This window comes from Lycium barbarum, chromosome 10 (assembly GCF_019175385.1).
Source record: "Lycium barbarum isolate Lr01 chromosome 10, ASM1917538v2, whole genome shotgun sequence".
NCBI classification, from domain to species: domain Eukaryota; kingdom Viridiplantae; phylum Streptophyta; class Magnoliopsida; order Solanales; family Solanaceae; genus Lycium; species Lycium barbarum.
Genome location: NC_083346.1, coordinates 124427236 through 124499324, shown reverse-complemented (window position 1 = coordinate 124499324; position 72089 = coordinate 124427236). Strand labels below are relative to the sequence as shown.

The following is a 72089-nucleotide window of genomic DNA, read 5'->3' as shown; positions in this document are numbered from 1 at the left end:
CTAAAGAAGTATTTGAAGTACAAGTTATATATTTTGTATGAAGACTTTGCCGGAAAAAACCCGAAAACCCCGAAAAAACCGAGAAAACCCGAGGTCCAAAAACCCGACTTTTGTTGGTTTGGTTTGGTTTATAAGTTTTAAAACCCGAAGCAATTGGTTTGGTTTGGTATTTGAAAAACCCGCACCAACCCGGTCCATGTACACTCCTAATTGTAATGTTATTTTCTTTCTGTTTCCCTAAATTTCCATATCGCCTTTTTAATTTTCGTTGGATAATTTGATAGCAATATGTTTGTTTCATTAAAGTGCTTAATGGACGGATACATCACTTTCAAATGTGATTTTCATGTTCGTTAAGCATAACTTCCAGATGGTCGTATAGTTGAGTACTTAATCACACTTACGATAACATTTTGTTTGGTGCATTAGCATACATGAGCTTGTATTTTATTAGCTTTTAGAAAATAATACATATGGTATAACATCAAGAAACCTTTTGCCAAGTAAATTTGTAGTAATCATAAGCCATTTTTGGTTGGGAGATTTGTCAAATAATAATCGTCAAAAGGTTCATCTTTATCACACATAGTTTGATATAATTTATATTTTATTATTTATAATTTATGATTTATACTGCTTTAAAAAGTTTGTACTGATCGACAAGGATACACATGCAACCAGAAACTAATCTTGAGAATAATTAGTGTGTGTCACCAACATCGTCCGAGTATCTTATGACCACCGAAGCCCACATGCTGACTTCTTGCGTTGTCTCCAAACTACCTTGGCATGGTAAAGGAAATAAATCGAGCCCTACACCATCATTCTGTCATCACCATACTCATCGCCCGGAACCATATAGGCTCGGATCATAACTGGGCTAAGTCAGTCCAAAAATACGCTTAACATGTGTTTCATCCGCTTTAGGCTAAGCCATTAATTAGAACACAACAAGAGATATGTTGGTGTAGGACAACTGGACAAGGGTATTGCATGACCTTTGTTCAAATCAATCAATTAACCACACCTTAATTCGATACTTATTAAGATCGACTATATGAATATCTATATTCCTTCCGTGCACTCAACTCTGGTTATTTCACTCCAACACTAGATAATTTGTTTCTTAATTTACGTAAATAAAAGTTATTACTGGTAAGTGGTAACTTGTACAGTTGATCGGTGAGTAACATTGAAAAACTGCAAGTAATTCGTGCTAATAATGAGAGAATTTATTACACTAAATTTAATTAGAATTAAACAAGGTATATATGTTACTCTTTCATAGTCTTATTACACTTCACTGCGTTTCCTGTTTTTGGTCTTCCCTTATTTGGAAGCTATTGTGCAGCATTACAAAATTGTTCCCCCCATAGAGTTAATGCATTGACTTGACTTGACCGCTGACTCAATTTGGGTTATTTACACTGTGAAGTTGAGAAGAAATTATCTGAAACTGGTGGTGCTTAGTCGGTGGCAAAATTAGGCTGTGGAAATATGATCCAGCCAACCCGCCCAAATTTGAGCTGGTTATTCATGACTTGCCCATTTTTTAAAAGGTTCCTAACCTAGTTTCGAGTAGGTGTTCCATCTTGTAACTTCTTTTCTCTTTGATAATAAAGTGAGAGCATGGCTGCACTACGATAGAAAGGAGAAAAAAAAAATATTAAGTGAGAATTGATCTTCGGTCCTCTAGGTAAATAACTCAGCTTTCAACCAAGTACACCATTAAGCTTTTTTTTAGGAGGGGTGCCAGCGGGTAATATTCAATCAATTCTAGAAAATATGTACATAAAAATATACCTAGTTTTGCAGAAAGACCATGGGTTCACGTGCCCCATAAATTGCATATAAATTCGCCCTTGGTTTCCCGTTTACATCCACAAAATAGAAGAAAAATTATGCTAATTCCTTTCGTCTCATGGTTTTTTCTTCACATGTATTTTTTTTCCTTACATTTATCGTACAAACAAACTGTTAGTCTACATGTTATTTTTGCCAATTTTTATAATACGCGATAATAATGGTCATGGGATTAATACAAAGAATTTTAGCAACTATTTTACAAAATAATGAGACTCGATTTTAGTCTTTTCTTTTGGTTTTAATTAGAAGAGACTATATATTATTGTTTTTCAAAACTATAGTAATCTATTGGCATGTTGTTTTTTAGCTAAAAATTTCTGGGGAAAATTCTTTTCAGAAGTTTTTCCAAATCAAATTCAACAAAACATTATAACTACCACTGTGGGAAGTCTTTACTTCTTGACTTAACAAATTGCGGTTAAAGTATTCCACACGTATCTTGATCTTGGAGTTTACTTCACAAAGCAATTATGTTTTGTGTGAAATGATCCTTGAAATGAAAATCCTTTAATTTGATGATGAAAATCCTTTAATCCGAATAACTAATACAACATTTGATTTCCAATATTAAACTCCGCGCAAGTTATATATGCAGAGTTCAATACCAGAAACCAATTACAACGTTCCATAATTTTATTTTTCAGGAAAGAAAAGTGAGCCAACACTGAAGGTATTAAAGGAAAAGATAGGTTGCAATGGACACAACTGTGAGGGTGAAATCATACATATATACAATGACCATTTTGCTCACAAGTTTGTTTGATCTTTATGTTAACTAGCAGAGTATTTGGTTGGGGGATTATGTGGGGTAAATTACTTGCTTACAGAAAGAATTAGGAATATGGCACTGTTACCTCCTTGAACTTTGGCCAAAATTGCTATGAAACATCTTATCTTTTCAGGGGTCCTATTAGCCCCTGAACTTTTTTTAAACGGAATAATTAGCATTCAAAGCGCTGACGTAGCAAAGAGAGTGTATTTCACTCTCTTCGAGAGAGTAAGAAGCATAAATTCTGACATGTGTTATTTTTTAATTGGGTACTTTACATTTAATTACACCTAATTAATTATCATTAAAGCTTAAAGTTTTTTTCTAAACTGATTTTATTTTTTAAATGTGGAAAACTGATTATTTATGAAAATAAAATATAGTTTTACCGATTTAGTTAAAAAAACGGATTTTCCACATTTTTTAAAAATAATTAGTTTTTCCAAATTTTTATAAAAAATCGATTTTTTCACATTCTTCACAAGAAAAGACTCTTTTTCCAGATTTTTTTTAAAAAACAATCCAAATTTTATTTAAAAAATTAAAGTGTCCTAAAAAATGAAATCATGAAAATCTAGATTTTTTAAGACATTATAAAAAAAAATCCATGTTTTAAAAAAAAAAGCGGGTTTTAAAAAATCAAATTTTGAAAACAAATAAATATACATATGGCAAGGAGAGTGTATGTCACTCTGTCATAAGGGAGTAGATATTCAGTTTTAGGGTGGTAACTATTCCGTTTTAAAAAAGTTCAGGGGGGTAATAGAACCCTGAAAAGGTAAGATGTGTCGTGGCAACTACGGTCAAAGTTCGGGGGCTAATCGTCCCTTATCCTAAAGAATTAACAGCGAGATTTTATAGGATATGTAATTATGAAATTATAAGAGAGGTTTTCCAGACATCTCTGGCGATAAAAGTGTTATTCTTCAGATAAATGATCATATTTCTGTAGCATAGTAAGAAAATAATGTCTAAAACATGTTTTCAACCTATAACTGTGATATCGCTGGGCAATGTCACCAAAATCTAGCAATACGCACATCATATTTCAATGAGATTGTTGATTACTTTTGTCGAAGATAAACTTAGGAATATAGCAGCAGACTCAAACCTACCCTTCCTTTGGGGGGGGGGGGGGATCGAGTTCTGTGAACCGACGGTGTAAAATATATTAAATCACTAGTATCTAGCCTCTAATTGTTTTTTTTTTTGTGTTCAAAGCAATAATTTAACAAAATCAGTTTATGTTTTAAGAATTCAAAAAACAGAAAAAACATTAAGGACAAAAATGTGGAAGAATCAGAATATTTCCGAGCCCACAAGTCTCTTGCGTCCTTAAGAAATCTAATCTTCTCACAGTTACCAAGGTTAATGATAAATTCCTCAAAGGATAGAACGAAAAACTATTCTGCAATAGTTGCAATACAAATCGCAGAATTTCAGCGAATTCAAATGGCGGCAGCAAGTCACACGACACTTACATTTTGTTTGAAAATGATGCACAAAGGAAGACTAAGAGGAATTTCGGTGTTTTTATGCTTCAGTAAATAAAAATTTTTAAGCAAAACTACAACTTATATAGCCATCTAATGAGTGTCGTGAAAAAATGTGGTCACTTTACAGAAAAACGACATTCTTCGTTCCAGGTGCCTTTTCGAAAAAATCACTTAATTTTTCATTCACACCTAAGCGTGTCAACCGGTTCATTGTAACCGGTTTTAACCGGTAACCGGAACCGGTATAACCGGTCCGGTTCCAAATTTTTTTTAACCGGAACCGGTACCGGACCGGTTAAACCGGTTAAAATTTAAAAAAAAAAAGGAAATAAATGTTATTTTTGTATAACTCATGTATTATTTGCAAGTTAAAAAAAAATACAACTTGCAAATAAATGTTATCCAAGAATGAATAAAATATATGGCTCATTGAGCTTTCTTCTATTTACTTGTGTTCATATTTTTACTTTTATTAAGTTAGGAATATAAGTATATATAGTATATAAGTAAGTATATATAGTATATAGTACATATATACAAGTATATAGTACATATATACAAGTATATATAGTATATAGTACATATCTATAAGTATATATAGTACATATATACAAGTATATAAGTATATAGTACATATCTACAAGTATATATAGTATATAGTACATATATATAAGTATATATAGTATATATACTATATATATTAAGTTATACACATATATATGTATATATAGTATATAAGTATATATAAAGTATACTATAGTACATATATATACAAGTATATATAGTATATATACTATATATATTAAGTTATACACATATATATGTATATATAGTATATAAGTATATATAAAGTATACTATAGTACATATATATACAAGTATATATAGTATATAAGTAAGTATATATAGTATATAAGTAAGTATATATAGTATATAAGTAAGTATATATAGTATATAGTACATATATATACAAGTATATATAGTATATAAGTAAGTATATATAGTATATAAGTAAGTATATATAGTATATAAGTAAGTATATATAGTATATAGTACATATATATACAAGTATATATAGTATATAAGTAAGTATATATAGTATATAGTACATATATATACAAGTATATATAGTATATATAGTATATATAGTATATAAGTAAGTATATATAGTATATAGTACATATATACAAGTATATATAGTATATATAGTATATAGTACATATATATAAGTATATATAGTATATATACTATATATATATTAAGTTATACACATATATAAGTATATATAGTATATAAGTATATATAGTATATAAGTAAGTATATATAGTATATAAGTACACATAGTATATATATTAAGTTATACATATAAGTAAGTATATATAGTATATAGTACATATATACAAGTATATATAGTATATATAGTATATAGTACATATATATAAGTATATATACTATATATATTAAGTTATACACATATATAAGTATATATAGTATATAAGTATATAGTACATATATATAAGTACATATAGTATATATATTAAGTTATACATATATATAAGTATATGTAAGTTATACATATATATGTGTACGAAAAGCACTATTCTGTATTGCTGACTTGCTGTTAGGCTGTTAGTCAGTAAATATTTAAACTTTAATTATAAAGTTGTATAACATATGTAAATATACCTACAATATACAAAAAAATACTATAATATATATATATATATATAATACAAAAAAAAAAAAAATTTAACCAATCCAAACCGGACCGGTTCCGATTTGGACTTTAAAACCGGTTAACCGGAACCGGTTAAACCGGAACCGGCCGGTTTCCTAACCGGTTCCCGGTCCGGTTCCGGTTGGAACCGGTTGACAGGCCTATTCACACCACACAAAACCCAACACTAATGTACCCCCAAAATTCACGGACTCCAACAAGTGATGTTCCTCTGTATATGTCCTTTCTTAATTAGCTCACTTCCCCTTCTGCGGTAATGTGACTATGCCCAAAGTCCAAGAATGCAATAATTAGTACAAGGAAATGCAAAGTGCTCAGTTCACCAAATGTTTTTTTTTTCTTTTTCTTCCACTATCACTTTTGATTGAAAAAAAAAATTAATTAAATTATTGAATACAAATGAATAAGCTAATTAATGGATAAAAATATGAAGGAGAGAGGCGAAAAGCGATGAAACAGATATTTCCAAGCTTGCAAACAGAAAGTAAAATTGTGCGGCTAAACACCTTCATAATATTCATTAATTTAATTCTGATTTATTCAAGCACTCAAACCATACTTAATCAAACAAGTAAATATTTTCAAATTAAACCACTCAAATGTGAAATCACAAAACAAGGAACTACAACACTCTGAAGTAAAAACAATACATGACTCCAAGTAGTAACTATACGCTAGACTTTATTACTAAAGAAACCATGTAAAAGAAAAGCAATATATTAACTTATAGGTCAGAAAGCACACTACCGAAACAGATAACTTCTACATTTCCAAATATGTTTTCTTGATTTTGCTAAGCCTCTTGACTACATCTTTCATGGTTATTCTTGATTTTGGCGTTTCCTTTGTGCAATCTAAAGCCAATTCAATCATGGAAATTATGCAGATCTCACTTTTGGAAGTGATTTGTTCTTCCCCATGAAAAATATTAGCATCCACAACTTCCATCACAGTTCTTGGAAATGCTCGCCTTATCCACTCCCTCAAGCTAACATTTTCATTGAGTATCTCTTCATCTGTTGGTCTTCTTTTTGCCAAAACCTCCATTAGCATGATGCCATAGCTGTAAACATCACCACTAGTGGATACTATTCCCTCCGAGCCATATTCTTAAAAGAACGAGAATAAGAAAGAATTATTCATCCGATATATAACAACAATTAAGTGCTAAAGTTGATTTGTATTTATTGCTAGAATTTTGAAGGCCTTAATTATGATTTTTTGTGAAAATAAAAAAGAAAGGTTTTAGATATATAACAGAAAAAGAAAGAGACTAGTATACCTGGTGCAATATATCCAAGAGTGCCTAATGTCTCTGTATGTGCCATAGACTTGCTTACAGCTAGAATCTTAGAGATGCCAAAATCACCAACATGTGCCACCATTTCTTCATCCAAAAGAACATTGGTTGGCTTTAGGTCACAATGAACTATTGGGGTGTCATTACCATGATGTAGATACTCAATTGCCACAGCCACATCAAACATTATGGTGACTCTTTGAAGAAGGATCAAGTGGCGATCTTCTTTGTACAACCAAGTATCAAGACTTCCATTGAGCATGTATTGCAAAACAAAGGCTCTTATATGTTCGCTAGAGCAAGTAGTGATCACTGAGACAAGATTTGTGTGTCGAACAATTCTCATGACTTCACATTCCGTATCAAACATCTGGCATACTTTCTCATTTTCCAAATCTAGAACCTTTATGGCCACAATAGTTCCACTAGATAATGTGCCTTTGTACACAGAGCCAGAGCTTCCCACACCAATTAAATTTGATCCATCAAAATTATTTGTTGCTCTTTGAATCTGATGATAAGAAATCAATTGATAAGTTTTGATCTTTGGAACCTTTTCAACATCTTTGGACTTTCCTTTCTTATGTTGTTTCATTATCCAAATTGAGACCAACAAGAATATTAGAAAGGATGAAATAACCACTGGAGTAACAATTTTTAGCACAAGCACCTTAAACTTTGGTTGTTGTCCAGGAGTAGTGATAGCACAAGCAGGAACCTCAAATATGTGCATTCCACATAGACCGTTGTTCCCAAGAAATGATTGTAGAGTGGAATTTGCAAACACACCACCACTGGGTATTTCTCCTTTTAAACTATTAAATGAGACATTGATGCTTTTAAGGTATGAGAGTTTTTCCAATATCTTAGGAATAGTACCTGACAAGGTATTTAAAGACAAATCCAAGAATTCCAAGCTTATCAATTTGGAAAAGGATAATGGAATTGGGCCTGAAAATGAATTGTTGGACAGGTTAAGATACTGCAGGTTTTGGAGGTGCCCCAAATTGCTTGGTATCATCCCCGAAAAGTGGTTACCAGAAAGATCTATTACTATAATGGCCTCTAGTTCTCCAATATTCGGTGGTACTTCTCCCACTATAGAACTCTGTGACATGTATAGATAGAGAAGACCACTCATTTTCCAAAGGCCTAGAGGTAGCTTTGATGAAAATTTGTTAGAACCCAACGAAAGAACTTGTAGCATGGTAAGATTTTCTATACATTTTCGAATCACCCCAGATAGCTCATTGTCATGCAAAGTTAATTTCACCAAATTAGATAAATGACAAACTACCTCGGGAATATTCCCTTTCAATTTATTGTTGTGTAGAAATAGACCTTGGAGTTGTTCAATCTTACCGACTTCAGAAGGAATACTCCCTGTCAAATTGTTTTCTCTAAAGTCTAGACTAATTAGACCACTCATATTGCCTATAGTTGTGGGAATGAGGCCGCTGATGTGTGCATCTTCTAGATTAAAGTTTTGAATAGTAGATGAAAGATTCCCAATAGAATTGGGCAAAACGCCATTCAACGGATTGGTACCCACTTGTAGATATCGCAACATCCTACAGTTCGCCAAAGAAGAGAAGAATCGCAACTCATGCTCTCTTGGTTCATTGGTAAGTTGATTGGTATGTAGGAACAAATCTTCCAACTCACGAAGATTTCCCAAATTAGGAGGAATAGTGCCTGTGAGAAAGTTCTCGTCTAGCGTCAGTGTCTCAAGCTTGGAAGCATTTGTTATGAACAATGGAATTTCCCCTTCGAGCTGATTGTGTCCCAAGTAAAGTCCCCTAAGGTTGGGAATATGAAGACCCGCAGTGGTTGGAATTCTCCCCGAAAGGTTGTTGAAACTTAAAACAATACCTTCCAAAGAAGAAATATTGAAAATAGCCTTTGGAATTTGACCATTAAGCGTATTGTTCGCAAAGTTAATTTGTCTCAAATTTGATAGCTTCCCCAATTCTGGAGGAATTGGCCCCTCCAAGCGATTGCTTCCACAATAAAGATTTCTCAGAGTGGACATATTGCCCAATGAAGGGGGAATAGTCCCTTTTATTGGATTATGACCAATATAGAACTTTTCGAGTTTGGATAAACAAGCAATATTTTTGGGTATTTCTCCAGTTATATTGTTGAAAGATATGGACAGAACATTGAGCTCTGTGAGTTGGCATATGTTGGAAGGAATTTGACCGGAAATTTGATTATAAGATATACTTAAAAACTCTAGATTTGACTCAATATTCCCTTCATCAAGCAAGAGAGGACCAGAAAGGCTATTGAATGTCAGAGACAAGTAAAAAAGCGAAGAGATGTTAAACAATACTGCAGGAATAGAACCTGTTAATTGATTATTGTACAAGGACAACTTTTTAAGTTGTCTCAGATTACCGATCGCCTTCGGAATGTTGCCGCTGACTCTATTATTAGACAAATTGAAATGCAGCAACTTTGTGGCATTTCCAATGGAAGGAGGGATTATACCCATGAGGCTATTGTTCCTAAGATTTAAGATTATGAGTTCCGGTACATACCATGGCCCTTTCCACATTTCACCATTGAGTTTATTGTAAGCCAATGAAATCTTTTGAACTCTTTGGTGTTGAAATAGAGTTGTCGGAATACTTCCTTCTAGCTGATTGTTCTGAATATCAATCACTTGTAAGCGAGGCAAGTGGCCAATGCCATAAGGGATGCCGCCATGGAAGAAGTTGTTCCCCAGATTGAGCTCTTTGAGAAAGGACAAATTGGCCAAAGACGGGGAAATTGTGCCTTGAAGTTGCAAATTAGGAAGAGCCAAGGCCACAACTCTTTGCCTTTTTGTACTGCAAGTGACACCAATCCAAGAGCAAAAAGAAGTATTCTTGGTCCAGTTCTTGGCCAAAAAATGACTAGGACTTGTAATAAGATTTTGGAAAGCTAGTAGAGCTTGCAGGTCTGTTTCATTTGAGGAAGTAGCAGATAAAGAAAATGAGAAATACTGGACTAGAAAGAGATGTATCAATAGTAAAATGTATTTCTGCATACTGTTACTATGCACTGGAAACACACTGCTTTGAAGGGATTTATAAGAAACTTGATCTGAGTAGTTTCCAAAGTTACTCCATTATATAGCACCAATATAGCTGGACAAAAAAAAAGACAAAATAATGGAAAAGGATATATGTTCTATCATTAGGGCAGCCCGGTGCAGTAAAAGATTAGTTGATTGATAGTCTAATTAAATGAGGAGGAAAGTATATTGGAAAAGAAAATGAATGTCCACTTGACTTCACTTAAATTACGTCACAAAAAGGAGAAAAGCTATCGTCTTGTATTAGAAGAAAAATGTACTCCCTAAGTTCCAATTTGTATGACATTGTGTGACTCGACTCGACTTGACACGAAATTTAAGCATATGATAACAAATGTAGGACTATAAAAGTATCTTTTAAAGGTAAAATGTAATGTTTAAAGTTAAATTATTTCTTTAGTGTTAAAAAAAAACCACTCCCTCCGGCCCAATTTATGTGACATTGTTTGACTTGACACAAAGTTTAAGAAAGGAAGGAAGACTTTAGAAATTGGTGTGGTTATAAATCATTTCATTAAGGGTAAAAGGGGAAATCAAAAATTTAATTATTTTTAATTATAAAAAGATGACATACTTTTTAGACAAATTAAAAAGGAAAAGACGTATAAATAACAGATACTGAATAAGTTAAAATTCCAACCCAACATAGCACACTTTAGGATATTAAAACACGTCAACGACAAGAAATAAATAAGATAAGAAAAGAGGAGAATGAACCTTTATTTGAATAAAAATGTACTCCAACGTTGATTATCAAAAAAAAAAAAAAAAACTCAAACGAAAATCACTGTGACCTTCACCTCCGGGTTTAGACACGACATTCGAATTGGGATTGGGTGATTTTAAGATGGGATCTGTGGAGTTTTAACAAAGAAGATAACAATGGAGAAATGGTCTATTAGGTGTTTTTGTATATTCTTGGCTACGACTGATTAGTTTAGGATGATTCTCTAGTCTCGGGTCCATTGGGTTTCTATATTTAGCTATTTATAGTGTGTCTAGTGTAGCTATTTAATGACATATCACTTTAAATAAAATTAATTTAAAAATTAATTTTATTAATTTTTGGAACAACGCTGAAAATTTTCTACTTGTTGACCTGACAGAGCAATTGTATTTCCCAAGTCTTCACGGCAAACACAAGAATTCCCCACATGTACCTTCACATCAAACGTACAAAACATTAATTTCTTTCGTATGAAATGGTCCTTAAAATGAAAATTCTTTGATAACATAATAAAATGTTTGAATGTATTGTATTTGATCTCTTTTTCCTGTATTTATAATCTATGGTTGTTCATCGTTATTACTTATTGTAACTTTTCCCCTAGAAACTTGTTTGCGAGCGTGTATATGTGTTTGTGTTATTTTAGAAAAATAAATATCCTTTCCGTCCCAATTTATATGACATTTTTTTTCTTTTTTTTGTGAATCCAAAAATGAATGAAACTTTTCTATATTTAGTAACAATTCAACTTTAAATTTACCTTTCTACCCTTAATGAAATGACTCTATGGTTTGTTCTGATCACAAGGTTCAAAAATTTTCTTTTATTTCTTAAATTTCGTGCCCAGTCAAACACCTTCATATTAAATGGACAGAGGGAGTAATATTCTTCTAAAAAAGTGTTCTGTACTTTTATTCTAGGAAACTTTTATATGTAATATGCAGCTTAGGAGATATACTAATCATAACATTCATTTTAGAGTGAATACAACAACAACAACAACAACAACAACAACCTAGTGCAATCCCACATCGTAGGGTATGGGGAGGGTAGAGTGTACCCAGACCTGACTCCTACCAAGGTAGGACGACTGTTTCCGAAAGACCCCCGGAATATGTTAATAAATTAAATCAGCTATCATCGTTTTGCAAGTTCCATACATAAATTATTTGGTGCTCACAGAACTCTCATGAACTACCGTGACTCATATTAAAGTACCCCTTGGAGGAGGAATATAACATGTAATGTGAATATCACGCTCCAAAAGCTCCTACAAAAAATTTCAAGTGGCAATACACGTGGAAAAAATTGAGTGAATAGATTAAAACCCCCTAAACTATCACAGTTTGCGACTTCATACTTAATGGGTGTTCACAGAATTACCAGGAATTCATTGTGCTAGGCGACTAATTTTTAAGACTTTTTTCATCACCCTTGCGCCTTTCAGCAAGTTATCCTAAACAATGTAACATATTCAGCCGAATTTTATTAATCTAAAGGGACTCAGACCAAAAACTCTGACGGCTGAAGTGAAGACTTTGAAGAAGAACTTAGTCTGGAGAGGAGGTAACAGGACCCAGTGGCAGAGCTAGGAGTTTTTTTTTTTTAATTCAACAAAGAAGAATTAAAGAATTCCTATGCCAAGGGAATTCAACAACTTGTATATAAGCAAAAAAGAATTATATTTGCACTATTTACATGTACTATAATTTTTTTTTCAACCAAGGGGCCGGGGTTCAATTGAACCCCCTTGCGCTCCTCTGCCTCCACCCCTAACGGGAACATCTAATTATTTAGGTATGAAACTCGCAAAATGATAATAGTTTAAGGGGTTTTAACTTATTCACTCTTCATTTAATTTGTATGTATGTCTGTGTTGCTTATAGTGTACTCCTTTTTGTTCTAGTTTGTATGACATAGTCCGACTTGACACGAAATTTGAGAAGGAATTGAAACTTTTTGAAAGATTTAGTCTTAAGCATTTCATATGTATGAATATAAAAGTTTCTCATTATAGGTAAAATGAAATGTTTAAAGTGAAATTATTTTCTTGGTATACATTAAAAAAAAATCCTTTTATGAACGTACTAATAAAGTTAAATGGTTGTACTTAGGGGTGTACATGCACCGGGTTGGTTCGGGTTTTTTAAAGACCAAACCAAACCAACAAAAGTCGGGTTTTTCAACCTCGGATTTTCTCGGTTTTTTCGGGTTGCTCGGGTTTTTCGGGTTTTTTCCGGTAAAGCCTTCATATAAAACATATAACTTATACTTCAAATATTTCTTTAGTCTTAGTAAGATACAACGATCTAATTAAGATATCTATTAAGAAAATAACACAAAACGTGATGAGAGATGACATTGTACTAAAATATTCAACGAAAAAATTAATGAAATTGCATAAAATAAAATTATCATAATCTAAAAGTACTAAGTCATGCTACAATAAATACAACTAATTTATAAGGCATGTAAAAAATGATCATAATCTAAAAGTACTAAGTCATGCTAAAATAAGTACGGCTACTAAGTATTAATTACATGACTAAACATTAAAGAAAAAAATAAAATTAAGTTATGCATTTTCACTTTCTAAACTAATATAAAACTAAAGAATAGATATCAAAATTATTGTCATTCCAGTGTTAGATATGAATTTCTTTTGTTAGTATTAGTATTGATTTGATTTTTGTTAAGTTTTATTGAGTTACTAATATCATTGGGCTATAAAACTTATTAAACCATTCAAAAGTCTAATTCCAAGCTTGAAATAATATGTTAAAAGACAAAAAATTATGAAAAAGTTAAAGAAACATTTATAAATTACATTATAAATAAATATTTCTATGTATAAAATGTGTTTGAAATTTTATAAATGTAATACCGATAGCGAAGTAGTACCGTGAGGGAAGGGTGTCGGATTGGTTTGATTCGGTTTGACTTTTTTTAGTTAAAACCAAACCAAACCAATAGTGTTTGGGTTTTTCTTTTTAAAATCAAACCAAGTCAAACCAAATCACTAATCGGGTTTTTTTCTCGATTTAGTTCGAATTATCGATTTGATGCGATTTATCGGTTTGCTTTATACACCCCTAGTTATACTGATTTCCACTACCTTTTATGTGGTGTATTTAGCATTATTGAAATGTCATCATTCTCACATTGAGGAGTACATTGGCCAACTATATAAAGACAAGAAACACAAGAAGACAGGTGAATTAATGCGTAAGCTGAGGGGTAAGGAAAATGATTGGGAAAAGTCATTCAATTTGCATTATTAAGAAGGAAAGAAAAAAACATATCTATATATTTACTAGTTATGTGAGGCCCGTGCTAAGCCCGAGCCCAAATTCAAAATATAAAAGTAGATATTTTAACTAAAAAAATATAATTTGTGTTAGTACAAGTGTACAACAACAACAACAACCATATACCCATTGTAGTCCCACAAGTGGGTAATTATATAAAAGCAAAATTTTCATTCCACTGCTTTAATATTTTAACTTCCATTTTGATAAAATTATTTACTTCAAATCAAATGCGGAGCCAGAATTTGACATTTATAACTTATGTATCCTAATTTTCTGAAGTTATTTAGTTCTAAATAAATAATCTATACATAGTTAATGAACTTTTAAGACAAATACATAATTTAACTTGTGCAGCGGATGGAACTGCTCCTCTCTTAATTAGGAATTAGGGGTTCGAACATGGATATGGAAAAAATCTTTGGAGGAAGCGTTCCCTCCGAATAGGCGCGATACAGTGCTAATTATCTAGATTAATTTGGCTTAAATGCGGATATCGAGCACGAACCAGAAAATCAAAGAACATGAAAAATGAGGTAGAAGGTTCGATAGCTTTTGAAAAGTAGACCTTAAAAATAAAAAATAAAAAAATTGACTTAAATAAATAAGATTAGGACCTAAAAGTAATTAATTAATTTTTTTTAAAAGAATTAGAAATTATTGTGAGGACTACAAAAGTCCCCAGGTTCGATAGCTTTTGAAAAATAGACCTTAAAAATAAAAAATAAAAAAATTTACTTAAATAAATAAAATTAAGACATAAAAGTAATTAATTAATTTTTTTTTAAAAATTTGGGAAACTCTTGTGAGGACTACAAAAGTCCTCACATTCCCTCTTATATTATATAGTAATATGGTCCAGCACCAAGTAAAGACAAGAAACACAAGAAGACAGGTGAATTAATGCGTAAGCTGAGGGGTAAGGAAAATGATTGAGAAAAGTCATTCAACTTGCATTATTAAGAAGGAAAGAAAAAAACATATTATATATTTATATGGCCCATCGCCAAGTAAATTGGAATCCATGCCGTCTAAAACAAGTTAGAAAAAGCATGTTTCTTGACCTCCCACACGGATCTAAAATTTAAAATTTATGAATTTTTATGACTTTAAATTATTACACAATAATAATTGTGTTTACATTCAAATTTTTATAACTAATTTTTGGATTTCTCAATGTAAATAAAGAATTTAAACAAAAAGGTGTTGGATTCACGTGAATCCATACCATATATGGGCTTGATCCGCCCCTGACCATGTGCATCACAACTTGCATTGATCATATAATATTGCAATATCTGAGAGCAGAATGTTATAAACTATTGCATTCATCATCTAATAATTTGCGCGCGTATTTTTGTTCGTGTTTTTATTTTTTTTTATTTTTTTTTATAAATAATATTGTTCTAAAAAGATGTTGTTCTATACTTCTGTTTTTCCTTTCACTATTTTATAACTGTCTTGAACATATATATTCCGGGAGAACTTTTATAAGTAATATGTAACGGAAGATATAAAATAATCATAACATTCATTAAGAGTGAATAGGTTAATAAACCACTAAACAATCATCGTTTTGAAAGTTCAATACATAAATTATAGGGCTCACACAGAAACCCTATGAACTACAATGAACTTATTTATTTTATTTTTTTAAATGGGGGAGGGTTTTAATTACAACATGGGGATTCGAACTCCCACCACGAAGGTGAAAGTTCAGATAGTCAACCAACTGAGCTACTGAATCCCTACACTATGAACTCATATTAAAGTGTCCCACGGAAGAGGAATATAACATGCAAACATCACCCTCCAAAAGCTCCTACCAAGAATTCCAAGTGGCAGTACAAGTGGAAAAAAATTGAGGGACTAGATTAAAACCCCCTTAAACTAGCACCATTTTGCGACTTCATACTTAATGGGTGTTCATAGAACTACCATGGATTCATTGTGCCGGGTGGACTCATTTTAAGACTTTATTCACCACTCTTGCGCCTCTCATCAAGATATCCCAAACATTTTGTTACATATTCAGCCGATTATAAAGGGACTTAGATCAAACAGCTCCGACGAGTGATGTGAAGACTTTGATGAAGATCTTAGTCCGGAGAGGTAACACGAACAGTGGCAGAGAGATTCAAAAAAATTCCTATGCCAAGGTGATTCAAGTATTCAACAACTTATATATAAGCAAAAAGAATTATGGCTTAATACCTAGATGGACCCTTAAACTTGACATGTTTTGTAAGATAGGCATATAAACTTACAAGGTGACCAGATAGACACTTAAACTTACTCAAAGTGTATTTTTCAAGTTTTCCAGTTATTTTGAAAACAAAAACTATATTTTTCAAACACTCACAATTTTCATGGCCAAACAAGCCCTAAATATATCATAATTTTTTTTTTTTTTAAAATGCAAAAATAAGGCAAACGCATATACATGAGACTATAAATGTGCACTTAAACCAATAAATACTCGCTAATCGCAATTTTGCAACTTTCAATTAACTCAGTTTTTTTTTTACACTTGAATAATTAAAAAACAATAACTTTAACCAATAAAAATTCTTAAAAAAAAATTTCAAATTAAGAAATTTCTTTTTTTAAGGATTTTCTTCTCGGCTTTACAGTTTTCTTAATTTGAAATTTCTTTTTTTAAGGATTTTTATTGGTTAAAGTTATTGTTTTTTAATTATTCAAGTGTAAAAAAAAAAACTGAGTTAATTGAAAGCTGCAAAATTGCGATTAGCGAGTATTTATTGGTTTAAGTGCACATTTATAGTCTCATGTATATGCGTTTGCCGTATTTTTGCATTTTAAAAAAAAAATATTTTGTGATATATTTAGGGCTTGTTTGGCCATGAAAATTGTGAGTGTTTGAAAAATATAGTTTTTGTTTTCAAAATAACTGGAAAACTTGAAAAACACACTTTGAGTAAGTTTAAGTGTCTATCTGGTCACCTTGTAAGTTTATATGCCTATCTTACAAAACATGCCAAGTTTAAGGGTCTATCTGGGTATTTAGCCAAGAATTATTTTTGCACTATTTACATACTACCATATTTTCCCCCCTGTACGCCTCCTCCACCCCTGTATGTATGTCTACGTTGCTTATATGGTAGTCCCTCTATTCTAGTTTGTATGACATAGTCTGATTTGACACGAAATTTGAGAAGAAAATGATTTTTTTTAAAACTTTTAGTCTTAAAATATGTCATGTTATATGTATATGGCTATAAAAGTTTCTCATTTAGATAAAATGAAATGTTTAAAATTAAATTAATTATATAAAAAATAATTTTTTATGAATTATTGAGGAAAATGTTACACTGCTACACAGTATAGAAATGTCATCATTCTCACATTGAGGAATACATTAGCAAACTTTATAAAGACAAGAAAACAAGAAGACGGGTGAATTGCGTAAGCTGAGGGGTAAGGAAATTGATTGAGAAAAGTCAGTCAACTTGCATTATTAAGAAGGAAAGAAAAAAAACATATTATATATTTATATGGTCCAGCACCAAGTAAATGGGACTCCATGCAGTCTAAAACAAGTTAGAAAAAAACATGTTTCTTGACCTCTTGCCACCCAGATATTGAGAGACGGATCTAAAATTTAAAATTTATGAATTTCTACGACTTTAAATTATTACACAATAATAATTGAGTTTATATTCAAATCTTTATAACTAATTTTTGGATATCTCAATGTAAATAAAGAATTTAAACAAAAGGTATTGGATTCACGTGAATCCATACCACGTATAGGCTTGATTCATCATATGCATCACAACTTGCATTGATCATCTAATATTGCAATATCTGAGAGCAGAATGTTCGGACAGAATGTTATAAAATATTGCATTGATCATCTAATAATTTGCGCGTGTATTTTTGTTCGTGTTTTTATTTTATTTTATTTTTTTATAAATAATATTGTTCTAAAAAGATGTGGTTCTATATTTCTATTTTTCCTTTCACTATTTTATAACTGTCTTTATATTCTAGGAGAACTTTTATATGTTATATGTAACGGAAGATATAATTAAAATAATCATAACATTCATTAAGAGTGAATAGGTTAATAAACCACTAAACAATCATCGTTTTGAAAGCTCCATACATAAATTATTGGGTACTCACACAGAACCTTTGTGAACTACTATGAATTCATATTTTATTTTATTTTAAAAATGAGGGAGGGAATTACAACGTGGGGATTCGAACCCCGACCAGTAAGGTGAAAGTTTAGGTAGTCAACCAATCGAGCTACTGGATCCCTACACTATGAACTCATATTAAAGTGTCCCATGGAGGAGGAATATAACATGCAAAACATCACACTCCAAAAGCTCCTACCAAGAATTCCAGGTGGCAGTACAAGTGGAAAAAAAATAGAGTGACTAGATTAAAACCCCCTTAAACTATCACCGTTTGGCGACTTCATACTTAATGGGTGTTCACAGAACTACCATGGATTCATTGTGCTGGGTGGACACATTTTAAGACTTTATTCACCACTCTTGCGCCTCTCATCAAGTTATCCCAAACATTTTGTTACATATTCAGCCGATTATAAAGGGACTTAGATCAAACAGCTCCGACGAGTGATGTGAAGACTTTGATAAAGATCTTAGTCCGGAGAGGTAACACGAACAGTGGCAGATCTAGAATTTCAAACAAAGGGATTCAAAAAAATTCCTATGCCAAGGAGATTCAAGTATTCAACAACTTATATAAGCAAAAATAATTATTTTTGCACTATTTACATACTACCATACTTTCCCCCCTGTACACCTCCTCCACCCAAATATGTATGTCTATGTTGCTTATATGGTAGTCCCTCTATTCTAGTTTGTATGACATAGTCTGATTTGACACGAAATTTGAGAAGGAAATGAATTTTTTTGAAACTTTTAGTCTTAAACATGTCATGTTATATGTATATGGCTATAAAAGTTTCTCATTTAGATAAAATGAAATGTTTAAAATTAAATTAATTATTTGGTATAAAAATATTTTTTATGAATTATTGAGGAAAATGTTACACTGCTACACATTATAGAAATGTCATCATTCTCACATTGAGGAATACATTAGCAAACCTTATAAAGACAAGAAAACAAGAAGACAGGTGAACTGTGTAAGCTGAGGGGTAAGGAAATTGATTGAGAAAAGTCAGTCAACTTGCATTAGTAAGAGGGAAAGAAAAAAAACATATTATATATTTATATGGTCCAGCACCAAGTAAATGGGAGTCCATGCAGTCTAGAACAAGTTAGAAAAAAGCACGTTTCTTGACCTCTTGCCAACCACATATTGAGAGACGGATCTAAAATTTAAAATTTATGAATTTCAACGACTTTGAATTATTACACAATAATAATTGAGTTTATATTCAAATTTTTATAACTAATTTTTGGATTTCTCAATGTAAATAAAGAATTTAAACAAAAGGTATTGGATTCACGTGAATTCATACCATATATAGGCTTGATCCGCCCCTGACCATATGCATCACAACTTGCATTGATCATCTAATATTGCAATATCTGAGAGCAGAATGTTCGGACAGAATGTTATAAAATATTGCATTCATCATCTAATTATTTGCGCGCGTATTTTTGTTCGTGTTTTTATTTTATTTTATTTTTTTATAAATAATATTGTTCTAAAAAATGTTGTTCTATACTTCTGTTTGTCCTTTTACTATTTTATAACTGTCTTGAACATGTATATTCTAGGAGAACTTTTATATGTAATATGTAACGGAAGATATAAAATAATCATAACATTCATTAAGAGTGAATAGGTTAATAAATCACCAAACAATCATCGTTTTGAAAGTTCCATACCTAAATTATCGCGTGCTCACACAGAACCCCTATGAACTACTATGAACTCATACTTTTTTTTTTAATTTTTTTTAAATGGGGGAGGGTTTTAATTACAACATGGGGATTCGAACCCCCGCCAGTAATGTGAAAGTTCAGGTAGTCAATCAAATGAGCTACTGGATCCCTACACTATGAGCTCATATTAAAGTGCCCCATGGAGGTGGAATATAACATGCAAACATCACTCTCCAAAAGTTCCTATCAAGAATTCCAAGTGGAAAAAAATTGAGTGACTAGATTAAAACCCCCTTAAACTATCACCGTTTGGCGACTTCATACTTAATGGGTGTTCACAAAACTACCACGGATTCATTGTGCCGGGTGGACACATTTTAAGACTTTATTCACCACTCTTGCGCCTCTCATCAAGTTATCCCAAACATTTTGTTACATATTCAGCCGATTATAAAAGGGACTTAGATCAAACAGCTCCGACGAGTGATGTGAAGACTTTGATGAAGATCTTAGTCCGGAGAGGTAACACGAACAGTGGCAGATCTAGAATTTCAAACAAAGGGATTCAAAAAAATTCCTATGCCAAGGGGATTCAAGTATTCAACAACTTATATATAAGCAAAAAGAATTATTTTTGCACTATTTACATACTACCATATTTTCCCCCCTGTACACCTCCTCCACCCCTGTATGTATGTCTATATTGCTTATATGGTAGTCCCTCTATTCTAGTTTGTATGATAAAGTCTGATTTGGTATGAAATTTGTAACACTTCGTACCTTTAACCTAAGCTTTGATGATGATCCTAGACTTAGAAAACTAGATAAAGAATGTGGCAATTGAAATTTCTTTTTCAGTTGTAAGATGGTGGTTTACGCCCATGAACAGTGACCGTATTTCAGTATATGGCCCGTATTTCAAGTCGTAAACTGGTACCAAAGATTTCTGAGCATTCTGGAATTTGACATTTGGAGGCTATATTGTTAAAAACGGACCGTATTTCAAAATATGGCCCGTATTTCAAAACGTATTTGGAATTTGGGAAATCTTCCTTGATGAAAGTTGTAGAGCTTTGAAATAAATTTCCAACGGTATATTATGGGGGTCAAACGGACATCTGTACAAAGAGTTATGACCATTTTACTGAAGAGACGCAGTGTAGTCCATACGGAATACGAACCGTATTTCAAAATACAGCCCGTCTTTCAAAATACGGCCAGTATTTAACTGGGCGTAAAATTCAATTTTCCAGAACAGTATATATTCGTCCATATCAGTTCAAATCATTATTTTTCATTCCTTCAAGCCCTAGAACGACCTCCTACCCTCTCCCATCATCAAAAACACCAAGGTAAGCCTACTCTAATTATTCCAAGTCAATTCTAATACATATCCTTGTAATCTAAACAAGAAATCATCATTCCTAAACTCGGGTTTTCAAGAAAACCCATCTCAAGGTTCAAGAACTCATGATTTTGGAAATCTTCTTCAAAGTTAAAGTATTTAATTCAATTTTGGAGCATTACCAGGTATGTAGAGTTACTATCTACGTGTGGGAACATCATTATTCTTCCCCACGCCTCATAATCCATAAATTATGAATTTTTACGAAAACTAGGGTTTCTATACCATGCTCATGATAACCCTACGTCCATGTCCATGATTATATTATGTATGAATTGTTATAATTCCATCATTGAGTTCTTAATATTTCTTTATGATTATTAAGAATCTGTCCGTAATCTATGAAAAACCCATATATCCCATTCCATGGGTTCATGCATGCTAGTTTATGATATATTATGCTATTTTCAAGAAAATACTATACATGTTTTACAAGTTCATGCAAGCAAGCTATAATTCATGATATCCATGTGCAAGCAAGTCATATTCATGAAAACCATGGGCAGCAAGTGCCACTTATTTTACATGTTCATGTTTTAGGAGTTTCTTTAATTACCGAGGAAGGCTTTAGATAGCCTGAAACTACTTAGCCACCGTAGGATGAGGATCGCTCCACCCATGTCCCGGACGATCTCTCATAATGACTGGATCCTTTCATAATATTATTAAACCTTATGTCCCTGGCAAGGTATGAGTGTTCTGCTGGTAGGACGCAAGTACCAGACCATGTTATCGGTTATATTTACTGTTCTCCCTACTCACGATACTTTACGCATGATATATATGTATATGTATTCATGTTCATGATCATGTTTTCAGTTTCAGTTCTTATCATGTTATTCCATATCCCATGTTATTTCTTCAGTTGCTTTACATACCAGTACATTCAATGTGCTGACGTCCCCTTTTATTGCCCGGGAGCCTGCATTTCACGATGCAGGTACTGATTTATTGGACAACGCATCTGCTCAGTAGGATAGCATTCCTATCAGCTTATTAGTGAGCCCCATCTCATTCGGGGTTTAGTCAACTCTTTATTTAATGATTATCTATGCATCTAAGGTATGCTGGGGGCCTTGTCTCAGCGAGTATGTTTTCCATGTTCAGACTTATGTTAGAGGTTTCATAGACTAGACAAGTCAGTTATGTTATGTCAGACTTCGGAGTTGTATAGCCATTTTGGCTCATTCATGTTATTTCCGCACTCATGTTTAAACAAGTATTTTGATTAAGTATTATGACTTATTGCGTTTTTATAAAGGCTCATCATGCATTCACGTTATGTTAACTTTTAAGCTTTCTTTGTTAACCAAAATGATGAGTAGCTAATTTTAATTCTAAGGTTATGGATCCCATGATGGGTATTATGTGAATGGGTTTCTACTATTGATATATGCATAATGGTTGTTAGTGTTTATTCTATCTTTGTGCGTTAGCGTTGGATAATGATTGCAAGCATTAGCCTAAGCCATTATACCAACTTTTCTTGGGAAAGAGAGTCAGTATTGGTAAGATTGAATAACAATGACTCGGGGCGTTAACCCTCGTTTAATAGACTAACTTAGGGATAAGAACAAGTCTAAATTGACATTATTGGTCGCTCTTCGATTTCAACCCTTTTACATTTGGAAAAATCATAAAGAGGAAATACGGCCTAACTGTTGGGAAACATTAGGAAGTTCTTAAGAGATCAAGTGCATACTCTTAGAACAACCATTAGAAATATATCACATTGAAACTTGAAGCATAATATCTAATCAAAATGGGGAACACAACCTTAGTCTCTCTCTCGGATTAAGTACAATTCAAGTCTGAGTATTCAATTACATTACTCAACAATTATTTCAAACTGTTCGGAATAGGATTAAAGCCTTTAAAGACTAGTATCGCATACAATTAGTACCCTTTTCTCTCCATATTCCCTGTGGGATTTGACCCCAACCTTGTTTGGGTTACTATATTTGACAACGTCCGCTTTATGCCATTAATAGGTGTAATTTGAGCGTATCAATTACTCAAAGATTAATGCACATTAAAAGTCATTGTAATTGCAGATGATGAAGATGAAGATTCTCAAAAAAAAGGAGAAAAAAGATAAATGCCAATGGAGACCATGGAGATGTGCCACATGGGATTGTCTATGCCAATCTTTATATTATATATAGATATAGATTTAATTTTGATTTATTCAAGCACTTAAACCATACTTACTCAAAAAAAGTAAATAGGTTCAAATTATACCACTCAAATGTGAAATCACAAAACAAGAAACTACAGCACTCTGAAGTACAAATAGTACATGACTCCAAGTAGTAGCTATACACCGACATTACAAAATAAACCATGTAAAAGAAAAGCAACATATTAACTTACAAGTCAGAAAGCACATTACCAAAAGAGAGAAATTTTACATTTCCAAAAATGTTTTCTTGATTTTGTTAAGCCTCTTGACTACATCTTTCATGGTTATTCTTGATTCTGGCGTTTCCTTTGTGCAATCTAAAGCCAATTCTATCATGGAGGCTATGCAAATTTCACTTTTAGAAGTGATTTGTTCTTCCTCATGAAAAATATCAGCATCCACAACTTCCATCATAGTTCTTGGAAATGCTCTCCTTATCCACTCCCTCAAGCCAAGATATTCATTGAATATCTCTTCATCTGTTGGTCTTCTTTTTGCCAGAACCTCCATTAGCATGATGTCATAGCTGTAAACATCACCACTAGTGGATACTATTCCCTCCGAGCCATATTCTTAAAAGAACGAGAATGAGAAAGAATTACTCATCCGATATATAACAACAATTAAGTGCTAAACTTGATTTTTATTTTGTGCTAGAATTTTGAAGGGCTTAATTATAATTTTTTGTGAAAATAAAAAAGAAAGGTCTTAATATATAAAGGAAATATAAAGACGCTAGTATACCTTGTGCAATATATCCAAGAGTGCCTAATGTCTCTGTATGTGCCATAGACTTGCTTACAACTAAAATCTTAGAGATGCCAAAATCACCAACATGTGCCACCATTTCTTCATCCAAAAGAACATTGGTTGGCTTTAGGTCACAATGAATTATCGGAGTGTCATGACTGTGGTGTATATATTCAATCGCCACAGCTACATCAAGCATTATGGTGACTCTTTGAAGAAGGTTCAAGTGGTGATCTTCTTTGTACAACCAATTATCAAGACTTCCATTAGGCATATACCGCAGAACAAAGGATCTTATATATTCACTAGAACAAGTAGTAATCACCGGTACAAGATTTCTGTGCCTAACATTTCTCATCACTTCACATTCAGTATCAAACCTCTTGCATACTTCCTCATTTTCCAAATCCAGAACTTTTACGGCCACCACAATTTCACTTGATAACGTGCCTTTGTACACAGAGGCAGAGCTTCCCACACCAATTAAATTTGATCCATCAAAATTATTTGTTGCTTGTTTAATCTCATGATAAGAAATGAATGGATAAGTCTTCATCTCCAGAATCTTTTCAACATCTTTGGACTTACCATTCTTCTTTCGTTTCATTATCCAAATTGAGACCAACAAGCATATCATAAAGGATGAAATAACCACTGGAGTAACAACTTTTAGCACAAACTCCTTAGACTTTGATCGTTGTTCAGGGTTAGTGATTGCACAAGCAGGAACCTCCAATATGTGCATTCCATATAGACCTTTATTCCCTAGGAAAGATTGTGCAGTGGAATTTGCAAACACACCACCACCGTGTATTTCGCCTTTGAAATCATTAAATGAGACATTAATGGTTTTAAGGTACAAGAGTTTTTCCAATGACCTAGGAATACCACCTGACAAGGCATTTATAGACAAATCCAAGATTTCCAAGCTTATTGCGTTGGCAAAGGATAAAGGAATTGGGCCTGAAATTGAATTGTTAGATAGGTTAAGAGACTTCAGGTTTTGGAGTTCCCCTAATCTGCTTGGTATCATTCCTGAAAAGTTATTAACAGAAAGATCTAAATCTACAATGGCTTTCAGTTCTCCAATATCTGATGGAACTTCTCCCTCTATAGAATTTCGTGACATGCTTAGAAAGAGCAAACCTCTCATTTTCCAAAGGCTCAAGGGAAAGTTTGATGAAAATTTATTAGAACCCAAATAGAGCTGTTGTAGCATGCTAAGATTTCCTATACATGCTGGAATTAATCCAAAGATGTCATTATCTTCCAGTGATAATAGAACCAAATTAGATAAATGGCATACCGCCTCTGGAATATGTCCCTGCAATTTATTGCTAGTTAGAAACAACCCTTGGAGTTGTTTAAGCTTACCAACATCAGAAGGAATACTTCCCACCAAGTTGTTTCCTTCAAAGGATAGGGCTATAAGACCGATCATATTGCCTATACTTGTGGGAATGAGGCCATTGATGTGCGCAACTCCTATTTCAAAGAATTCAATAGTAGATGAAAGATTCCCAATTGAATTGGGCAAAACCCCATTCAATGGATTGGAACCCACTTCTAGATATCGCAACATCCTACAATTTGCCAAAGAATAGAAGAATCGCAACTCATGCTCTCTTGGTTCATTGGTAAGTTGATTGGTATGTAGGAGCAGAGATCGCAGCTCACGAAGATTTCCTAGATTAGTAGGAATAGTTCCTGTGAGAAAATTCCTTGATAGATCCAGCATCTCAAGCTTGGAAGCATTTGTTATGAACAATGGAATTTCCCCTTTGATCTTATTTTCCCACAAAATAAGTTCCCTAAGGTTCGAAAGATGAAGACCTGTAGTGGCTGCAATTCTCCCCGAGAGGTTGTTTGAACTTAAATCAATTATTTCCAAAGACGATATATTGAAAATAGCTTTTGGAGTTTCACCAATAAGATTATAATTATCGGCAAACGATAATTGCCTCAAATTTGATAGCTTTCCCAATTCTGGAGGAATTAGCCCCTCCAAGCGATTGCTTTTACAATAAAGAATTCGCAGAGTGGAAATATTGCCCAATGATGTGGGAATAGTCCCTTTCATTGGATTATCACCAATATAGAACTCTTTGAGCTTGGATAAACAACCAATATTTTTGGGTATTTCTCCAGTTATATTGCTGAAAGCTATGGACAGAATACTGAGCTCTGTGAGTTGGCAGATGTTGGAAGGAATTTGACCAGAAATTTGATTCCTAGATATAGTTAATAACTCTAGATCTGATACAATATTCCCTTCATCAAGCAAGAGAGGACCGAAAAGGTTATTCAATGCCATAGACACGTAAAGAAGCGAAGAGATGTTAAACAATACTGCAGGAATAGAACCTGTTAATTGATTATCGGACAAGTACAACTCTGTAAGTTGGCTCAGATTACCGATCTCCTTAGGAATGTTGCCGCTGACTCTATTCCCAGACAAATTGAAATTCAGCAACTTTGTGGCATTTCCCACGGAAGGAGGGATCATACCCATGAGGCTATTGTTCCTGAGATTTAATATTCTGAGTTCTGGTACATACCATGGCCCGTTCCACATTTCACCACTGAGTTTATTATAAGCCAATGAAATCTTTTGAACTCTTTGGTGTTGAAATAGAGTTGTCGGAATACTTCCTTCTAGCTGATTATTCTGAATATCAATCACTCGCAAGCGAGGCAAGTGGCCAATACCATAAGGGATGCTGCCACGGAAGAAGTTGTTCTCCAGATTGACCTCTCTGAGAAAGGACAAATTGGCTAAAGACGGGGAAATTGTGCCTTGAAGTTGCAAATTAGGAAGCGCCAAGGCAACAACTCTTTGCCTTTTTGTACTGCAAGTGACACCAAACCAAGAGCAAAAAGAAGTATTCTTGGTCCAGTTCCTGGCTAGAAAATGACTAGGACTTGTAATAAAATTTTGGAAAGCTAGTAGAGCTTGTGGGTCTGTTTCATTTGAGGAAGTAGCGGATAAAGAAAATGAGAAATATTGGACTAGAAAGATATGTATCAATAGTAAAATGTATTTCTTCATGCTGTTACTATGCTCTGGAAACACACTGGTTTGAAGGGATTTATATGAAATTGATCTGAGTAGTTAACAAATTTACTCCTTTATATAGCACTAATATACCTGAAAAAAAAAGATAGAAAAATGGAAAAGGATATATGGTCTATCATCAGGGCTGCCCGATGCAGTAAAAGGTTAGTTGATTGATGGACTAATTAAGTGAGGAAAGTATATTGGAAAAGAAAATGAATGTCCACTTGACTTCACTTGAATTACTTCACAAAAAGGAGAAAAGCTATCGTCTTGTATTAGAAGAAAAAATGTATTCCCTAAGTTCCAATTTGTATGACATTGTGTGACTCGACTCGACACGAAATTTAAGCATGTGATAACAAATGTAAGACTATAAAAGTTTCTTTTAAAGGTAAAATGCAATGTTTAAAGTTAAATTATTTCTTTTGTGTACAAAAAGAAAAAAGAAAAAAAACTATTCTCCACATCCCAACTTATGTGGCACCGTTTGACTTGACACAAAATTTAAGAAAGAAAGGAAGACTTTAGAAATTTGTGTGGTTATATATTATTTCATTAGGGTAAAAGGGAAAATGTAAAGTTTAATTTTTTTCTAATTATAAAAAGGTGACATTCTTTTTTAAACAAACTAAAAAAGGAAAGATGGTCACATAAATTGGGACCGAAGGAGTATATTGTTTTCAAAAGTACTACTAATAAAGTTAAATGGTTGTGATTTTAACAACCTTTTATGTAGTGTATTACACATTGAGGAATACATTGGCCAACTTTATAAGGACAAGATGACAGGTCAGTCAAGTTGCATTATTAAAAAGAAAGAAAATTCCTGTTTGGTTAGGAAAAAAGAACATGTCCAATTGACTTGACCGTGGACTCAATTTGGGTTTTCCACAAAATAGAAGAAAAGTTGGTCAATTTTCCACATATAATATGCCTTCTTCACCTAACCAGCATACACACAATCAGTATTACTAAAACAAAAAAAAAAAAGAAAAAGGGCATCCTCCGTTAGTAGGATCTGGGGAAGGACCGCACCCCAAGGAGTGCGATGTAGACAACCTACACTAATGAAGTGGCTGCCTCCACGGCTCAAACCTATGACCTTTAGGTCACACGGAACGACTTTACCGTTGCTTCAACCAATAATTAATAGAATATCTTGATTACTAAAAACATGCTTTCTTGCTTTACTCTTGTATTTATCAAACCTGTTTCTGAAAACACTTTTTTAAGCCGAGTGTCTCGCAGAAACAACCTCCCAATCCACACAAGGTAGGAATAAGGTTTGCATACATCTATCCTCCCTAGACCCCACTTATGAGATCACTCTGGATATATGTTGTTGTTGTTGTTATAATATGCCTTCTTCTTTACCTTAATCTATGGAACAAACTTGCATTGTTTCCATAAAAAAAGACGTTGACTTAGGAAAAGCATGTTGCATATTGACCTCTTTTACTAATCACAAACCAATATGCATCTATAATCTATAACAATATCTGAAAGCAGCTGAATGTGTAAACAATAATGTAAAATTCAATAGCACCAGCAAGACAAAATAGATGATTTCACCCATTTTGTACTAGTACAACAACGATTATGTCTCAATCTCAAATTAGCTGTGGCCGATTATATAAATAATCACTATCTATGTCACCCAATTTAGACATGTCTCAAATCCAATATTCAATAACATAGCTTCTTTTATAACAAAGAGGTTTTCTGCAATTTTAACCAGTATGCAAGTCTCTGAGGAGATTATCTAAAGTAAGCCTTACCAACACGACTAAGCCTTAATCCCAATTAATTTTTATCACATACATGGATCTTTTTCCTTTTATTGTGTCCTATTTTTCACCAAGTTAGCACATATTCCAAGAAATTGAGACCTTTCGAGATATTTCCTTTTGTGTGATTTTAGGCCTACCAAATTTCCACTCTAAAAATGCAATGAAGATTATGCAGTCAGCCACATCATATTGAGAAAGTAAGATCATCTTAAGACTGCTAGTAAAGAGTTTAGGGGTCGTTTAGTTTATAGTACGATAAAACATAATCTCCGTATTGAAATTCGTGTTAGTTATACATCTAGTTTTCAGTATAAAAGTTTGCATAGCTAATGTATAATCTTCGAGTAACTAATTTACAGCGTGTGATTTGTATTTTGGTGGTCAGTTTTCATAGGAAGGGATAATTCCGTAGGCTTTTGTATGTAGATACAGCTTGAAATTGTACAATTCTTTTCTTCTTTGATGTTTTCTTTCTATGCTATTGAAATTTCTTCTGATAAATAATCATATTTTTGCAGCATAGCATGAAAACGTCAAAGAAGAAAAGAATTGTACAATATCAAGCTGTATCTATATACAAAAGCCAACGGAATTATCCCTTCCTATGAAAACTCTACCTCATTAGAGGTTACCGATTCTTAGAAAATATGTTTTTCTTCTTCTAGTTGAACTCCTATATTATTACTACTCATATGAATATTTAAAATAGGGCAAAGGTGCAAATATACCCGTCAATTTGTGGTTTAGAGAAGATATACTCTCGTTAAAAAAGTGGTGCACATATACCCTGCAGTTACATAAATGATGCAAATATACCTTTTTCATTGACAGGTTTTTTTAAATATCATTTAGCTTATATTTTTAATTTAAAAAATATCACTTGACTTTAAAAAAAAAATAAGTCTACCCATTTTTTTAGTAGACTTATTTTTTGAAAGCAAATGGCAATTGTTTTTATAGTGGTTCGTTTAAAAAATATCTTTATTGCTTTAAAAAATATAAGTCTACCTATTGTTTTAAACAAACTAGACCCGACACACTAGCAAAAAATTACATCGTGGTTTTAAAAAAATGGGTAGACTTATTTTTTTAAAGTCACATGACACTTTCTAATAAAAAAACAAGCTAAATGATTTTTTTTAAAAAAAAATTACGACAGTGGAAAAGGTATGTTTGCTCCATTTGTGTAACGGCAGGGGTATATATTCATCATTTTTCACTCTAAATCACAAAGTTGAGGGAAATATTTTGCACCTTTTTCCCTTTAAAATATAAGTTTTGCATGCACTCGGGCGATGAGATACTGATTTTTGGCTCGGTATTCTAAGGATCCTCAACTCCAATTTGAAAGCAAAACTCACTTCAGTATAGTTAATACTTGCCTTGTTGGTACTCGGGATATAGCTACATATAACTGGCCATGGGTGAATTGTAACACCTCGTAACTTCGGACGAAAGTTTGACTCATAAGATGATAATATAATGGAACCAATATGAGGATTATAGGAAGTGTTTTGAAAACCAATTAAGTCATAAGAAATGTCTTTGGGCAAAGCAAAGTTGAAAACCACTCTACGGAACATGTTTGCAAGAGAGTTTATAGAAGGTCATACTTCCAACGATTATAACCCCATTATTAATTTGGAATTTGGGAAAACATCCTTGATTAAAGTTGTAGCCCTTTGAAATAGATTTCCAACGGTATATTATGGAGGTCAAACGGACATCTTTGCAAAGAGTTATGCCCATTTTACTGAAGCCTGTCTTCGCTGGAAAATGGGTGACTTCAACGGGAAGATCGACGTTTCGTCGATCTGATCGACGGTTCGTCGATCTGATCGACGGTTCGTCCTTTGAACCGTCGATTGTGCATTGTTCACTGGAAATTTGACCAATTCGACGGAGCAGATCGACGATCCGTCGATCTGATCGACGGTTCGTCGTTTGAACCGTCGTTTGGTCCGTTAAGTACGTTTTCGGGTCAAAAGTCGGGTTTACGCGTTTTCTTGTTATATTTGGGGTTGGGGTTTATTTCCCCAACACCCCATTCACGAAAATTCTCTCTAAACTCAGAGACAACAAATCCCAAACCTCAAGATCTTCCAAGGTAAGTTTTTATCATGATTCTAAGTTGAATTTAAGTCCCTAATCCCTTTCTAACTTGAGTAAAACTCTTCTAATCCATAGAGTTAGGATTGGAACATTTTTGTTGGATGTGGAAACCATAGAACCCGAATTCAAGAGGATTGGACTTCAAAAAGGTAATGTTTTTATCCCTAATCATTTATAGTTGTGAATTGACGAATTCTTGGGAGAATAATATTTGGGTTGGATGAAGAGAATTATATGAACTATGCTAGAGTTGTTGGATTGTTGATTTGGGATTGTTGTATTCATATGGGTGATGAAGAATGATTTTAATTACATCTAATTGAGATTTTAGCATTAGCTAGAAGTAAAAGAATGGAGATTGGGTGAAGAAAACACCATTAATGAGGGTTATAGAGCTTCATGCCCACTAAGTGTTTGATAAAATGCTTAGATGAACAAAACATGGATATTGTTGCTAATATAGGATCCCTATGACTTGTATTGCTATAGATTGAAGTTGAAGGGGTTGAAGGACATTGTGATACGCTCAAAAGCGGAAAGTTAAGGTATGTAGAACTTCCATCCACATGTGGGAATCTCTACGTTCTTCCCCATGATTCGTTTCGTAAAATATATGAAGTTCAAATCCTAGGGCATTAAACCCAACATATTGGTAGCCCGTAATTATGTATGTATGTACATGAATTTTGTATCTATGTTCGTTATTGTATTCCTAATCTTCCATTACGGATATTAGGAATCCTAGCTAAATCCATGAATCATGAATTCTTCCTCATGTGTTCTCATTATGTTTATATGAAACTTTATGATTTCATCCAGCAAGTTACAAGCATGTTTTCAAGTCAAGTATATATATATGATTATGAACTATTGTTATTACTCATGCATCAAAAACATGTTTTGCAAGACTATGACAAGTTATCTTATGAAACTATATTTACAAGTTATGATTTATGAAAATCATGTACAAGTAAGTTATGATTCATGAAAACCATGTACAAGCAAGTTATGATCATGAATACCATGTACAAGCAAGTTACGATTCATGATATACCATGGGCAGCAAGTGCCACTATTTTCATGTTCATGTTTTGGGAGTTGCATTAATTACCGAGGAGGGCTTCAGATAGCCTGAAACTACGTAGCCACCGTAGGATGAGGATCGCTCCACCCATGTCCCGGACGATCTCTCATAATGACTGGATCCTTTCATATTTTATTAAATCTCATGTTCCCTGGCAAGGACTGAGTGTTCTGCTGGCGGGACGCAAGCACCAGACCATGGATCGGTTATAAGTTATTGCTCTCCCTACTTATGATATTTTTACCATGTTTTATATATATATGTATGCACTCATGTTCATGTCCAGGTTTTCAGTTTCAGTTCTTATCATGTTATTTCATGTCCCATGTTATTTCTTTCAGTTGTTTTACATACCAGTACATTCAATGTGCTGACGTCCCCTTTTTATTGCCCGGGGGCCTGCATTTCACGATGCAGGTACTGATATACAGGACGACACATCTGCTCAGTAAGACAGCATTCGTATCAGCTTATTGGTGAGCCCCATCTCATTCGGGGTTTAGTCAACTTTTGTTTTATGCTTAGTTATGCATCTGAAGGTACGCTGGGGGCCTTGTCCCAGTAAGTATGTTTTCCAGTCAGACTCATGATAGAGGTTTCATAGACTAGACAAGTCAGTTATGTTATGTCAGACATTCGGAGTCGTATAGCCATTTTTGGCTCATTCATGTTATTTCCGCACTCATGTTTAAACAAGTGTTTTTATTAAGTATTATGACTTACTACGTTTTATAAAGGCTCATCATGCATTCACGTTATATTTCCGCTCATGTATGTATCATGATGATTCAGCAAGCCATGTGGTTCGCTCGGTCACACGCAGTCAGGCACCGAGTGCCGTGTTACGTCCAGGCCATGGTTCGGGGCGTGACAAAGCTTGGTATCAGAGCCTAGGTTCAAGTGTCTTAGGGAGTCTATGAAACCGTGTCCAGTGGGGTCACTTTTATATGTGTGTGCGCGCCACACATATAAACAGTTGACCACCAAGACATTCAGGATTGTCTCATTTCTTTCTACTCTAGATCGTGCCATGAAGCTTAGAGCAATAAGAAACTTCTCTTCCTCTCGAATTACATACGTTTCGAATGCGCAGGAGATGAACAGAAAACTCAAGGTCCAAGTAAGGATGTTTACCCATAGGGGGTACAATTGTGTAGTACTTACTGGTAACGAATGAGACTTCAAGTGCTATTGAAAGTGGAATACAATGTAAGTTGCCCGAGAAGGGGTGTAGTGGAATGAATGGTATGTTGAATGATAATGATGTTCTTGAGAAAGGAGAATGGAATACAACAGGGAGAGGATATCAGAGAAATTAGAAAAGGAGCTAAGTCAACAGGAAAAAGGTAAATCATGGAGGATCTCAAGGAAGTGGTGGTAGACAGTTTTCTACCGAAGGTCATCAGGACCCACTCCATCTACAGTTAAAGGTTGAAAGGGAAAACAAACAGGAAAGTGTATTAGGTATAGTTTGAGTTGGACATATGAGGTAAGTTCATCATTTTTATACTGTTGTTGAAATTGGAAACCCTGTGTGGCTATGATATGATATGATATGATATGGTATATATGTATATATGCTGGCCTTGTGAGGCATTGTTGGTATTTCCTGTGTGCAGGTTTTGGGATAGTAAGAAATTCAGAGGAAACTCTGCCAATTTTTTCCTAGAAATAGAAGAAGAATAAGATATAAGTTCGTAATATGTCTGGAAAAGCCATGTCAACAGTAATGATAAGATTTGACTAAGTTACGAGTACGGCTGACCTTGATAAATATAATTTGATTTCCTATTCAGATGAACACCTTGAGTGGGTGACAGTCCGGATACATCCGAATGTGTGTTAGAAACCAAGGGCTTAAGTTAATTTCAGAGTTGAGTGATTAGTGGAAGAAGAAATCAGCTAAGCCGTAAAAGAGCAAACTACAGAAGAATAGCCTTTAAGAGTTGTCAAAAAGGGGTTGCCCTAATATTTACAGTGTGAGCAGAGTTAAGTCGTTAAGATGAAGTATGCTAGTTATGAATACAGTAGCAACCCGTTCATATAAGTAAATTTAGTTTTTCTCCATGAGAAATTGCTCAGATGTGAGTAAAAAAAAAATCGTCAGTGTTGTAGAATACAAAGAAATTACAGAAGATAAGGAATGTTAATTGCAATCCCATCAGAAGAGAAGAATTTATAAGTATAAGATGTTAGCCTTGGTCTAAGGGGGAGATGCATAAATCGCTAGTAAGTCCAGCGAGATAATGGAAGACCTGAATGGTTAGTATGAGATATGAAGAACCTCAGTTAAGTTAAGTTGGTATAATGAGACAGTCTCCATAAGGAATATGCCTCATCTTAGAGGAAACCCGAAGTGAGTAGAATGATCGTCGAACGAATCGTGTCAAGTTCAATTACTATCGATTAGGCGATCACAGAAAAGCTATAAGATCATACCCAGTTATGTGTCATAAGGGTAGTGCCATTGCACAAGACTCTAATCTTTAAGGTGCTCGCAAAAGACTTAGCGTACAACCGTACTATGAGTATTTTAGGAAGAATCTCAAAAAAAAAAAAAAAAAAAATCAAGTATGGGAAGTACAACTCATGATTTAGGCAGACAAGAGAACTAAGGTGAAAGAATTTCACTATTTCTCCAAGCTAGGAATTCGACTTTCAGACTCCGAAGTGGGTGGAGTTATTGCTCAGAACATGACTTATTCCTCCTTAGTCATCGAAGTTAGAGAGAAGCAGTTTGGTGATTCCTGCTTGCTGCAGATGAAAGAGGGGATTCACGAATAGAAAGCCTTAGCTTTTGAACAAGGGGGAGATAATGGTACTTTGAGATACCGAGGCAGATTATGCGTTCCAGATGTAGATGGAATCAGAGAGCTAATTATGTCAAAAGCTCACCATTCTAGGTCTACCCCGTTCAGCTAGGAGACATGATTTATTTTCGGTGATTGTGGACAGACTTACGAAGTCAGCGCACTTCTTGCCAGTTAAGACCACAGATTGAACAAGAAGATTATACCAAGTCATATGTTAATGAAATTTCCGGATTGTATGGGACCCTAGTGTCCATTATTTCAGATTTTGGTGCTCAGTTCACAGCGAACTTCTGAAAATCCTTTCAGAAAGGATTTGGGTACGAAGGTGAACCTTAGCACAACTTTTCATCCTTAGACAAATGGTCAGACAGATACGCTATTCAGATCTCATGTTATGATATTCATGTTAGTTCAATACTCAGATATTTATGTCAGCTTAGTACTCAGGTATCAGTCCAGTACTCACGTATTCATGCCAGCTCAGTATTCAGCTAATCCAGCATTAAGTTAGCTCAGTATTCAGTCAGCCAGTCTTCAGTTAGTTTAATAGACATTCAATTTAGTATCTCAGTAGTTTAGTAGTCATGTATTCGTTCAGTTCAGTAACCATGTGTCCTTGATTTCAATGGTAATTGGGATGACCACCTGCCTCTTATTGAGTTTACTTACAAAAATAACTACCATGCTAGTATTGGGATGACACTGTTTGAAACCCTTTTTGAGCAAAGGTGTAGATCGCCAATTGGTTGGTTCGAAGTTGGTGAAGCAGAGTTGTTAAGATCAGATTTGGTTTACCAGGCTATGGAGAAAGTTAAGTTAATACAGGAGCGTTTGAAAACGGCTCAAAGTCACCAGAAGTCTTACACAGATGTGAGACAAAAGGGACTTAAAATTTTCAGTAGATGATTGGGTGTTCCTTAAAGTCTCACCCATGAAGGGTGTCATGAGATTTGGCAAGAAAGGCAAACTCAACCCCAGATATATTGGACCTTATAGAATTCTGCGAAGGATCGTTCTAGTAGCTTATGAACTTGAGTTGCCACGAGATTTAGCTGATGTACACCCAGTGTTTCATGTATTTATGATGAGGAAGTGTGTAGGAGACCCGTCGTTGGTTGTTCCTACTGATACTAAAACAGTTAAGGATAGTTTGACGTATGAGGAGATCCCCATAGCCATTCTTGACCGTCAGATTCGCAAGTTGAGGACTAAGGAAGTAGCCTCAGTGAAAGTCCTGTGGAAGACTCAGAGGGTTGAGAAAGCTACATAGGAAGCTGAGGAGGATATGAAATCCATGTACCCGCACTTGTTTCAGGCTGCAGAAGAGATTTATGATGAAGCACCAAGATTTTGAGGTATGGAAGCTTTCTTTTCATGTTTTTGGTCGTGTGTGGCCAATTTATAATGCTATTGTGATGTAGCCCTGTGAGGCAATGATATTATGGGTTTTTGTGACAGGTTGGTAGTGCCTTATTACAGGGGAAACTCTAGCGAAATTTTTGTAGAATCCCGAATGGTTATCATTCGAGGACGAATGATCCCAAGGGGGAGATATTGTAACACCTCGTAACTTCGGACGAAAGTTTGACTCATAAGATGATAATATAATGGAACCAATATGAGGATTATAGGAAGTGTTTTGAAAACCAATTAAGTCATAAGAAATGTCTTTGGGCAAAGCAAAGTTGAAAACCACTCTACGGAACATGTTTGCAAGAGAGTTTATAGAAGGTCATACTTCCAACGATTATAACCCCATTATTAATTTGGAATTTGGGAAAACATCCTTGATTAAAGTTGTAGCCCTTTGAAATAGCTTTCCAACGGTATATTATGGAGGTCAAACGGACATCTTTGCAAAGAGTTATGCCCATTTTACTGAAGCCTGTCTTCGCTGGAAAATGGGTGACTTCGACGGGAAGATCGACGTTTCGTCGATCTGATCGACGGTTCGTCCTTTGAACCGTCGATTGTGCATTGTTCACTGGAAATTTGACCAATTCGACGGAGCAGATCGACGCTCCGTCGATCTGATCGACGGTTCGTCGTTTGAACCGTCGTTTGGTCCGTTAAGTACGTTTTCGGGTCAAAAGTCGGGTTTACGCGTTTTCTTGTTATATTTGGGGTTGGGGTTTATTTCCCCAACACCCCATTCACGAAAATTCTCTCTAAACTCAGAGACAACAAATCCCAAACCTCAAGATCTTCCAAGGTAAGTTTTTATCATGATTCTAAGTTGAATTTAAGTCCCTAATCCCTTTCTAACTTGAGTAAAACTCTTCTAATCCATAGAGTTAGGATTGGAACATTTTTGTTGGATGTGGAAACCATAGAACCCGAATTCAAGAGGATTGGACTTCAAAAAGGTAATGTTTTTATCCCTAATCATTTATAGTTGTGAATTGACGAATTCTTGGGAGAATAATATTTGGGTTGGATGAAGAGAATTATATGAACTATGCTAGAGTTGTTGGATTGTTGATTTGGGATTGTTGTATTCATATGGGTGATGAAGAATGATGTTAATTACATCTAATTGAGATTTTAGCATTAGCTAGAAGTAAAAGAATGGAGATTGGGTGAAGAAAACACCATTAATGAGGGTTATAGAGCTTCATGCCCACTAAGTGTTTGATAAAATGCTTAGATGAACAAAACATGGATATTGTTGCTAATATAGGATCCCTATGACTTGTATTGCTATAGATTGAAGTTGAAGGGGTTGAAGGACATTGTGATACGCTCAAAAGCGGAAAGTTAAGGTATGTAGAACTTCCATCCACATGTGGGAATCTCTACGTTCTTCCCCATGATTCGTTTCGTAAAATATATGAAGTTCAAATCCTAGGGCATTAAACCCAACATATTGGTAGCCCGTAATTATGTATGTATGTACATGAATTTTGTATCTATGTTCGTTATTGTATTCCTAATCTTCCATTACGGATATTAGGAATCCTAGCTAAATCCATGAATCATGAATTCTTCCTCATGTGTTCTCATTATGTTTATATGAAACTTTATGATTTCATCCAGCAAGTTACAAGCATGTTTTCAAGTCAAGTATATATATATGATTATGAACTATTATTATTACTCATGCATCAAAAACATGTTTTGCAAGACTATGACAAGTTATCTTATGAAACTATATTTACAAGTTATGATTTATGAAAATCATGTACAAGTAAGTTATGATTCATGAAAACCATGTACAAGCAAGTTATGATCATGAATACCATGTACAAGCAAGTTACGATTCATGATATACCATGGGCAGCAAGTGCCACTATTTTCATGTTCATGTTTTGGGAGTTGCATTAATTACCGAGGAGGGCTTCAGATAGCCTGAAACTACGTAGCCACCGTAAGATGAGGATCGCTCCACCCATGTCCCGGACGATCTCTCATAATGACTGGATCCTTTCATATTTTATTAAATCTCATGTTCCCTGGCAATGACTGAGTGTTCTGCTGGCGGGACGCAAGCACCAGACCATGGATCGGTTATAAGTTATTGCTCTCCCTACTTATGATATTTTTACCATGTTTTATATATATATGTATGCACTCATGTTCATGTCCAGGTTTTCAGTTTCAGTTCTTATCATGTTATTCCATGTCCCATGTTATTTCTTTCAGTTGTTTTACATACCAGTACATTCAATGTGCTGACGTCCCCTTTTTATTGCCCGGGGGCCTGCATTTCACGATGCAGGTACTGATATACAGGACGACACATCTGCTCAGTAAGACAGCATTCGTATCAGCTTATTGGTGAGCCCCATCTCATTCGGGGTTTAGTCAACTTTTGTTTTATGCTTAGTTATGCATCTGAAGGTACGCTGGGGGCCTTGTCCCAGTAAGTATGTTTTCCAGTCAGACTCATGATAGAGGTTTCATAGACTAGACAAGTCAGTTATGTTATGTCAGACATTCGGAGTCGTATAGCCATTTTTGGCTCATTCATGTTATTTCCGCACTCATGTTTAAACAAGTGTTTTTATTAAGTATTATGACTTACTACGTTTTATAAAGGCTCATCATGCATTCACGTTATATTTCCGCTCATGTATGTATCATGATGATTCAGCAAGCCATGTGGTTCGCTCGGTCACACGCAGTCAGGCACCGAGTGCCGTGTTACGTCCAGGCCATGGTTCGGGGCGTGACATGAATACTTGTTTCGGAAGATACTATCCGACATGGTTAAGGGATTGTCCTTGACTTTTATTAATTGTCATGGCAAAACATGATGCTAAAGGAAGTTGCTGTCTCTTAAGCTTCAATGGCCACTTTGAATCATTAGGATACATAATGATTCTTGGAATTGTTACTCTTGAGCCAACGTTGTTTCCAGAATTGATATTTGCGCTAACAGACCAATTACCGAGATGCGTGACAATCAATCTTGTTCCATTGCATAGGCCTTCACTTTGGCTTAAATTTCTGAGAAGCATAACTGGAGTGCCTACTTTTAAGTGTATGTCATGATTAGGGATGCCCGGGAATCTTAGGATGTTCAAAAATTCAGGTGGGTACAACAGATCTTCATCACTAATGTTCACGCTTGCTTTACACACATTGTCCGAGCTAAAATATGTTCTTCCTTCACCTGGTATAATTTGCATAATTGTGGCATTCAACTCATGCACCATTTCGTTTTTTGGCGTCAGTATTGCTCTTTCTTTCAAATATGCTGGGTCATTGTACTTCTGCAAGAGTGATGGGTAAACTGCCTCGACAATTGTTCCGATTGGATCGCTGGATGATGCAATGCATATATTGGGAGGTAATTTAATAAGCTCATTGTCAGTATGCAAACCATAATTAAAGAAATAACTTAAAAGTTCACTCGTAAAATATCGGTCGTTACAAGTAATTTTAGAAGGAATCAATGGCTGAACCTCACTATATTTCTAGTCAGCATAAAACATCAACTGTTAGAATTATATTAACACTAGAAAACTTGATCGCGCTTCGCGCGAACATGAAAGAACTTATTACAATTACGAAATAATCTTTACTAATACCTGAATATTTAAAATAATATAAATTGAAAGTTTTGTAAAAAGTAAAAGATATTAAAACAATGTGTTTTAATAATAACAATAAAATAATCATAATACCTCATTATTAATGACATAAAAATAGCATTTGATGGGGAGAACATAAGGTGATTAAAATATTTTGTTTTTGGACAAAAGGAGAGATTCTTGAAAAACTATAATTATCTGCCAAAAATAATAAACTAATGAGTCACCAGAGAATTAAAAAGAACAGGGTAAAAAATTACCTAATCAGAGAAATAGAAGAGAATGAATAACATTTGAAAACAATCATTATTTGGAAAGTACAACACATTGAGAAAATTAAGAAAAGTACTAAACCAAATAACATCCAAAGTAAAAATGACAATATTGTTCCAGAATACCCATAGATTCGCTCATATGTTGCAACGAAGCATAAGGGAAATTTGAACCTCTGCAACCAATCAAAGTAACAATATGTATAAATTTATCGAAAGCAGGTTATATGTCGGCCTTGTTGACATCCAATTTTGACCCTTCTTTCTTTCGATTCACTTTCCAAGCTTCTAAATTAATAATTACCTTATTTTCGCTACTATTCTCTAATAATTATCTTTTTTTTTTTTTTTTTTTATCATTGTCAGTACTTTTAGAATTACTAACTCATACACTTCTGTTTAGTAATTGACCGTCATTACTCTATTTTTGTAGTTATTAAATTAGCTATAAGTCGATATTTGATATGCTAAATTATTAGCGATAAATGTGCGATGTTAGTACTTTATTTTCTACATATTAAATACTAATTGTCATCACGTAATATATTGTACTAGTTATTAAATTAGAAGCTCGAAAGAAGTCAATTTGAAGAAGGGAAAAGCCAATGAAGTTGGGTCAAAGCTCAATTAATTGAGACCAAATATACAGCCCTTACTTGTGCCAAAATACGTCGAAATTGGTCCAATAAGGATGAGCCCAAACCAATTTGTGACTGTTTCAGATGAGCCCCACTTTGAAGTAATTTTGGGCCACTATAGCCCACACGAAACGCCCTAAATCCGAAGCCCTCTTAGCCTTTTGCTATCAGAAATGCATCAAAACCTAATCCTAATTTTCTCAGCCGCTCCAACACTCTTTCTTCTCTCTCATTCCATTTTTGTGCTAAAGTCAGCCTCGATTTAGGCATGGACAGGATTTTTTCAATCCGTTTCAAGCAAAACTCATCTCTCTCTCTAGCATATCGTGACGTTTCTCTGCCTAAAGATTCAGTCAAACAAGAAAAAGCCAAGAGACTTTTTGGCTTTGATTCTCCAACTTGAGAAATCGATTTTTCAGAGGAAAACAACTTTTGTTCAAAATTCAAACGGACACATTTCGGAAATCAAATTCCCGCTCGTGAATCCATACTCCAAATGAAACCCTAGAGTCTGAACTTCACCTATAAATACTACCTTGTGAACTCAACCGCCGAGAGTCAATATAACTCTACTGCTGATACACATCCTTGCTCTCTATTTTACTTAACGTTTCTCACTCGATTTATCCCACAAGAAATACGAAAACTTTAGTTTGCTAGAACCCTCAACACTTTCATACACGAGGCGTACGAACTCATTCGGCTCAAGGTTCGGGTCGTTTCATAACGAGAGAGTAGATTCGAGGCCTCGACGTCCTAGTTCACTGCACCATAAAAAGATCATCACTATTCTCCTTTTACTTTCATCCATTCTAAATGATATTTGTATTTCTCTGTAGTTTCTTCTTATTTATTTACCATCACGTTTCTAGTATGGGATCATTCTTTTGTTCAAATATAGCTTCAGACATATAAAATACGTATTTGAATAACAAAAATCTAGCATTTAAGCATGTTTGCTGATGTAGCTTTCAAGGGTTGTATGAATCTGTTTCGGGTCTTTCCTATATGTCTACATGTCGTGAAAGTTATGGTTCTGTTTTCTTCCATGTCTAAGTAGATGTTGCCGTCATATAAATTCAAATATATTATGGCTATATCTTAGAATGATATGCTACATTAGATAATAAAACGCTCTGTAAGCTTTATGCCGAGGATATATTTATCAAAATTCATTGATGATACTGTTACAATAAGTGATTGGTTTCCTAAAGGTGCTTTTATAGATATAGCAAAAGATCCAAGGTTTAAATTTTAACTGGGAATTTTGTTAAACTCTTTTCTTTTCGCAAATGTGTATCTTGTTTAAAATATGTCATGTCCTTGGGTTTCTCTTGTTGCAGTAGACATGTTACTGGTTTACTTACAGTGGATATAATATTCATCTTGTCTAATACATTAGTTCGTAAGAGTAATGCCCTGATTACATAATATGTATGCGTTAATCTTATTATGAACCAAATGTTCAAATAATTCTGCTCTGATTTGCATATTTTACTGTTTAAGACTCAGATCTTATAACCTACGATTTTGTTACTTTTCTCGTTTTGCATGATATACCGGAGACGAAGAGTTTAATTTTGAGACTCAACGATACTGCTTACAGAGTCCGCACATCATTCACTGTCTATGCTCTCTTACATTGCCTGAATGGCATATTGCAGAACATTCTATCGCTTGTGAAAATCGGAAATGACCTTTATCATTTTTTATGTTACCATCTTTGCTTACCTGTTGGTATGATTAAGATTTCCCATGTGACTACCTTTATTTGTATTTTGTGTAACCAGCTGTTGAGACTTGAGTTACTAAAATTTATAGCTGAGACTCATTTAAATGTTATTTTAGTTAATAACAGAATACTTACTTTTGGTACATGAGATATAACAACTAGATGTAAAGGAAGTTGAACAGGTAATTAATTATCTATGTTTCTCCAAGTTTTATGCCTTAGGTGGAGTTTGGTTAAATGTTTTCACTAAAAAAATTTACTTCACAAAGCAGCCTTCATTTTATTCTAGCTAATCCAATCTTTCTTTGAAAATAAATGGGTCTTCAAGGTCACCAATTTAATGCTGCACTTTAAACAAAGAAGTTGGTTTGAGTTTACAAAATCATTTTAGTTCCCGTCCCTTTTTTTTTGAAAAGTGGATTTTCATAAATAGCATTTTCGAGGCATTGATAATGAAGATTTTTTGATACTTGGCATCTGTACATAATTTTTACAACTTTACAACCAGCCTTTTTAATTAACTCTAAGTCCAGTCGATTAACCATTTTTAATGGATCTTAAAGGATGCTTAATACCTTCCCTTTAGATTAATTGAACTCTTACCTAGAATCTTTTGGTTTCGTAGACTTTAAAACAGAGTTAACTTTAGACAATAGCTTTAATTAACTTTAGGTGTCCTAATTCACCATAAATAATTAGGTGGCGACTCCTTAACTTTAATTAACCTCGAAATTTTCGATATGTTGTAAACCATTTTGACTCCGGTTACGGTTAAAATAAGGTATAACAAGCCTACTTCAACAAACAGAATCCAAAAGCATATAAAAGATAGTATGATATAGGTTCCACAGAAGCAGAGCTATCAAAATGTATAACACGCATGATCTACTGAATGTGGAATAAAATGTAAAATAAACAACTATATTCGAGTCAATAGCAAATAGCAAATCCTTCGGAGTGCTTCATAAACAGGTAGCTCCAATACTTGTGATTCTGGATCTTTAACAACCATATTAAATTCCTCATCCAACTCTGGATTTAAATTTTGCTTCACAGTGGTTTTCTTTAAAGGAAGTTTTGACTCCGTGAGCTTAAATTTAACGTAAGGATCAGATTCACCAAATAGATCTTTCCTTCTCAGCTCCATTGCCCTCAGAATGCAGGAACCCCGCAGGTCTTTTCATTGCTCTACATGTTCGGAAAATGAAATAAAATAATTTAATTCATTAAAAGTGATTGCAAAACCTGAGACAAAGAATATGATAGCACAATCTAAAAGTAAAGAAGACATACTTTGATGGATAAAAAATCTGCACTTCACGAATTTTAGGCCAAAGATACATGTTAATTAGCAACCCGATCCTTAATGGTCTTCTGCAAAAAGAGATCCCCCACAATATTAATATTAGATTTTTTTTCATGGCTACAACAAAAGTGTTATCCCCTGCACATGCACTTATAGCAGTTTCTTTGTGTCATCAAACTCAAATCTCTATACTCAAAACTTTGATTTCTTCGTATTCTTAATCTTAGAAGCTAAACAGCAATATGCTTACAGTCTTCAGTAAAGTACCGGAAAGATCTCAAAGGATCCGGGCTGTTTCTACAAAAAATATTGTACAAAGTAACACTTGTAAAAGTATCTTATTTGTTTCTAATGATTAAAAGCATATCTTTAGTCGTAGGTGGTAGTACAACTCTTCAATAGCTATGTTCTTTAGAGGGCGATATCATGATTCATGGCTAAATTTTCTTCACAAAATGTATCTAAATTTACTTCTCAAAATCATAAGAAGTGGAGGTATTCTCTTTGATCGATCATAGCTATCCTGACAACTACATAAATAACTGGAAAAATAAGAAGATAAACACTAATTTAAAGAAAATAAAACCTTGTGACAAATAAACTACCCTGACAACAATATTGAAATTGAAGCAGTATATCTTAAGCAATGGCGGAGTCCGAATTTTCACTAAGGGGTTCAAAATATAAAAAAGTAATCATACGGATATATACATAAAAATAATTTTAACCATATATAAAGAGAGTTTTTTTTCGGCCGAAGGGGGTTTTATCCGAACCCCATCGGTCTTATGTGTGGCTCCGCCCCTGATCTTAAGAATATAAAAAGGCTCAAGAGACTTATGAGATTTAATTTCTCCAACTGTACCTGACATGAATTGATGAAAAACTTTCGATTAATTTGACAATTGTTTCCGTACTGCCAAAACAAAGAGAGAATGATACTTTGTCGTTACCTATAATGTCAAAGTAGAACTTTAGTCGAATTAAGAGACTTATATGATGACACAATATACTATCTTTTGTGATCTTATTGCAAATTATCAAACTTAGTACATTTAGAAATAAAGAAGTCAAAGCATCATATTTACCCCATATCAGAAAGCCAAAGAATAATTGCAGAAAAGAATAAATTAATCGGCTGATCCCAAGCCTAAGCCACTTGCAAGTCCTTCCCTGTACACCAGATCTGTATCCCTTTTGTGAGGACTTACTATACTCCTCGAAAGCCTGCTTCTCACTTGTGAATGATGCAACTGTTCTGATGGAGCCAAATGCTTGATCAACTACATTGGCTGCTTTAGAATAAGCTTTTTATGAATGGCAAGCCTTTCTAGACATGAAAAGGAACATGAACAGATGGCATCAGAAATTAGAGCCTGACCTCCCATCTTGTAAGCAAATAATCCTCCATATAAATGTAGTGTTATATCCTCCAACTTCAGCAATGCAAGATTAATAAGTACATGTATTTGAGTCTGGAGAATTAATGTAGTGTAATTACAAAAGTCATTTAAGATGATATACTCTTTTAACTTCCATATAATTAGGTGCCCGTCATCAAATTAATTGATTGAATACGTAGGTAATTACTTTCAAATGAATGGGAAATCAGGAGAAAAAGAAAAATGACCAAAAAAGGGAGAAAAGAGATAAGTAGGTTTCATTTCTTGGCTTTAGAGAGTGTCACATCACCTACTCTATGCCTAGTTTCAATAAATGTATAGATCTAAGTTTTAGTAAAAGTAATAATAATTGAATGAGAAGGAGAGTGAAGTTGAAAATTTCCTACATATCATTCTTCAACAGTTGAATTCTCAAGTGGAAGAGTATGTGCATATGACCACAACAACCTGACATAGTCAATATGCATATTGAAGGAAAAATCTGTAATGCTCTGAAACAGTATTGCATCGTTAAGCATTAGGATGAATTTTCATATAAAGAAGCTGGTGCAAAAAAACACAAATTTGACAATTTGATCGCATGAATTTTGTTTTCTCTCTCCAGCTAGAGAAAAGGTTGGAATTTTGAAAGCGAAAATCAAGAAAGGGAAAGATTAACTGACAAACACCGAATTAGTATTGTTTTTCATCCAAGTATACCGAATAAAAGATCAAACAAACATAAACTCCTTGTTAATCAGACATGAGAAATAGATAAAGCACAAATCACAAAATTAGAACAATTCAAGAATTCAGGTTTCAGAATCAAACATGAGAAACAGATAAACATTTACCTTTGCTGAGTGGGAGGACGAAGAGGTATAGAGAAAGGCATTGGAGATATACCTTAATAGGAAAATAAGGAGCCGCACTGCCTGTAGGTGATGACGATGAAGACGAAGGCGAAGGCGAAGGCGAAGGCGAAGGCGAAGACGAAGACGGTGTGATCTGCGGTGGAGAAGATGCATGTTGTGGCTGATGTTGCTTCGGCTGCTCTGTAAATCCGAATATAAACAAACGTATACAGTATACTATACAAAAATGAAATGCCCTTCTTATGGGAGATTCTTCTCCATTGAAAAAATAATTTGGAAATTACCTTTTCTAGGTTTGTTGATGTATGTATGTTTTGGGATACATCCATTGCCCCTTTTCTACAGCTTCTTCCTGTTCTACCTTTGTTCTTTACTCTGCTGAGACAAGACACAGTGTTCTTCAGTCGCCGGACATTGTTTATTCTCTCCCCTTTGAGGAAAATTACCACAGACGGACACGAAATCCTGATAAGCGGAGCAGACGTGACTATTTCAGGGTAAAAGGAAGAGGTAAAAGTAACGGCTGGGTATTTAAGTGGACAGAGAAGTGCCTGTTGGGGGTTTCTGTAATTGAAGACCTAAGGGATTTATGAGGTATATAGTGAACTAGACAATTGGATTTTAAATGACAAAAAATTTATATGTAATATAAAGCTAAACATAAACAATCCTATGTGGCACATTTCTATACTCTCCATTGACATTTATCCTTTTTCTCCTTTGTTTGCCATTTTTCTCATTTTTTATTGCATCTTTTGGTTCATTTCAACTACACTAACTTATGGACTAATAAAAGCCTCCTACAATAAATGTACCATTCAACTCATACAGCACTAACTTTTGCAATAAAGCCACATAAACCTTCAATCGGCCCACGATCAAAAGCTACTAAATAAGCCATAAACGGTACTTTAAAAGTTTGGTTTTTTAAGCTTAAATTACATGTTATTATTGCTTCTTTTCAAAAAATCATTAAGAACCATTGATAAGTAACACAAATTTAATCAATCCTAACCCAACCAATTTTATCATTCCTTTTACACCAGGTGAGTGTTTTTGGCTTCTCTGTTTCTATTTTTCTTTTTTAATTTCTAAAACATTATATTGTTATACTTTATTATGGCTGTGATTTTTTTTGCAGATTGAAACAAGGTAAGTAATTAGTTTATATGGGGATGCAATATTCCCCAACCTTGTTATACTATTGTTTTTTTTGGAGTATTATGATTTCTATTTGCGTTAATCCCATTTTCTTTCTTTTATGGCTACTATACTATTGTTTTTTTGCAGATTATCATGATTTCTTTTTCCATTATTTTCTTCTTCTTACTTTTTTGATCTCTAATATGTATGAACTTTCTTGAATTGAAAGCATGCATGTTTATTCGAGTACTAAATTTTTTTATACGAATTGTTTTCTATTTCTTTTTTTATACAATTTGTACTTCTCATCCCTCTATCTTGTATTTTTATAGCTTCTGTAAGCATGCTTTTGTTGCTTAGCTATTAATTACTAAGGTTGAATAATACATCAACAATAGTAAGTAAAGATGTTATTTTACAATTAGCTTTACCAAATAATTTTACATCTTTTCAATGAAAAAATTAGTAAATGATAAAATTTTCAATTGTAAAGGATTCTCAATGAAATTGAAGCTTGAAAATTCTGTTCTATTTTTCAATTCTCGCGCTATTTTGAATTCTCTCTCCTTTTTCGACGATGTCGTGTATTGAATTCATAGAAAAATGTTTTAAAAGAAATGAACAATTTTTTTAGATTTTATGAAATTTTAGTACACTTAGGATAATCTTGAGGATGGAAAAGATTAGCTTTAGAGTGAAGCTGTTAGTTATAAAGAATGTCATGTTTGGAAGAAGAAGAAGAAGAAGAAGAGGAGGAGAAAGGAAAAGGGGAAAAAAGGGAAAAAAGGGAAATGGAAGAAAAGAGACGAGGCAAAAATTAATACGAAGAGATTTGGTTATGGACTTTTCTTCCCTTTCCTTGTACTTTTGTAGTAGACATTATTGTTGATGCATTTTTCTTTTTAAAGGTTTTTGGAGAAATAACTAAAATGTAACTCTTGAAAAGTAGAGAAGAGAAGTTAAATAGATGCTTAATATATTAGATGAACAAAGAAAACTATTTTTAAAATTTATAATCATATCAACATAAAGAGGTTAAAATCCATAAAATAAAATGAACATAAAATTCATGCATTACTGGAAGATTAAAAAAGCGTAATTGTTACAACATTAAAGAAAAAAAAACTTAGTGACAATAATCTAATTCATTAGAATTTGAAGACTAAAAAGGATTTAATATTTTGAATATTCTGTTATTAAAAAAATATTTTATAAATTCAATAAGAATTTTATAATCCCGCGAAACGCGAACCAATTCACTAGTTGAGAAAAAAGATAAATAGTCATTCTGGTCATAGAGGTGTGCCACGTCAGCGGGCCTTTGCCTGCTTATATATATATATATATATATATATATATATATATATATATATATATGATTTTTTTAAGAATACAACAGTATATGCAGCTTAAATCTGATGTTGAAAATTATACTTCTCACAACTATTGGTCGAACTGGTTATTTTCTGTCTCTAATGTAGTCATGAACTTTTAATTGAAATAGATAGTAATTTATATGGTTATCTGTGAATATGTTTATAATTCAACGTGTCGTACATACAACTTACATAATTGTACTTAACCACTATATATACCGAAATGTATTAAAGATTTTGATGTCTTAATATTTCATCAATTGGTTTGCTAAAAATATTCTAATGGAACTCTATCACATAACCTAAGCTACAATATACAGTGGATGAATAAATTCTTAAAATTCAACAGTTAATTTCTCAACTTCAAAAAGGTATATTGCTAGAAAATAATTTAAACATTTGTTACAACCTCAAAAAAAAAAAAAAAAAAAAAAAAAAGAAGAAGATGATGATGATGATAAGAAAAAAAGTGTGAATATTTACCAGAATTTAAAGTATCATTCAAACAAGGAATCCAATTTTGTTAAACTCAAACTTCAGCAAATAATCTTTTCAAGAATGATTTTTTTAAAAAAAAATCAAGAATGTAGAGTAAACATATTCATGATATGGTAGTCCCTTTTAGCACTATAATTAATGAGCTGTGGAGAAATTTATGATTTTAAGCTCTTTTATTTTCACCTTTCCTCTCTTGCTTCAATTATGCAATTGAGAAAGTAATGAATAGTCAAGAAATCAGACTCCATTAATAGTACTGATTAACATACCGTTTTGATGAATCGAAACATGTCTCCTTGAGATGTTTGTTATCTTCATCAACTTTGTGAATCTTCTCACGAAACGTGAAGCTGAATTATTTTCTTTTTTGGAGGGTACTTGTATTGTTTTCCAATTAAGACGACCTTTTGCATCAATCTGGAATAATACTTGCATCGGCTGTTTTTAGAGCACCTACTTCCTTGTTCAGTTGTGGACACTCGTCTGTTGATTCATATTTCTTCATTTTTAATTTTAGTATCCGTTCTTGCCGAGCTAAATCAGGCAGAAGCTGTTGTCGGAAGTTAATTTCCAACGGAATATTCACCAAGGCACTGTATTCCTTAACAATAGCAGATACCAATTCCATTTAACCTGCTATAAATGTTTCGGAAGAGTAGAATATATCAAAATTTAGATATTTTTGCTATATCCAAATATAATAAATGAACAGGAAGAAAACATGTTTGTGTGATCGGGCAAGGAAATTAATTGTCAGGTAAAGAACGCAGAGGAGTTTTAATATTTAGGATTATATACATGATGTAACATATATGTAAGGGTGAAATAATGGGAAGATGTGAGCGTATTCATTCAATTGCTTCATTGTTGAGAATGTAACAAATTTAATTGTCGAGGAGAAGAGAAAATAACTGTTTAAAATAGATAGCAACAAGCAGTACTTCATCTTAAATGTGATTTTTGAGCTAAAGAATGTTGTTCTAGTAAAATAGGAATGAGTGTACAAACCAGCCAAAACACAAAACGCGCAGCCCAGATGATGACAGCGAAATTAAATGGAGTAAAATGTGTGAACTTGCAGCTATGTTAGGTTTCATGAATTACTAAATAAGCTTCTCCCCTTCTAAGATTGTGCTCTCTTGAATTTGACGGGGAAAATGGATGGATGGTTGAATAGCAGTAGAATTTGGGAAAGATGAGTATCATGAGTTTGAATAAGAAAAGGAGGAAGATCAGGGATTGCTGCAGTCATGTAACAGGAAAGAACCGTTATTGATTTGTGAAAATAGAGTAACTGAATAAGATTAGGAGGAATATAAGGGATTTGTCTAGTTAATTAATAGGAAAGAGTCATTATTGATTTGGTGGGTAGAAAAGTAACTGTCGGTGAAGGGAAGAGGGATAAGAACAAAAAGAAAGACACAAACAGATGGAGACTAAATAAACCACTAAAGTCCAATCAAACTTTCATCAAGTAAAGCAGAATATGGCACATATTCATTTTCTGCCACTGTGCACTTTTCCCAAAATTAATATGATTACTGGTAGTGGCATTCATGTACTGTTTGATTTTCCGTGGATTTTGTCACACTAACAGGCAGTTGATCTTGAGAATTGTTGTCAAGAAGGTAAGACTCATAATTTGTATCTAAGTCCTTGTTTGGTTCCTTAACGGCTTCTTCCTCTGCTTATTTTAGTGCTTTAAATTCCAAGGATGAGCTTCTTATTAGCTGGTAAGTGTATGTCCATATGTAGAAACCACCAAGCTGCAAAATTCAAGGAAATTATTGTGATGATATTTGAAACTTATTAGTATAACCTTTTACACCCGTGAACATAATAACATAAAAGGAGATCAAGTAACTGTGTAGTAAAGATGATGATAAACTAACTGCCATGGAGAAAGAGGCATAGGAAAGGGCAACTGATGCACAAACTCTATGACCACCGAATCGGCTGCCATCTTCTTTGCAAATTGCAGGAATGACTATCAATAGAAGATTTCCCAAGTTTCCAGTTGTCAAAATAATGTTACAAACTTTTAAAATGTGGAGGTGTTCGGGCAAGAATGTTGAGATTTTTGGTCGTGAATTTTGGAAAGCGGCTTACTGATTCTGGATAAATTATTTATATAATATCAAGTGGATTTTTTTAATACAAATACATAGTTTTTGTTGGGCTGTGTATGCGTCTTCAAAGCTATGGATAAAGCTAGTAAACCGGCCCATAGACGGGCGAACCCACTAAGCCGGGCCCTACACCACACTCAACCATCTTCATGCTCGTCCCGTGAAACCATTGGCTATGATATCAGTTGTTGGGCTAAACGGTCTAAAGATACTCTTATCATGATGTGATATTATCCGCTTTGGGCCAAGCCCACACGGTTTTTCCCAAAAGGTCTCATATCATTAAGAGTATCCAACACATTATAAGTAGCTCTTTTTATCTTTTCAGCTACAATGTTGTACTTTGTTCGCACACCCAACAATTTTAGCTGTGATGTACCTGATGAGCATGCAGCAATAATGAGTCCCTCAAGATATGGCTTTGGTTTTAATATTTTCACAGCAATCCATCCAAGAAGGCCTCCAAATAGGAAAGTTAGCCCAACATTACCAGGCATAAACCACATGTACATATCAAAATTAAATAAGATTAGTCATATGTAATGCCACTAAAATTACACATTATCTTACATTTTGACAACTCGTCGATTATCTGGTGTTTCTTTCTTTCCTTTATGGTTTACAATTTTGTATATTTGACTGGACAAGCCAAGAAACTTTGAGAAAATTAAAATCAATGTACCATGATTCTATATCTTGAAAGGTGAAACACTCTGGGTTTTAGAATGGACAGAGCGGGAATGACATTTTAGGAAATTCTTCATTGTTCAAATCCTTATGAGGTTCTTTTTATCTTTGTCTTTGCACTTTCCGGGAAAAGATGGTGGCCATGTATATTAGTTGTAGAAGTTTTATTTACTGAAACGGATTTATCAGTTTGAACTTGGTAGGCATGATTTTGGCGCAATTGTGCGGTTGCTCTCATTATTTTAAGACTTTCTTTCTCCTTTACTGGTTCCCAAGTATTTCTCGAAGAGTAGTCACAAAGTGTGGTGTCCATCTGGTGTGTGGAACATTACAGTGAATCTCCTCATCTCCCTTACGAATACTCATAATCATGTTTAATTATAGTAAAAGTTATAGTTATGACCTTGCAAGCTTTTCTCGAAAGGAGATAGGATGTAAATTGAATCACAAGGAGGTTCAAGGCTTCACCCGTTAAGAGTTTTTCTACAACTCTTTACATTATTTATGAGAAATGCTGAAGGCTACCCAACATTTTTCTACATCAATGACGTTCCCCAAACACCAATGTTATTAATTTAAAAGCTCATTCCATAAGGCATAGAGAGATGCTGCAATTTCTTTCAATCAATTAGCAAACTGAATTCTGCCCAAGATCACAAAATAGAAGTTAAGACTATGATTACCTCAATGAATAAACGTAACATGCAGAAAACAAATCACGATCAACGTGATCCTTGTTAATTAGAATTTCTTGGTCATCTCGACCTGTTGTCGAACTCAGCTGCATAGTTCACAAACTCAGACTAAGCAATCACCTATTCCACCGTCCACGATCCATAGTTCTAGAAGACTGCTGCCAACTTATAGTACTTTTAGTTTTCAACTATATAAATTTTAATCTTAAAATATTGAGTTAATCTAATCTAACTTAGCTCAAAGTTTAATCAAATTGACTCTAAAAAAAATGAAAAGTATCACATAAATTAGGATGGTGTGAGTATGCCCACTACGCAAAATGAACGACTATAAGCAACGGGAAAAATAAATTTAGGAATGAAAGCAAACTGAGAGCAAAAAGTTAATTATGAGAGAAGCATAGATCTGATTCTTACCTACAGATACAAAACAAAGGAACAAACAGTGACTTCAAAGTCACATAGTAACAAACAGTAACTTGATTTTCACATTAATACTCTAATCAGCAAAAGTAGACGCTACAGTGATGTTGCAGGGATTGGCGAAGAGGAAATTAAAGAATCTTTGTTGGCGGTCACATTAATGGATTGATCTTTGTTAGTTTCTGCAGCTGTACAATGGAAGTAATTTTGCCTAGGCCTCAAATCAGTTCTCTAATTGATTTACTGTTTATGTTAGCTGATGCGATATCAGTGAATCCGAGAGTATAGCTCTGAACTCATCTCCTGTAAGAGTCTCCTTTTCGAGCAGCATGTCGACTCATTATCGATTGCCTCCCTGTTGTTGCTTATGTGGTTATTTCCAATTTCATATCCCCTGATCCAATCTCAGACTCTTGTCACCATCTATTATATCTTCTTCCCCTTCCACACTAAGTCAATCACAGTTGAGATCAAAGGAGATTTAACTCAAACTATCCATTCAAATTGGCAGCACAAATTTTATATCACAACGTAAACATAAACATTAAACACTGATCAACCAAATATCAGGTAAGAGCAAACTCTTTATTAGGCTAAAAACAGAGGATATAAAAGTCAGGATAAAACCATACAATTATGGATATAATCACTTCAGACTATAGTTAGATGACATTAAAGAGCATTTTCTTCATCAACATACTTCTACCGGGGACACTAAACTAAGAAGGGAAAAAGGACCAAACAATTTTCTCTACGCTCAAACAACCGTTAAAGGTCAGAAGCAACAGTAAACAGTCTATTTCTTGCACTTATTTGTGTCTTCATCACTTAATTCATCGTTATCTACGATTAAGTTTCTTCTTTTTCTACTCTTAGCACCATCAATGGCATGTAGTTCTTCCTCAGGATCTTTCAAGCTATCAACTAAGACAACAACAGATACTTGTTTGTTTTTGAAAAATTAAATCTCAAGATATATTTATACCTCCTACCAAACACGGTACAAAAATTTAGTGCTGAGATATCCCAACCTATACCATGCACCAAACGACCCCAATAGAGTAAAATAAATCAGGACAAAGGTTCGGTAATGTGTCATCTAAAAATCAAGAATTTGCATTTATCTATTTTCTCTTTTTTTTTGCAATTTCCTCTAAACAAACGCCAGGAATAAATTAAAAAAGTACCGTTTCGGTGCTTAAGCATAGACTTCAACAGCCACTTCTTAAAAGCCTCAAAACTCCCGTCCTTCCAATACCTGCCTTCCTCGACAGAGTAAGCGCCTGTTTGAACGGGCATATGCCTATAAACTGTAAATAATTTATAAGCTAAAAAAATAAATTGAAGTGATCTAACTTATTTTCTTAGCTTATAAACTGCTTTAAATAAGCTAAGTCAAATGGGCTCAATTATTTTTTTAAGCTTATTTAAGTACAAAATGATTTTAAGCTAACCAACGCTCAAAAAAACTGAAAACAACTTATAAGCAACTTATAAGCCAATCCAAACGGGCTCTAAGAGCGCAAACATGGCCGGTAGTCTCTTCACTATCTCTCCCCTCCTTTTCCTTTTCCCTTTTCAATTTGACAGTTCCATTAAATTGCTTTTTTATGTTTTCATATCTGATTCGCTGGATTTCTAGTAAAACGTCGGCTTGCTTCGTAAATCTTTGCTTTTGAGGCTTTCTTTCTTCCGTAATTCACAGTCTGTAAGTTAGCCCTCCCACCCAACTGCTTCCCTTATTATAGTGTTTTGTCTTTCTAACTAATGTGTTGTTATTCATACGGATTGTTAGTCTCCTTATTTGGGGTTTGTTAACTAATGCCTGGTTGTATCTAAAGGCCTTCCATCAGTTGCTCGCGACGCTTCTTATGAGCGGATTATTGCTTTAGAAAGAGATCCCTGTATCAGGTTTGTCCAAAATCATTTGGTCAGATCCTATCGATGCAGTAATACTTCATTTTCCACGCTTCCCTGCTCCCTAAACTATTTGGTCATATGCGGTAGTATCTCATTTCCCTTTGATAGATTCTTCGATAAGGTGAATTTTCTGACCGAGAAGAAGCGCACGACCGGTATGAATGTCCACATTTTAGTATGTCAAACAACTAGCGTTATATACTGTTTTTGCACCGTAAAGCTAATATAATATGCCAAACAACTAGCGTTATTTTATTATTCCACCAGTGTACATTAAGATACACTACTTTAGACTGATACCTCAAGAGTTGATCAGATGTACCCTTACCCTTTTATTACTCCCTCTGTTTCAATTTATATGAACCTATTTCCTTATTATTCCGTGCCAAAAAGAATGACCTTTTTCTATATTTGGAAACAATTTACCTTTATGCAATATTTTATAGCCACACAAAATATATGTGGCTCATTTTACACCATAAGTTTAAAAGTCTTCTCTACTTTCTTAAACTCCATGCTCAGTCAAATGGGTTCACATAAATTGAAACGGAAGGAGTATATTGTTTGAACTTCTTCTTTAAACAAGTATTAGTATGATGCATAATTGTGATTTCTCTGGATGGTGTGACTTAGAGAACCCTGGTATTTGATCCATTTTTGTGATTGATTTTGGCACTAGCATGATTCACTTCGGCCGAGTGATCATTAGCGACAATGATGATCTGTAAGGACCCCACCGCCTGGGTCGCCCAGGACCGGTGAGTAGACCCCTTGCGGGCCCCCTCCATGACATGCATGCTTGACATACTCAGGTATTGTATGGACAGGAAATCACACCAGTGCGCTGCGCCCTGCAGAGCTTCGAACCCGTGACCTCAAGCCTTTTGTTCTCCCAAAGGAGACGACTCTCACCAATTGAGCTACGCTGCAGCTCAATTGGTGAAAGGCGATTCCCTTTGGGGAATGTAAAGGAGCCAGAGGTTCCGGGTTCGATACCCCGTAGCGCTGCAGCGTGAAGAGGGATAATGGGGCGAGCCCCTGTGCGGACCGGCTGTACCCTGGCATAGACAATACCTTGAGTAGTGGGACCCAAAGGGGATCGTCACATGATCTTTTCATCTCACACATAATAGTTATATACTGACGTCCCCCATGATCTTGACTGCACTAGAACTTTTACATTGGTGTACTTTGTGCCTGAATTTAGAGTTGAAATTAATACCTTCAGTGAGATTATTAGCATGGTTTACCTTTCTAAGAATCTTGATTGCAACAAATTATTCCAATGGTAAACTTGAGCCACTCTCAGAGAAATATTGTTTTTATTACTTAAAATACATCAGCTAGGATAAATTTCTTTCTGCATCTATACCTGGATTCAGACTTATCTTGCAATAATTTAAAAGAATCGTAATAATTTTGGTGCATTGCACATCATATGAACAGGCAGCCTGTGAAGAACTGAAGAATAGCGGATCTAATATAATTCAATTCAGCCTAATTTAAAGATTCAAAAGTCAATACTAAACAACCAACAGCTTGCTCTTCAATTTCCCAAATTTTATAGGTAAGAAGTTGTCATGTAGAGATAATGTCCACAAAGCAAGTATCTCATAGCCATCATATAGTTTTGATACACTCAGAAGCAACGAGATCAATTCTCCGCTACCTTTGTGACCACGGGTAATCCGTACTCAAGGCTCTCTTCTGTTTTTTGGTTATGACGAATATATTTTAATGCTGCTTAGGGTCATTCCAATCATTCTTTTGTTCCCATATGTTTGAGTTGGGTATGACTATGAATTCCTTGAGAAACTAGGTTTTGCGAAATCAAAAGGCGCATTAGTTTAATAAATTTGGACTTTGGTACCCCTGCTCAGTTTCAGTATGAGTTTATAAGGAGGGTATCGCATGCTTTCTTATTTTTTTATTAAGTCGGAATTACAGATGAGATGAGGTGATATTTTCTTATGTCGTTTACATTGCACGTTCTAAGGATAAGAATCACTCCACGTCAATTTGGACTTACTTCATCATATGGCTTAAATGTGATACTTTGTTGATACGTTTATTCTGCAATTGACAAATTGTTGAGAGTGGACTATATATTATCTCAATTTACCTTGAATGCTACACTGCATGACTACAGTTCACTTATAGGATAGAGTATGGAGTTAATAGTTTGTATGCTTTTATATTTGGCCTGTGTAACTCTTTATTGTTTTAAGAAAAATAGAGAGTGAAAAAAACCAAAGTTTCACCAAAGCAGTCAAAGAATTAGGTAAGACTATTAATGTCTACGTCATGAAAAACTACTTGCAGCAGAGAGTAGCCTCTTTTTACTTTAATGGTTCGAAACTCACAGGCAAAGATGGAATCACCCTTATCTAGAAAATGGGAATCAGAATTTCTCTCTATATTCACAATGATCGTATGCGCATTGCTGATGTCAGAAGAAGCGTGACAGTGATTAGGCCAAGGCGAGCAATTAAAGGAGAGATGATTCATGAAAATGATATGACTTCATCCAAGCCGTGGCTACAGGATGTAGAACAAGAAAAGTGAAACAGATTTATTATACCATATGCAGGTATTTCTAAAATTTTAATCTTGCTTCTTGAACTGTTGCTGACTTGTAAATTTGCATTGACGTAGCATATTACATTGTCACATGCATTAACACTATTAAGACATGAATTTTTGACATTAACCTTATTGTCTTCTCTTCTTTTGCCAAATAATAGAATCATTTACGTTAGGTTTATTCTTGTGATGTACTCAACGATCGATGATTCAAATATTTGTAGAGAAATGTGTTGAATATGTATGTACATACTTGTATGTTTTAACTTTATTTTTAATAAATATTCAAGTTTTAAAAAAGGAATAGATTGTAAATTCACAGCAACCTTCTAGGACCGCGCGAAGCGCGGGCACATTAACTAGTATATATATAAAGCAGGGCAAAGGCCCGCTGACGTGACATGCCTCAATGATCAGAAAACTAATTTATCTATTTTCTCAAATTTCCACCCAATAAACTCATTTGTAATTTTTTTTTCCTCATAGAACCTTGAATATGTGTTTTATATTTATTGATTAGAAGGTTTGGAGATGGGTCTTTGAAGAAGTGATTTATCATTTTGATGATACTTTTTTTTTTTAAACATTACACAGAGTATTAATAGGGTGAATATCAAGAAATTGACTAAAGTGATTAATTGATGTGGGTCTATTCAACTGATAAAAATTGTAAACCTATCCACCCTAATCCCATCATACTATCACTGATATACTAATTGACAAGTAGCAACAGACAAAGGTAAATTGGAGCTACCACAATTACTTGACAACTCCAAGGATGATCATTTGATTGTTGCACAACTATTCTGTTTTGGCACTTTGATTTTCATGAGGTAATACTCTACCAATATAACCTGTTTCATGAATTTATTAATCACATGCAATTTGTAAGTCCAGTATCAAACTTATTTTGACACTTACATAGGTTTGTGAACTAATTACAACCATTCCTTGTAATATTTTTTCCCGAAATGGAGGCTTTGCTTGATTTTTGATTGGCAGAACACTTGCACCTTTTATTTTTGTTAATTTTTATATTAAATTGGGGTTGAATCACGGAAGAAGGATAGAGAATATATGGAACTTACACTTTTGTGTTAAGACTTTTCCACTTGAAGTGATGTGGTTCCTCTCATAGAGTAGGAAACCTATTTATCTCTTCTTTTTTTTGGCTTTTTGTGCTCTTTTATGATTTTATTGCGTAACTTAGAAAATCCGTGGTGTGAAGATTAGTCTGGAGATGTTGCTAAGGCTGAAAACAAGAAATTATTTGTGACCAACACATTTCAATGGTACAAGATGGTCAGCAAATTATATAAAGGAAAAACGTGAGTTTCTCCTCAATATTTTTTATTTTTTGGTTGCTAAATCTATTAATATCTATATTAGCGAAATATTGTTATTTGCCGTGAAATACTCAATTGTTTCATCTTTTTAATGGATGGATACTTATTCTATAATTTGGCATCTGTCTATCTTATATTCAGGATCTATTGTATGAATATGGTGTCAATTAAATTTACAAGCAGCATAGGTAATCACCAATGTTCACGATCATTGTATATGGTGCTTAATAAGTTTAGAACTTCACATTTGTTTGAATTTTAATGTTTAGTTATTTTACCAAAAGTTAGAGATTATTAGCAAATTTTATGAACATTGTGATGATAGCTACAAAATATTTATACTAATATGTTCTATAGGTTGTCGGAAGGACTCTCATATACCTAAATCTAATAAAGGTATGCTCTCATGCTATATATATTTTGCAGAATCTTCTGGTGTGTGGAAAGTGATGGCTATGTTGATGATTATTTGGTGGATTTTCTATCCGCAATGAAATGATTTGCGTCCAAAGTTCACCTTAAGGACCGATGAAATGGTTATTTGCGTCCCCTAAGATAGCCCACGTAACAGTACTTTTAGCAGTAACATTTATTTAGTTTAGTGTAGTCTCTAACTCTGCTTCCTGCCTCTTTGCTTTCCCTGTTATTACTTTTTCTTTTGATGCCTTTTAAAATTCCATGCGTGAGGGGTTTGTATCACCGTGTCATTTGAAAGAGCGTATGCATCATTAGGGAATTGTTCTGGGCACACTGCCCATATTTAATTTGTTTCTGATTCAGGAGGCTTATTATCACAAATCCATACCGTAGAAAAGGATTACTTAAGTCTTTTAGAAGAAATAAACTACATATAAATCTGGTCTGTGGAGGAGTAATATGACACTTCTTATAGACTAGGAAATGTGTTTTTCATTTATCTCCCTTTTCCCCTTTGTCTCTATTTTCTTTTGTATTTTTCCTCTGCTCCTCTTTTTGCTCTTTTCTTATTTTACTAGGTTCAGCGTACGCGCTTTGCGCGTGACCAAAGCGCGTACCTCATTTGATAACAGACACTATAAAAAAAGTTAGATTTAACTACGAAGGTCATTGTTAATCCATCAGTGCATTGCTCGTAGCTAACAATTTTTTTATTTGTTGCTAATCTGTCAGTAAATAAGATTATCGACGAATTTTATTGATTAACTTTCCGTCGCTAATTCATATTTATTGTGGTGAAATAACTTAATATATAAAATAATATTGATAGTTTTTATTTGTTAGAATAGTGTAACAAAAATAATAATGACAATTCATTTAGAATATATTTTACTTTCTACTATTTTATCCTTCTTATTATAAATTTGCATTTTATCAATTTGACATATAACATTATACCATAATCGATTTTACATTAATTTTAATTCCTTCACTTCTAATATCTCTCTTATTTAACAAATTTATGTACTTAAAAGTTTTGTCAATTTGAAAAATAAATTTACTAATGTGAAATTTGAAAAATAATAAATTGAATTCTTTTACTAATTAGTTAATTCAAAATTTTAATCATTTGTTCACAACATCAAAGAAAATATTTTTTTATTAACTCAAATTATTGATATTAACTAGTTCTCCCAATATTTTAAACACCTAACTGTAATTATGACTTCATTACATAAGAATTCTATACGAACTTTCATAGTTTGACTCTTTTGATTTTATTCTTTTTTAAGTATATTTTTTTTTTTACATTTTTTCTACCTCTCATCATTTTGTTTTGAGGCTTCGTGCTTCTTATATATATTTTAATTTGATGAGGTTAATGTATTTTTTATTGGGTCAAAATTTGCTCGTAAATGATGAAATAGACAAACGAATTACCATATTTCCTCTTTATTTTATGCATTCTCCATTATGGCTACAAAAGTAAAGTTAATAAGTAAAATTCTAGTTGATTTGAAAATCTTTTCAATGATCAAATTTTACTCATGTTAATATTTTTGAATTGTCGAAGTTTGCATTTAACAAAATGGCTAGATTTGTTATATTATAATTAGATATTTGAAATTTTCAATTTGAAACTTTTTATACTACATAATTATAATTTTAACAATTGATATCACAATTTGTTAATAATACGCTCCAGATATTTTGCCCCCACTTTACCAGGAAATACTTCCCTCATTTAAAAGTTCAAAGGGCGGCAATGATGAATGCATGTGAAGCTAATGTTTTGACTCAAGCAATAATTATAACCTCGACTCTAAAAATTCTGAAATATTAAGAGTTCTAACCTAATTCAGTTAAGTAAATAGTAAATAGTCAACTTTTAGTTGATTTCAAGTCCTAAATATTAGGAGAATAATTAAATGACAATTTTATTAACGAAAAAACCCCCTCTTGTAAACAAAAGCACTGCAAAATGACTGAAAGTTTCCTATGTGATTGAATGATTGAATCTAATACTCCTAATGTTGTTGAAAGTGAGAATTTCATAACAAAACGTAACCAAAAATACGTGAGCGAAACTTTCTTACGTGAATTGGAAAGTGGAAGAATTCTAGAATGGAAAGGAATTGAAAATTAAAGTCCTAAATGTTAAAAAAATAATTAAATTATTATGTCTAAATATTAGAAAAAATAATTTACTGACTATTCCTAAATATTAGGTAAATAATTAAGTAATTATTTTCGTGGAGGGGGATACACGTCTATAAGGATTCTTTTACTGAAAAAAGGTATAAATAATATTCAAATATCTTTGAATTAAATAGAAATTAAAACTTTACAAATTCTTGAATATAATAAATATTGATTGTTTAAATGCTTGGATCAGGTCAAGGAAAAACCCGCTAGTATGTGCTCGTATGCAATCTATATATAATATAAAGCTAGGCATAAGGGAGGTGATGTGGCATGCCTCTAAAGTCAAAAATAACATTTATCTTTTTTCTCATTTTTTTGGCCTTTTTCTTCTCAACTCCTCCTTTTTTTGCCTTTTCTTCTAATATATTTATCTATTTAATCCAATTGTAAGAATTAAAGTCATTAAAATCTAATAATTATAACTCCTACGTTTCACTCGTTCATGAACGGATTTCATTTCCTATTTATTATTCCATTCCAATGTTTCATGTAATTGATTCTCTCCCTATTCCCCAATAATTAATGGTCCCTAAACATCTTCCATTTACTTATAATAATCCCTATCATGTGAAGCTTTTGTCATTTTAGCGTACGAAGGGTGAGAAAGAAAATGAAGAAAAGGTTAATCAACGCATCATATGGTTGCTTCACGGATAAGAATCATGGTTGGCAAAGTTGCAAAGAATCTAAGGGTGGGAATGTTTCTTTTAATTTTCTAAATTATACTCCTTTCGTTTTAATTTATGTGGTTTTTTAAATTTTTTTCGAGAGTCAATTATTTTAGTAATCTTTGTAGCTACATTGTATTGTTTTAACTCAAAAATTATACATAAAGTACTACAAGTTGCATTTCTTTTCATGTTAATATGATGAAAAAATGCATATTAATATGAAAATATCGATAAAAGTTTACATAGTTTAAAATGTTTCTGTGGCATTTTTTGGTCTTCCGAAAGTCAATTTGACTTTGAAGCTAACTTGTACTAGATTAATTCAATATTTTAAAAATTAAAATTTATATATTCAAAAACTATACAAGAAGTACTCCAAGTTGCATTTCTTCTCATGTCAATACGATGAAAAAATACATTTTAAAATGTTGATCGAAATACATAGATTGAAACTCGAAAAAGGAAAAGTGTCACATAAATTGAGACTGAAAAAGTAGAAGTCCTTGATTTGATATACTCAGCAAAATTTATTTATTTTCAATTTATGAAGAGCTGTTTGTGCTTTTACAACCTATCACGACCAAAAAAGTCACAATGCCAAGGTATGATTACTTAAACTGTAAAAATATTTTCTCATTTTCTTGGGTCACTTTAAAGTTATAAAATCAGATATCAAGTGTTTAAGGTGAAAAATCCATTTAAGCTTTCAAAAGTAAGCAACAACTTCTTATAAGTATATTCCTGATTGTACTTGTAGGGATGAAGAAGAAAGCTGAGATAGAGGAAGATAGAAAAGTAGAGAAAATTGAGCAAATTCAAAAGAAGATGGTGTAGAGTCTATGATTAGATTATTATTACAGTAATTTTTTCTCTTTGGCTTCCCCTCCCTCTTCCTTAGTTTCTCTATTTACGTATTCTATTGAAGAACTTAAAAAACGCTTTTTAATTTTTTTTTAATTACACCTACCTGCTTCCTCTTTTTCTTAAAGTTGTATTTTGAAAACCTAATGGGATTAGAGGACAGGAAAGACAAATCAGAAGGCTGGGAAAGAGAAACCTGATAATGAGACATTCTCTTACTTTTTATTTTCTTTTCTTATATATATATATATATACACACGCGAATTTCGTTATGTTTAGTTGTAGTTGGTTCTTGTGTTATCGCTCATATTTTAAAAATTTTGCTACATGATGAAAAAAATTGAAATGCTAATTAATAGAAATAACATATCTTAACTTTTATAGAGAGTTTCTTAGAATGCTGAAAATTCATTTCTTTCACCTTGTGAGTTGTGACTAGCATAGAGAAGATTAGTCACTTCATTTGGAATATATTTTTGTATTTGGTTGTATTAAAAAAGTTATTTTTTCAAATGAGATGTTTGTCAAAATTAGTACTTTAATTGATTAACGTAATTTCTACTCTTAATTGCTATCCATAAATCTTGTGTCTTTGATTTTATAACTCCTAAAAATGTTTATTTAATGTATAAAAGATCATAGTAAACAGATGTAATAATACGATATAGCGTGAAAGCTCAAGTCTTTATTAAGAAATCATTGTATGCATAGAGAATTAAGTACTCCGATAAAAGAGAGGAAATTAAAACGAAAACTAATATTTACAACTTAATACAATAAATTGCAATTTCAATATATAACCTCTTATTCCATTAACTTCATCACCCATCCACTGTAAATTTTTATTCTACTTTATCCCTATGAAAGGCATGTACTTAAAAAGAGTAAGGAATTTTTATTTTGTATGCGGGAAGAAGATGGAAGAACAAATAAAAGATCTACTCTTCTTTTCCACTGACACTACTCCTTTCATTAAAATAAGTAATTATAATCTATAGAACTAATTTTTGTATGTATATATTTTGAAATTTTGTGCAGCTAACTGGAAAAAAATTGATATCAGATAGTTTATAGAATTTAATTTAGATACGTATATATAGTAGATATTTAATAAATTCTTTTATTTTATTCATAACCGCGCGAAGCGCGGATAAATTCACTAGTGATATATAATAGAGTATAAAATGGAGACAATATCCATGTAAAATACAGTCAGACCTCTCTATAACTGCATCCACATATAACAATATCTCTCTATAACAATCAAGTTTTTTCGGAACCAGTTTTTTATGTTATATTTTACTTCTCTATAACAGTTTTTTACCTATAACTACAAGAACTATCTTTATAACAATAGGCTCTTTGTAAATAACCCCCATATAACAACTATCCTTTTTGTTTGGTAACATAATAGTTAACAATCTTTATAAAAATAGAATATCAATGATTACCAATAATAAGTGTAGATATTTTGACAAAATATTTTGTTACTTTAATAAACTATTATGAGAAACAATATTTTATGAATATATATTTCCATCATTACAAGAATTTTCTTCTTTATACAAAGTGTGATTAAGCTTAGAATTTGACAATAAAAAATGAAAAATTAGACTTTATGCATCTTTTTTGCCTATAAGAGCGAAATATTATTTAAATAGTGATGATGTTATAGGTATATAACAGTCATTCGTTATAGCAATAAAAAAATTTCGAACTCAGCGATGTTGTTAAAAAGAGGTTTGACCGTATTACAAAACTTTAATTCTTGTACAGAATTTAATGAATGAATTCAAAAAATGGTGCAAAAATAATAATAACTGCAAAAGGACTGAATACTTCACCCTAAACTGATTGTTAGTATCTTGTGCTTTCATGTGATAATTTTAAACAATCAAATTTAAGTCAATTGAGCCGACATAACCTATTGCAATTAAAAAAGTGCATCATATGCACTGACACACATACGATTGATAATTTTATATTTTCAGATGTTATGTAAAAAGATATATACAGGACCACGTAACAAACACACATAGAGAGACATATATTGCAAAGCACGAGAGGAAGCAATGAGTTTTTGATAATTTTACTACGTTGAATAATCCGTTGGGAAGTCACCAAGTGTTGTATAATAGATTTAACAATTATTTTGTAAGACACTATACTACTATACAAAAAATTTGTGTTTTACGAAAAAATAAACATTTATTTTGTAGAGGGTCAGAACAAAGAAAACTGAGAACAGACGGTACCCCATATGTACATCATTATAAATGAGAAATTACATTATAAGCAAAAGTTGTCAGAACTTTGAATAATTCATAAAGTCATACCAAATTTGTTAGATTACCATCAAAAGCAAATAGAGCATAGACGAAAAATTTAGAGTTGCTGGGTTCTGAAATCAAAAGTTAAAAGTTGTTGTTGGACATTAATTCACATAAAAATAAACTAAAAAATAATAATAAACCATTTATGACTTATGCACAAACAACTTCAGATTCTGAGCACCTATACATAAAAAATAATTCAAATAAGGAAATCCATGAATATACATGAAAGGTAGAATTATACCTTTTACAAAATACTCAAACAAATAGTGAAAAATGGAATTACGGAATACTTTATAGATATATGGCTCCATCTTCAAATAGGATTCTAATTTGTTCCATTGTTGAGTATAATAAGGATGGAACACGTTGTTCAAGTCTCTTAACTTGAACGGAATAAGGATTCTTTCACAGACCCTAACGAAGAGGAATATTTAATTAATTGGCAAAGTTTTATAATCTTACTCAACTTTAAGTTCCTTAATAGTAGGAGTTTTTACATGGCTCAAATAAGGAAAAAAATTAATAGTAAAAAATTTAGTTGTTTTTAAAATTCTGAATGTTAGGAAAATAATTGAATAACTATTAAATAATTAATTTGAGCAAAAAAGTAAATGACTATTTTGTCTATTATGAAGTCTTTTAATGAAGGGCAAAAAGTTCAATTAACATTTCTAAGACTTTTTGTGCTTTTAATATAGTATAGATTATCACATATGTGCTTTGATAAAATAGGTAGTCAAGGGTCACTTGATAGTTCTCTTAATTACACTTGTTCATATTTTTTAAAAGTCTCTAAGAGAAGTACTGACCCACACTGTTTTTCCTTCATTCTTGATATTTTAGCCTTCCCCCCCCCCCCCCCCCCCCCCCTTTTTTTTTTGTGCTATGTTAAAATAAATTCAAAAATCACTTTTCTAATTATCTTAATTACACCCTTTTGGTCTTCCTTTAACAATTTTAAGAAAAATTCTTATATAAATTTGAAGATATACGACCCTCCACATTTTTTTGCTCACCCTTATTTTTACACTACACAATTGATAAGGGAACCAGAGGTAGAATTTACTGTCTACCCCCGTAACAAAAGTGCTGATACATTATGTATATTGTAGTATGTGCTCTAAATAATTCCTATTTATAATTTAACTCAAATATATACTGTTTATAAGCATTTTCTTTTTCATGAAAAAAACGGTATAATAAATTTAAACAAATTTTTCCAATCGCGCGAAGCGCGAGTTCATTGACTAGTATATATATAAAAGCAGGCCAAAGGCCCGCTAACTGATAAGTTGATATTTTACCAACTTATTTCTTCTTTAATCTTAGATTTTTGCTATGTTTTGATTGAAAAAATAGTGAAATTAATATCGGCTACTTCCATTTTATAGGTTTATGTGATTTAGAAGTGATCGGAAGAAATCAAGTAAAATAAAGTCAAAAAGAGGCCAAATTGGACAAAAACTGCACAGTTTTGCAAAACTGTCAAAAGTGAACAGTTTTGCAAAAACGGAACAGATTTGCAAAAAACGGGCAGAACTGCAAATACGAAAATCTGGGGCATATTTTGTCATTTTGGGAACTTGAAAAAATTAGGGAACTACAAAAGGAAGAGAAGGGAGCAATTATAATCATCTTTTGTCATTTTCTTGGAGGCTAGGGTTTTTCTACACCATTGGAGGAGAAGATTGGAAGCACTTCAATGAGATATTTCTTAATCCTTTCTTTAATTCCTTGTTTTGTATTGTATATCTAAGTGTGTAGCTTTCTATTCCATTACTTGAATCTTGTTTATGCAAATATTCATATATTTGGTTTGGATGAATCTCTCATTTTGCTTATGTATTGAATGATTTTAATTTCTAATGAAGTGGGTTTATTGTTTCTCTATTAACTCTTCATGCTTAAATGTCTCTTAATGGTTGCAAACATTATTTGTGCCTAAGTACTTTCACTTTGCTTGAGAAAGAAAGTGAAAGTTAGGAAAAGAGTTTGATAGCAAGGATTTGGGTCATTAAATCCATCTAATAACTTGAGCTAGAGATAGGATAGTTAACTTGAGGTTGAATTGATTGTGTTTAACATCACACTCTAAGGCTTGAGAAAGCTTAGAGTGAAATTCATTGATTTGGTTGAGAAACTTTCAATGAGATTTTAGAAATCATTATCTATTAACATAAACCCGCTCTTAGTTGTAAAATTATAAAATACATTGGATCGTTACTAGAGAGTAATTTCCCTTGTATCCATGCTTGTGGCCATTAATCATTTTACTTGCTTTCTAGGTTAGTTTATATTTCCGCATTAGTCATAAATTTCTCAAAAACCCAAAATATCATTTATCGTTTGGCTTTAGCTTAGTTGGTGAAAGTTCCTTACTTTCTTAATCGCCTAGCATATTGTTCCCTGTGGAATCGACCCCGACTCATAGTTGGGTAAATATATTGCATACGACCGTGTACACTTCTCTTTGAGGAGTGTATTTGGACGTTATCACTAACGTGGCGCTCTATATGACCATAAAAACTATTTCTCTTTTTCCTCAGTTTTTTGCCATTTAAAATTACAAAAAAACAATTATTTAGTAAATTAAAAGTCAAAAGGAACCTCTTCGGCCTTTAGTAAGAGAACCCAAACGCGGCTACTGTTTTCAATTCAACAAAACTCAAAAGGCACTTCCTTTTGCTTATACGCCCTTTCTTCCTTCCATTCTCTTCGATTCATCAAGTCAAACTTTAGAATTTTTTAGCTCAGTCGTTTCCCAACAAAAGCTGCAACTTTTAGCCGTTTCAAACAAAAACCCGTGTCATCAATTTCTTACAAAATTACTCACCCAATTTATAATGCCGAAGCACACCAACTTTCGCTAAACATAAATTAGTCAATAGAGGAGAAGACTTCCGCCCATCTATCGTGCCAATTCAAACCAAAACTTCAAGATCTTGAATTCCATAGCACCAACGGCATAGAAGAAATCACTAGAGGAGAAGAAGTTTATGGTCTGTGAGAAAAATGCTAAGGTACAAAGCTTCAAGTTAATTGGTGTTTTTTTATTTCATGTATTTTTGTATTAAATTTCTACCTCTTTTGTGTTCCTGAATGGTTTGTATGTTCCTCTCAAAATACAGGGCAGTCTCCTAATCTCCTTCTTCTATTCTTTAGTTTTATTCACCACTAACCACTCTCTTAGAAAATTTCTGAACCAAATCATAGTGCCAGAAACACCATAAATTATGTGTTACTGTTGCGAGGAACTTCTTCCCATAGTTGCAACTTTATGGCGTAACCTTTTTTTTCATGTTTTCGTTATCTTTGATTTATTATTATTTAATGTCTGACAAATCAAAGTGTTGAATCACATTCTACTCTCTACATTTCTCTTCTTTTCATCTATCCAATTGAAATATTGTTCATACGCCAACCCGAGTTTGACCACAAAAAAAAAAAAAAACAACAACAACAACGCGGCATGCTTATTTTGAAACCCATCGAGTGTTCGACGAAATGCCCTATAGAGATGCGGCTTCAGAAAATGGCTCCAAAATCCACTCAACAGATGCAACTCTGTTATTATTTTTAGGCCCTTAAAGTTCAGTATATATTTTCAACACCATCATCTACTTCAAACTAAATAATTTTGTTCAATATACATATTTTCACAGCAATTTAACACCCTGATCCAATTGTATAGCTATGATAAAAACAGAATAAACTGCCTTGAATAATTGTGATCGTTCAATTGTAAAATCTACATTTACAAAGTTCGACATTAATATCTATAAATATTGATTATAGTTTTGTGATTTCGAGTTTAGCCTATATTACATTTTCATCTTTTTTAATAATTTGTCGTGCTCTATTATTATTATTTCCTGCTCTACTCTTTCACGTTTTGATTTGTCAACGACTTATGCATTGAACATGCCACCAACACTGTAATAATTGAAAAACGACTTTTTCTAGCGACATTATAATTATCAGAAGATCTATATTTCAATTTTCTCGTATTATTACTTTTTTCCTAAGTGCTCTTTCTCTTCCTTCATTATGATGTGTTGCAACCTTTTTGGGGGTTGCCAATAATACATATGTATGTATATTTATATAAAATGCCATAATATCCATGTTTATATATTTATATAAAATTGATCATAGACGAGTTGAGGTGACATGTCACACCCCAACGAGGGGTGTTGACACCCAATTTTGTCCCTCCTTTATTCCTATTTATTTCTTTGAGCTTCTAAATTTATTGACAAGCTAAATACTTTATTTTCACTATTATTTTTTATTGCTATTACTATTAATATTGCTACTTTCATTTTTCACTATTTTACTATCAACATTACTAGCATTACTTTATCACAATTTTCAAAATGGTTCGTCATCATTTCATTTTTGGATTTTGTACTCGTAAATTAATTATACTTTATTAAATCCTTTTTTTTCTACATATTAATCACTAATTATCATCATTATATATGTACAAGTTAATCACTTAGAAGTTGTAGAAGTTAATCACTAAGAAGCCCAAAAGGAATTAAGTTGAAGGAGAAAAGGCCACGAAACATCAGCCAATTAATGGCCCAAAACTACAAACATAATATGCTCCAATCCGCGACCCATTCGGTAATTCACTGACCAGCCCACATCCTAATAACCTACCCGACCAGCCCACTACCCACCTAAAAATTACCCGACCCGGCCCAACCTTTACACTCTCATTACCTAAACCTAAGAACAGATCCGCCGCATTCTTTTCCTCTCCCTTTCTCTTCTCTCTCTCTCTCCTTTCTCCCTTCCATTTTGGTGACTGCTCCGCCCCCTTTCACCCTCACAGACTTTGCCACCCCCATTTTCGGATTAAAACAGCCACGCCTCTCCTCTTTCCTCTTCCAAACAAGAAACCATTTTTGTTTTCAGCCATGGCAGATTTTGCCTTGCCATTTTTATATACGATCTGGTCAACAAATAGCCAAAACTTTTGAAATTTCTGAAAAAGAGATCAACTTTAAAGATCTGATTCGGATTTCAAATGGATATCACTAGAAATCCCGCCCAATCTCGAACCATAGCAAACCCTAGGGATTCTACTATAAATATTTGTTTCGTTACCCATTGGAGAGGAGTTTTTTTTAGCCGTCTGGACTCCTCTAAAAATCAACATTTTCCTCAGTCCCTATACTGTCGGGTACTCCGTCGAAATATTAAAACATTTGTTACACTGTTGCTACTTCAAATTTGGGTGTAGATTCGAGAATCGAGCCCAGTTCGCTGCACTTGAAGAAGGTAAAAAATCCTTCTTAAATTAGTTTAATTTCAGTTTTAGTAGATTAATAAGTAGTTATATGTTCATACATGTTTGTTGTTTCAGTTGGTTGAATCTTAGTTTAGTGACTTGTAGTATTATGCATGCTCAGGATTAGTTAGTTTGGTTTTGGTTTTAATGATGTTTGTATGTTCACGTCTTAATTTAGTTCGGGTTTTGCAGTTTGATAGTTGGTAGCATCTATATGTTTATGCCTTATCTTAGTTTAGCTTGATTTCAGTTTTGTCAGTGTCTAGATGTTCGTATGAGTGCAAGTGTGGATGATTATGTCGATAGTATTTGGTTTTATAATTTGGCATGGTTACACTTATTAGGCCTGTTGGATTAGTTTAGTCATCTGCTAGTTCTCAGTTGAGATGATTTTGTGCTTAAAACCAGTGTGATTATTAATGCACTTATGTCAAGATGCCTACTTGATTTATTTACATTATGTGTCCCATGTTAGTCTTTGAGTTTGGTAAGTTTAAACTGGATATGGATGATAGTTAATTCCTAAGGAATGGCATAAGGCTTGAACTAAGTCTCAGAAGACTGTTAAAGCCTACCCAAGGCATATTTATTTGTAAAAATCTGGCTGGTCTGATTCTTTATTGAATAAGCATGTAAGTAATTGGAGGAATGAACTGTCACGACCCAACCCCGTAGGCCGTGACTAGTGTCCGTGCTGGACACCCAAACGTACCCAATAACCCAAACCAGCAGACTAGCAGATTTTATACATATAAAAGTCAGTCGACGTTACTAGTGTCACAGAGGAACATATATAGCACATGGAAGCCGATAAGGCTATCACAAATCATAGCAACCCAAAACATATACAGAACCCACATGTATGTCTACAGACCTCTACAGAACCTAACAGAATCATAAGACGGGACAGGGCCCCGTCGTA

At 33.4% G+C, this 72089-nt stretch overlaps 4 protein-coding genes and 1 pseudogene across 4 annotated transcripts; all 5 read right to left on the bottom strand.

Moving 5' to 3' along the window:
* Positions 1 to 6353: 6353 nt before the first annotated feature.
* LOC132616014 (receptor kinase-like protein Xa21) lies at positions 6354 to 11366 on the bottom strand. Its single transcript, XM_060330620.1, has 2 exons — positions 7151 to 11366; positions 6354 to 6977 (listed from the first exon to the last, which is right to left on the bottom strand). The coding sequence occupies exons 1-2, from the start codon at positions 10200 to 10202 to the stop codon at positions 6631 to 6633; spliced, it is 3399 nt and encodes a 1132-aa protein (XP_060186603.1). The 5' UTR covers positions 10203 to 11366; the 3' UTR covers positions 6354 to 6630.
* A 12589-nt stretch (positions 11367 to 23955) lies between these two features.
* Positions 23956 to 27529, bottom strand: LOC132613458 (receptor kinase-like protein Xa21). The gene is made up of 2 exons (XM_060327478.1): positions 24475 to 27529; positions 23956 to 24302 (listed from the first exon to the last, which is right to left on the bottom strand). The coding sequence occupies exons 1-2, from the start codon at positions 27527 to 27529 to the stop codon at positions 23956 to 23958; spliced, it is 3402 nt and encodes a 1133-aa protein (XP_060183461.1).
* Positions 27530 to 39533: 12004 nt separating this feature from the next.
* LOC132613457 (uncharacterized) lies at positions 39534 to 44027 on the bottom strand. The gene is made up of 2 exons (XM_060327477.1): positions 44001 to 44027; positions 39534 to 40256 (listed from the first exon to the last, which is right to left on the bottom strand). Exons 1-2 carry the CDS (start codon positions 44025 to 44027, stop codon positions 39534 to 39536), a joined length of 750 nt encoding a protein of 249 aa, XP_060183460.1.
* LOC132613455 (uncharacterized) lies at positions 43818 to 50223 on the bottom strand. The gene is made up of 6 exons (XM_060327476.1): positions 50025 to 50223; positions 46610 to 46758; positions 45703 to 45757; positions 45187 to 45613; positions 44309 to 44389; positions 43818 to 44203 (listed from the first exon to the last, which is right to left on the bottom strand). Exons 1-6 carry the CDS (start codon positions 50221 to 50223, stop codon positions 44131 to 44133), a joined length of 984 nt encoding a protein of 327 aa, XP_060183459.1. The 3' UTR covers positions 43818 to 44130.
* Positions 50224 to 51133: 910 nt separating this feature from the next.
* LOC132613454 (protein PIN-LIKES 7-like) lies at positions 51134 to 52355 on the bottom strand (annotated as a pseudogene).
* Between the last annotated feature and the right edge of the window lie 19734 nt (positions 52356 to 72089).

What these genes read in the sequence shown, in the direction of transcription:
- LOC132616014 (XM_060330620.1), bottom strand. Translation starts at nt 10,202, where the DNA reads ATGCAGAAATACATTTTACTATTGATACATCTCTTTCTAGTCCAGTAT. An exon ending in TCTTGGATATATTGCACCAG is followed by an intron (nt 6,978 to 7,150) that starts GTATACTAGTCT and finishes CGTTCTTTTAAG; the next exon opens with AATATGGCTCGGAGGGAATA.
- LOC132613458 (XM_060327478.1), bottom strand. Translation starts at nt 27,529, where the DNA reads ATGAAGAAATACATTTTACTATTGATACATATCTTTCTAGTCCAATAT. An exon ending in TCTTGGATATATTGCACAAG is followed by an intron (nt 24,303 to 24,474) that starts GTATACTAGCGT and finishes CGTTCTTTTAAG; the next exon opens with AATATGGCTCGGAGGGAATA.
- LOC132613457 (XM_060327477.1), bottom strand. Translation starts at nt 44,027, where the DNA reads ATGGTTGTTAAAGATCCAGAATCACAA. An exon ending in TTAAAGATCCAGAATCACAA is followed by an intron (nt 40,257 to 44,000) that starts GTATTGGAGCTA and finishes TATGCTGACTAG; the next exon opens with AAATATAGTGAGGTTCAGCC.
- LOC132613455 (XM_060327476.1), bottom strand. Translation starts at nt 50,223, where the DNA reads ATGGAATTGGTATCTGCTATTGTTAAGGAATACAGTGCCTTGGTGAAT. An exon ending in CTCCTTATTTTCCTATTAAG is followed by an intron (nt 45,758 to 46,609) that starts GTATATCTCCAA and finishes GCATTGCTGAAG; the next exon opens with TTGGAGGATATAACACTACA. An exon ending in CAGATTTTTTATCCATCAAA is followed by an intron (nt 44,204 to 44,308) that starts GTATGTCTTCTT and finishes CCGAACATGTAG; the next exon opens with AGCAATGAAAAGACCTGCGG.